Source organism: Salmo salar, chromosome 04 (genome assembly GCF_965601325.2).
Source record: "Salmo salar chromosome 04, fSalSal1, whole genome shotgun sequence".
In the NCBI taxonomy this organism is placed as follows: Eukaryota; Metazoa; Chordata; class Actinopteri; order Salmoniformes; family Salmonidae; genus Salmo; species Salmo salar.
The window spans coordinates 76863341-76935429 of NC_138294.1; the positions used below are offsets into that span (position 1 = coordinate 76863341).

General features: G+C 42.9%; 2 protein-coding genes across 5 annotated transcripts; both read left to right on the forward strand.

The window, feature by feature from the left end:
• The first annotated feature begins 7913 nt into the window (after window positions 1–7913).
• kcnj1b (potassium inwardly rectifying channel subfamily J member 1b) lies at window positions 7914–9057 on the forward strand. Its single transcript, XM_014197880.2, is given in 2 exon segments — window positions 7914–8921; window positions 8923–9057. Coding segments are annotated over 2 exon segments (1143 nt in total).
• A 10106-nt stretch (window positions 9058–19163) lies between these two features.
• LOC106603766 (protein c-ets-1-B) lies at window positions 19164–46375 on the forward strand. 4 transcript variants are annotated; one of them, XM_082974723.1, is made up of 10 exons: window positions 19164–19468; window positions 27762–27869; window positions 27993–28073; window positions 28918–29037; window positions 34131–34331; window positions 42435–42509; window positions 42659–42889; window positions 43834–44094; window positions 44231–44349; window positions 44501–46375. In XM_082974723.1, exons 2-10 carry the CDS (start codon window positions 27863–27865, stop codon window positions 44612–44614), a joined length of 1209 nt encoding a protein of 402 aa, XP_082830849.1. In that variant the 5' UTR covers window positions 19164–19468; window positions 27762–27862; the 3' UTR covers window positions 44615–46375. The 4 variants fall into 4 exon arrangements, with proteins under 4 accessions (XP_082830849.1, XP_045573254.1, XP_014053298.1 ...); XM_045717298.2 differs by having other exon boundaries at window positions 19166–19468; window positions 44572–46375; XM_014197823.3 differs by lacking the exon at window positions 27762–27869 and having other exon boundaries at window positions 19166–19468; window positions 44572–46375.
• Window positions 46376–72089: the final 25714 nt, after the last annotated feature.

The window sequence follows — 72089 nt, forward strand, 5'->3', positions numbered from 1 at the left end:
GCCAACTAGTGTTCCCATCCTGCGTCACAATGGGATTCGATGAGTTCTAGCTTCTGTTGCTAGGGCTGTTGCTAGAACTTGCAAAATTCTGACCGGATTACGTAATGAACCAAAGCATCCGTTGCTATGCTGGTTGCTTGGCTCTATTTGACCTTGTAGCAGTCACAAAGGAAGGAGGACGCGGGCAGTTCTTGTTCTATTTCACCTCAAAACGCTCGCTCAGTCCGTGCAAATTTATTACCTCAGAATTGCTCTCCAAGGATGGTGTTTTTCACAGTGACAACCTGCTGACTACCTGCTGCCTCAAAGGAGCAAAAATACTGGAAAGAGAACACTTTCTTTACCATATCGTTGTTTTTATATAAGAAAATATTTTTAAATAGGAAGAAATAATTTAAGCTGTTTTTAGATTGACTTTGCTAGCTAGTGTACTTATTTACCTCAGCCTGCCTAGTCAGATAGCCAGCTACCGTAGAGACGCAACAACATTCAGAGACATTCAGAGTAACGTTAAGCAATTAACTTCTATTAGATAACTGGACGGATTTAGCCATGTACAACCATTTTTCAACAACCATTTTCCATCGAGCAAGTTGGTCATCTACATGTTGCTAGCTATACATATGTCATATTGAGGTATCTAGCTATAAGTTAAACCTGATAAATCAAATGGATAGGTGTAAGCAATTATGGTCATTTCAAATGCCCTTAACTAGGTGTCTTCGCTAGACAGACACAGAGGAGCGGGAGGAAGTAAGAAAGAAAGGATGAAAGTGAGAGAGGGAGGGAGGTGGGAAGAGAGTGGAAGACAGACAGAAAGAAACCGAGAGAGAAAGACAGCAGTGCAAATGTACTTAGACTTGAGTATTTCAGCAACTCTTCTCTTCCAACTTGTTAGGCAATCATATGTATGGGGAAGGATGGCCAGCCACACAGGAGGGTGATTTTTACTAAGGAGGAGAAGGAGGCCGTGCTGGCCATTTCAGAGTGAAGCGCATGATTGCCTAAATCAACCTACACTTCTTCTGACGGGGAATTGTCAAGGGGTTGGACAGCTGGGGAATTGAAATAACCTTCTGTTTATCAATCACATTCTATTACAGTATATCTGAAATTATTATGATTTCAATGAATGTCATATCAGAGCGCACACAATGTGCACACAAAATAACCTGAAGCTAGTGTTAGTTTCCCTAGCACTGATATTTTTCTATTTGTCTTCCTAGGGTTACCTTGGTGGAAGCCAACAATCTTCTCCAGTTGGAGCAGTTGGACGGTCGACCACTGAACGCACTGACGCCCTACACTGTGGTGAAGCCCAATAGACAAAGTATGTTAAGCTTTGGTTGACATTTGAGAAAGCAAGAAATGGTAGTTATGCTGAGCTTATAAAAATGTACCTCTTCAATTTACCTCTCCAAATGACTTCGACTGGCTCGGACATCGACTGTCCGAGCCCCCCAGGAGGTATCCCATCTACCAGAACCAGTGAGTTCAGATCAGTCTGATTCTCTGTGCTCTGAGTCGGAGGGGGACTAGCTATAGGTAGGCTATACCTTCCAAAAGTGTTGAAAAGTACATATCTCCCATTTATAACACTGCACTAATCCATCAAAATTTCTCACAGTAAAGTGTAACCTGTGCGTTTGCTTGTTTATGTCTCTGTCTCCTACCCTGTTCCCTTTAACTCTGCTCCTGTTCTCAAGGACCTAGGGGTTCTGCCCAACACCCAGACGTGGGTCCACCTGATGTCCTCCATTACCAACCACCTTCCAACTTTTCATTACATCATCTACAGCTACTGTTATTGTCATGTTGTCATTATCTGCTAAGAAACTTTTATTTCTTTATCATACTGGGCACATAATATGTGACATACCCAGATTAACTAAAACACTAGCACTGCAAACACTCAGAACAAAGAGAGCAGTCACCCTCTTCAAGTCCCCCTTCCGAGACTGGCTAGTTGTTGAGAACAAATGACAGGCAGAACCTCCCAACCATACAGCAACCACCTCCGGAATATTCCACATACTAGAATTCAGTATTTTAGTCTATAATTGTCATGTGAGTGTACAAAACATCTGTAAAAATAAATGAATGACACAACTGTACCAAAAAAATATCAAATTTGTATTAAAATCTTAAACCTTGCCAGGTTGATTTTCAAAGCTGTTTTACAAGGTGTTCATTATTGTAAGTTGTAAGGTGTCCTTTGATGGTATTTATTTGTTCCACATTATTCACTGTTGTATCCTAGGAATTACAATAGATACATGTTTGTATTTTTTTATTTCACCTTTATTTAACCTGGTTGGCCAGTTGTGAACAACTTCTCATTTACAACTGCGACCTGGCCAAGATAAAGCAAAGCAGTGCAACAAAACAACAACACAGAGTTACACATGGGATAAACAAACATACAGTCAATAACACAATAGAAAAATCTGTATACAGTGTGTGCAAATGAAGTAAGGAGGAAAGGCAATAAATAGACCATAGTAATTACCGTTTAGCAATTAAATCTGGAGTGAGATGTGCAGATGAGGATGTGCAAGTAGAAATGCTGGTGTGCAAACCACAGAGTAGGTGAACGGATGATCTCTGCATGTGTGGTTCCCACCGTGAAGCATGGAGGAAGAGGTGATGGTGTGGGAGTGCTTTGCTGGTGACACTGTCATTTATTTAGAATTCAAGGCACACTTAACCAGCATGTCTACCACAGCATTCTGCAGCGATATGCCATCCCATCTGGTTTGCGCTTAGTGGGACTATAATTTGTTTTTCAATAGGACAATGACCCAATACACCTACAGGCTGTGTAAGGGCTATTTGACCAAGAAGGAGAGTGGAGAGTGCTGCATCAGATGACCTGACTTCCACAATCATCCAACCTCAACTCAATTGAGATGGTTTGGGATGAGTTGGACCGCAGAGTGACGCCTCACCAGTCTCAACGTCAACAGTGAAGAGGCGACTCCAGGATGCTGGCCATCTAGGCAGAGTTGCAAAGAAAAAGCAATTTCTCAGACTGGCCAATAAATATAAAAGTTTAAGATGGGCAAAAGAACACACCCACTGGACAGAGGAACTCTGCCTAGAAGGCCAGCATCCCGGAGTTGCCTCTTCACTGTTGACGTTGAAACTGGTGTTTTGAAGGTACTATTTAATGATGCTGCCAGTTGAGGACTTGTGAGGCTCCGTTTCTCAAACTAGACACTCTAATGTACTTGTCCTCTTGCTCAGTTGTGCACCGGGACCTCCCACTCTTTCTATTCTGGTTAGAGCCAGTTTGCACTGTTCTGTGAAGGGAGTAGTACACAGCAATTCGACCATGAAGGCCTGATTCCCGCAGTCTTCTCTGAACAGTTGATGTTGTGATGTGTCTGTTACTTGAACTCTGTGAAGCATTTATTTGGGCTGCAATTTCTGAGGCTGGTAACTTGAACTTATCCTCTGCAGCAAAGGTAACTCTGGGTCTTCTTTTCCTGTGGTGGTCCTCATGAGAGACAGTTTCATCATAGCGCTTGATGGGTTTTGCGACTGCACTTGAAGAAACTTTCAAAATTCTTGAAATTTTCCGAATTGACTGACCTTCATTTCTCTTTGGTTATTTGAGCTGTTCTTGCCATAATATGGACTTGGTATTTTACCAAATAGGGCTGTCTTCTGTATACCACCCCTACCTTGTCTGTCACGATTGTCGTAAGGAGTGGACCAAAATGCAGCGGGAAAATGTATACTCATCTTCTTTTTTATTTGAAGAAGGAAAAACAAAATAAACACGTATACAAAAACAAACGACTCCAAACAGTCCCGTCAGGACCTTCAATCAGAGGCAACGAGAAGCAGCTGCCTCCAATTGAAGGTCAACCCAATAAACACCACATAGAAATAAACCAACTAGAAATAACATAGAAATACACTAACATAGAACATAACCCAAACAACCACAAACAACCCCGAAATACCTAAACAACCCCGAAACACCTTAAATAAACACCCCCTGCCACGCCCTGACCAAACTACAATAACAAACAGCCCCTTTACTCGTCAGGACGTGACAGTACCCCCCCCCCAAAGGTGCAGACTTAAACAACAAAAGATGCACCTTAAACAACAAAAAAACAAAACAAAAATAAACCCCAACACAAAAAGAATCCCCTAACTAAAGGGAGGGGAGGGAGGGTGGCCACCGTCACCAACGGTTATTGTGCTACACCTAACCTGTCCACCCCCGCTAACTGCTTATTATTATTTACCCCTCCCAAAGTCTCTGGACTAAGGCGCATCGCTGAAGACCTCGGGCTGAGGCGCGTCGCTGGAGACCTCATGCTGATGCGCAACTCTGGGAGCTCCGGACCGGAGGGCCGACTCTGGGAGCTCCGGACCGGAGGGCCGACTCTGGGAGCTCCGGACCGGAGGGCCGTCTGCTGGCTCCGGACTGTGGGCCGTCTCTGCTGGCTCCGGACTGTGGGCCGTCTCTAGACGGGGCACTGTCGCTGGAAGCTCTGGACGGGGCACTGTCGCCGGAAGCTCTGGATGGGGAACTGTCGCCGGAAGCTCTGGACGGGGACTGCGCACTGAAGGCCTGATGCGTGGGGCTGGCTTTGGAGGCGCCAGACGAGGGACACGCACCACAGGGCTAGTGTGAGGAGCAGGAGCAGGACGAACTGGACTGGGCTGACACACTGGAAGCCTGGTGCGTGGTGCTGGCTTTGGAGGCGCCAGACTGGAAACACGCACCTCAAGGCTAGTGCGAGGAGTGGGAACTGGATACACTGGGTCCTGAGTAGGCACCGGCGCTCTGGAGCGCACCGCCTGCACAACCCGTCCTGGCTGGATGGTAACAGTAGCCCTGCACGAGCGGAGTGCTGGCACAGGGCGAACTGGGCTGTGCAAAGGCCTGATGGCTGCCGTGCTTAGAGCAGGCGTAGGGTAGCCTGGGCCTAGGAGGCGCACTGGTGGTCAGATGTGCTGTGCAGGCATACTCCTACCCGGCTGGATGCCCACTCTAGCACGGCACTTGCGAGGAGCTGGGTAAAAGCAAATAAATAAATAAATAAATTATCTAGGGCATTTCTCAGTAATGCTTCTGTAAACCCCAACAAAAATGTATAAGTGGTCAGGCTAAAGTGTTGAGTAAATCTGCAAATGCGCGAGGTTACATGCCCCAATTTTATGAAAATGAAAGTATTTTGAACACAGATCTAAAAATCTACAGTACCCTGCACTGGATGGTACAGCTACAATCATAGGAAACAAGAGTTGGATTGAATATGGTCACTAAACCCAATGATACTGTACCTTCCTAGAAGTGTCTGCTGTATTTAAAGAACAGAAGAAAAGACATCAATAAGTCATGTTTTTTAATTTTTTTCTCTCTACTCCATTGACTCTAATGGTTTCAGCTTGAGACATCTTGTTTCTGCATTCTCTGCCCCCCCCCAGGTTTTAATAATATAGTGACATTTGTACGTTCATGACATTCAGCAAACATCAAAGTAGCAAGTTTCTAGCGTATGAAGGGATGATAATGACATTTGTTTAAATGAAAATGTTATACAGAAGAAAATGATTCCTGGTGCACTATTTCAATTTGTCATTTTTATTAGGATCCCCATTAGCTAACCCTGTAACGCTAGCTAATCTTCCTGTGGTCCAACACCAATTAACAAGACATTATAAACAACCACAATCAAGGCTTCACAAAAATTCAACAAGTAGACAATACAGATAATTAAAATACCTGACAGGAAACACATTTAACATTCAGTTGATGCTTTCTATTTTCTGTCCAATCATATGGTCTATCACATTAGATGTTCTTTTCTTTTTTTCTTGAAGGTGGAGTTACTTTTTGCCTGAGAAATATGGATTGGTAAAGAGTTCCATTTAGCATTGGCTCTATATAAAACTGTAGATTTAAGGCGTTTTGTCTTAGCTGCACTGAATTTGACTGTCTGGTTTGGTGGTTATGCATGTTGCTAGTACAGTGGCTTGCGAAAGTATTCACCCCCTTGGCATTTTTCCTATTTTGTTGCCTTACAACCTTGATTTAAAATACTTTTTTGGGGTGTTTGTATCATTTCATTTACACAACATGCCTACCTCTCTGATATTGCCAATACAAGCATGGTGTAATTGTAAGACATTATATTTAATGTATACTCAAATCTGTTTGCAAAATACAGACTTTTACAGGGCAGTATCATATTTCTATGTATTTGGTAAAAGCAAAGAAATAAATTATCTAGGGCATTTCTCAGTAATAGTTCTGTAAACCAAAGAAACAGGTGCGTGTGGTCAGACTAAATTGTTGAGTAAATCTGCGAACTGAGGTTACGTGCCCCAATTTTATGAAAATGAAAGTGTTTTGAACATGTATTTAAACACAGATCTAAAAATCGACATCAAAATTATGTAAGACAGTACCATACACTTGATGGTACAGCTGCAATAATAGGAAACAAGCATTGGATTGAATAGGGTCCCTAAAACCAATGATACTGCACCTTCCTAGAAGCGTCTGCTGTATTTAAAGAACAATTGAGAAGAAAAGACATCATTAAGTCATGTCTTTGTAATTTCCTCCCCCCCCCCTATTTCATTGACTAATGGTTTCAGTTGAAAATAAAAACAGCATGGATGCTGCAGTGGTCACGTTGTCCCATCTTCAATAGGTGCACTGTAATAGTTATTGTGTGCTTTCTGGCAAACTGTGTGGCCACTGAATCCAGAATATTCAATTTCTTGAATTGAGGCTCCACATATGGTGGTGGTGGAGACCATGTGCAGTGGGCCACCGTGTCAGGGAGAGCCACAGCCAACCACGACACCCTGGCTGGGGATGGAGTGAGTGGCTGTACGAGGGACTCCGGAGGAGTGTGGTGGGGTGTTGACAGGGGTCTAGTAAGGCTAAAATAGTGATGCACTGTTGGAACATTCCGACCTGCCTCTCTTGCCTGTCTGTTTGAGGGCTGTGTACACCATGGCATGTGGCTGGGATTAGGACATTTCACTGTAGATTAAAACATTTGCAACGCCTTCATGGCAACTTGCTCAGAGAAGGAGTTCCCAAATTGATCCTGTCTCTGCAGTTTGGCCCATGATTTCACTTAGCAGGTACGTGAAGTGTATTTTCCACTGTTTAGATAGACAGACCAACAGTGCGACAGTGATCTATTTCTTAAGTGGTATTGACATTTTTATAAGTGCAAAGTTTTGTGTGTATGTTTGCTGAATAGGAAATTGTGAAAAAGGCTGTTGTCTTTTTAAGGGCAGAAATAGTGTTGCCTCATTGAGTTTTATTAGAGGACGAGTGACTTATGTTAAACGGTTACTTGGGGAGAGGTTGCCATAGTTATTGAAGACAGAGATCGTAAAGTGCATCACTATTGTCTGGTTTCCCTTCAGTGCAACTGCTGCCAGGGATTTGTTTAGTCAATTACATAACAGGGGAAGAATTAGAACCATAAATGTACTCATGCCACTTTGTAGGGTGGGTAACTGAAAAATTTAACTTTTATCAACTATTTCATCTCCTAAGGCACTGAAAACATAATAGAACACAAAATGTTGTGTTTTATCTCCTGTATCTAAGGCAAATAAAATATGTCCTGTTACGGGAAGAAACATTTGTGGAATATCAAAGACACATTTCAAATCTATTGCTGACAAGCTGTTTTATGAACAAGGTTAGTGAACATTATAAATGGGGGATGAGTTCTTTCAAAAGTTTATCTGAGATAAACAATACTTAAGTTCTTATTTTCTATATTAGTTTTATTGATGTTAATTTTCTATAACCAAATAAAATTAGTCTGCCAGCTAATTGACCACTTTGTGGTTCCTCCATTGCGGTTTATCCCGGCCTTACACAATTGTTATTGTTTTTTCCCCAAAGCTCCAGGATGTTTCAGTTCGTCCAGAGGCCCATCCACGACTACCTGACAGAGCGCAGAATCCGCCGGACCCGGCTGGTGATCAAAGATGGCCGCTGCAACATTGAGTTTGGCAACATCAAGTACCACAACCACTTTGCCTTCCTGGTGGACTTCTTTACTACGATTGTGGAGATCCGCTGGCATTTCATCCTCCTCCTCTTCATTGCCTCCTTCACAGGCAGCTGGTTCATCTTCAGCCTTCTATGGCACTGGATCGCCAAGAGCAATGTGGATCTAATTGGACAGAACTTCACAGCCAGCCATGCCCACTGTATAGTTAATGTTAATGATCTCACCACGGCTTTCCTGAACTCCTTGGAGACCCAGACCACCATTGGTTATGGTGGACGGACACTCACTGGGCACTGCCCTGGCACCGTGGCTATCATCGTCGTCCAATCCCTCATCGGGGTCTTTATCAACCGCTTCATATGTGGGGTGATCCTGGCCAAGATCTCCCTTCCCAAGAAGAGGGCAAAGACAGTGACTTTCAGTGATACAGCGGTCATCTGCCTGAACAAGGGCCGCCTGTGCCTGGTGATTCGAGTGGCCAACCTCCGTAAGACCTAACTCATCGGGAGCCAAATCTACGGCAAGCTGCATAGGACAACTGTCACGTCGGACAGCGAAACTATAATTCTGGACCAGGTAGGCATTGACTTTGCAGTGGACGCTGGCAAGGACAACCTGTTTTTTGTCTGCCCGTTGACATTGTACCATGTCATTGACAAGGCCAGTCTGTTCTACGATATGACAGCAGACACCCTCCAGCAGCAGAACTTTGAGCTGGTGGTCTTTCTGGATGGGACGGCCGAGTCCACCAGCTCCGCCTGCCAGGTACGGACCTCCTTCATCCCCCAGGAGGTCCAGTGGGGATACAGCTTCCTGCCCATTATCTCCCGCAACAAGATGGGCAAGTACCGCGTGGACTTTTCCAACTTCTCCAGAACCATGGTGGTGACTACCCCACACTGTCCACTACTTTCAGAGTAATTTAGGCCAATGCAACAGCAACAATAACCAAAACAACCACCACAAGAAGCTGGGTATTGACAACCCCGGATTCAAGGTGATTGACATTCCAGACACAATGGATGTCACAAAAATGTGAGATGGAGGAAATGTTCCAGTGTAAACCACAGACAGACAGCAGCCCCCAGGATGTGGCACATGGGTCAGGGAGAAAAATGTGGGTTAAACTCTTGTTTATGAAAGTAGTCAGGTCCTCTCTATAGATTGTCAGTCCGGAAAGCAAATTTTGTGGTCAGGGGCTCATACTGAGTCATAGACGATGAGCAGGTAGCCACGGTGGGAGCTAAGGTGTTGGTAAAAACAGCTCATTACAATCAATCAAATGTATTTATAAAGCCCTTCTTACATCAGCTGATGTCACAAAGTGCTGTACAGAAACCCAGCCTAAAACCCCACACAGCAAGCAATGCAGGTGTAGAAGCACGGTGGCTAGGAAGAACTCCCTAGAAAGGCCAGAACCTAGGAAAAAACCTAGAGAGGAACCAGGCTATGAGGGGTGGCCAGTCCTCTTCTGGCTGTGCCAGGTGGAGATTATAACAGAACATGGCCAAGATGTTCAAATGTTCATAGATGACCAGCAGGGTCAAATAATAATAATCACAGTGGTTGTAGAGGGTGCAACAGGTCAGCACCTCAAGTTGGCTTTTCATAGCTGATCATTCAGAGTATCTCTACCGCTCCTGCTGTCTCTAGAGAGTTGAAAACAGCAGGTCTGGGACAAGGTAGCATGTCCGGTGAACAGATCAGGGTTCCATAGCCGCAGGCAGAACAGTTGAAACTGGAGCAGCAGCACGACCAGATGGACAGCAAGGAGTCATCAGGCCAGGTAGTCCTGAGGCATGGTCCTAGGGCTTAGGTCCTAGAGAGAGAGAGAGAGAGAGAGAGAGAGAGAGAGAGAGAGAGAGAGAGAGAGAGAGAGAGAGAGGGAGAGAGAGAGAGAGAGAATATTTAAATTCACACTGGACACCGGATAAGACAGGAGAAATAGTCTAGATATAACAGTGACCCTACCCCCCCGACACATAAACTATTGCATTATAAATACTGGAGGCTGAGACAGGAAGGGTCGGGAGACACTGTGGCCCTGTCCGACGATACCCCCAGACAGGGCCAAACAGGCAGGATATAACCCCATCCACTTTGCCAAAGCACAGCCCCCACACCACTAGAGGGATATCTTCAAATACCAACTTACTATCCGGAGATAGTAAGTTGGTGACACATCTTATGTGCCATAACAGATACTTCATGACTTCATTCCTAATACTTTGAATAGTTGCTAATTGCAGTGACTGGAAATATTAATGTGACTAATCTACATCGTGTAGATGTATTATTTTGTTACTTGTTCTCAGGAAAAGCAGCATTCCTGGAAATGTTTTTTTGACAATGCCTTGAGTATTTTCCTTTCTGACACCTGTCCTTGGACTGAATGGTGTTTAATAATGATATTGCCACAAGAGGGCAATGTTGACTAATTCATTTTTATCCTATATTTCTTGACTGTTATCCCAGGTAGTGGGATAGATACAAGTAATATCAAAATAAATATCGATTTAAAGAAAATATACTATTAAATAGATGTACATTTATTTTGGCAGGTTTCTTATGAGACCGGACTTATCAAAGTTAATTCACTGGAGGAGCAACAGTAATATATGATTAATTACAATAATTAATATTTGATATTCAAAGATGGTGATTCAGCCTCCCAGGCTACGTTCAGGTTGGTCCTCTTGAACTCACCATTGGGGATGCAGCCTCCCAGATGATGCAGCTGAAGTTGGAACTGGCTGACATGTAACCTTGCCCCAGATCTTTTTGCGCTATTATGTTCACTCCTTGTCACTCTTTGTCATGCCAAATATGTTTGGCGTGACAATGAATGATAAAGAGTTGGCAAGAGAGAAGAAACAGACTGGCACCCAGGTTGTCTGACAGGAGCTCCAGCAGGATCTGCCCTGAGCCTGCAAACAGAGAGAGACAGGAAGTCAAAACCGTCACAGCTACTGTAATAACACACATGTAAGAGCCTGGAGAGACAGGAAGTAAACTCCTTACTAATACACATGTAACAGTCTGGAGAGGCAGGAAGTCAACTCCGTCATAATTACTAATACACAATCTGGAGAAAGGCAGGTGGTCAAGAAAACTGTTCTAATAATTTTGTAGGACGGAAGCGCCTGGAGATTTGTTAATGTTTAGAAAGAGACACTGTTTCTCAGTGTAACACTGCCCACATATGGTTTAAAAACCATTAGATTGGATACATAACAGCTTGGGCACCATATAATTAACACATCTATTGTTGTTGTTAGTATGCTTAAATGCTAGTTAATGTCTGCTTTAGAGAAGTCATCATGAGCATTGTGTATTCCGGTATTGTGCCATTTACTACATTTTTACCTGTGTAATTAGATTTGTCCCGAGTTTCATTGATGGATTGAATCTGTGTGGTTCTTTTGTATGGCACACTGAGTTGAATGTCCTTAGATTTGGCTCTGTTGGTACTATAAGCTCTTAAAGCTTTAATGTCATTTTCATATGCTTCTGTGCTGAAGACTAAGATCGTCTAAATACCATTACCTTCAAACATATGCTGGATCATATGTTAGGATGGTACAATTAGACGCCCACGCAAATACATCATGGCCGACAGCTTTGACAGTGAGCCAAGACCCCGTCGAGCATGTAATAAGGCAATATGAAGAGTTTATTTCCAAAATGCTATATCCACCCAATTTTTCCCATTTGTGTTTTTTCATTAGAAATAATTGCTTCTGGGTACCTTCATGTGTGTACAATATGACTGTTAATTAATAGATTTTATGAATTTGTTAATGACTATTTAGATTTGTTTAGATTTTATGTGTATGATTTTTTTCATTTTTTATTTGCTTAACACTATATATCCATTGTTTAGCTGAAATGGAATGTTGGTATCCTGTATATTTGACAGTGATGTGTGGTTGTCCCACTTAGCCATCTTAAGATGAATGCGCTTACTGTAAATCGCTCTGGAGAAGATTATCTGCTAAATTACTAAAATATCAAATGTACTGTGCCGTCAGAAGTAACAGTCAGTATCTAGTGTGGCCACATCTCCTCCACATGGACTGCACCAGATTTGCCAGTTCTTGCTGTGAGATGTTACCCCACTCTTCCACCAAGGCACCTGCAAGTTCCTGGACATTACTGGGGGGGAATGGCCCTAGCCCTCACCCTCTAATCCAACAGGTCCCAGAATTGCTCAATGAGATTGAGATCCGGGGTCTTCGCTGGCCATGGCAGAACACTGACAATCACGCCCAGAATGAGCAGTATTGCTGGTGGCATTGTCATGCTGGAGGGTCATGTCAGGATGAGCCTGCAGGAAGGGTACCACATGAGGGAGGAGGATGTCTTCACTGTAACGCACAGCGTTGAGATTGCCTGCAATGACATCAAGCTCAGTCCGATGATGCTGTGACACACCGCCCCAGACCATGACGTACCCTCCACCTCCAAATCGATCCCGCTCCAGAGTACAGGCCTTGGTGTAACGCTCATTCCTTCGACGATAAACATGAATCCGACCATCACCCCTGGTGAGACAAAATTGCGACTCGTCAGTGAAGAGCACTTTTTGCCAGTCCTGTCTGGTCCAGCGACGGTGGGTTTGTGCCCATAGGTGATGTTGTTGCCGGGGATGTCTGGTGAGGACCTGCCTTACAACAGGCCTACAAGCCCTCCGTCCAGCCTCTCTCAGCCTATTGCGGACAGTCTGAGAACCGATGGAGGGATTGTGCATTCCTGGTGTAGCACGGGCAGTTGTTGTTGCCATCCTGTACCTGTCCCGCAGGTGTGATGTTCGGATGTTTCGATCCTGTGCAGGTGTTGTTACACATGGTCTGACACTGCAAGGATGATCAACTTTCCGTCCTGTCTCCCTGTAGAGCTGTCTTAGGCGTCTCACAGTATGGACATTGCAATTTATTGCCCTGGCCACATCTGCAGTCCTCATGCCTCCTTGCAGCATGCTGAAGGCACATTCATGCAGATGAGCAGGGACCCTGGTCATCTTTCTTTTGATGTTTTTCAGAGTCAGTAGAAAGGCCTCTTTAGTGTCCTAAGTTTTAATTGCCTACCGTCTGTAAGCTGTTAGTGTCTTAACGAGCATTGCACAGGTGCATGTTCATTAATTGTTTATGGTACGTTGAACAAGTATGGGAAACAGTGTTTAAACCCTTTACAATGAAGATCTGTGAAGTTATTTAGATTTCTAAGAATTATCTTTGAAAGACAGGGTCCTAAAAAAGGGATGTTTCTTTTTTTGCTGAGTTTATTCAGACCCGATACACAGTACTTTGTTGAAGCACCTTTGGCAGTGATTACAGCATTGAGTCTTCTTGGGTATGACGCTACAAGCTTGGCACACCTGAATTTGGAATGTTTCTCCAATTCTTCTCTGCAGATCCTCTCAAGATCTGTCAGGTTGGACGGGGAGCATCGCTGCACAGCTATTTTCAGGTCTCTCCAGAGATGTTCGATCGGGTTCAAGTCTGGGCTCTGGCTCGGCCACTCAAGGACATTCAGAGACTTGTCCCGAAGCCACTCCTGCGTTGTCTTGGCTGTGTGCTTAGGGTCTTTGTTCTGTTGGAAGTTGAACCTTCGCCCCAGTCTGAGGTCCTGAGCGCTCTGGAGCAAGTTTTCATCAAGGATCTCTCTGTACCCTGCTCCGTTTCTCTTTGTCTCGATCCTGACTAGTCTCCCAGTCCCTGCCACTGAAAAACATCTCCATAGCATAATGTTACCACCACCATGCTTCACCGTATGGATGGTGCCAGGTTTCCTCCAGACGTGACGTTTGGCATTCAGGCCAAAGAGTTCAATTTTGGTTTCATCAGACCAGAGAATCTTGTTTCTCATGGTCTGAGAGTCTGTAGGTGCCTTTTGGCAAGCGGGCTGTCATGTGCCTTTTACTTAGGAGTGGCTTCCGTCTGGCCACTCTACCATAAAGGTCTGATTGTTGGAGTGCTGGACAGATGGTTGTCCTTCAGGAAGGTTCTCCCATCCCCACAGAGGAACTCTAGAGCTCTGTCAGAGTGACCATCGGGTTCTTGGTCACCTCCCTGACCAAGGCCCTTCTCCCCCGATTGCTCAGTTTGGCCAGGCGGCCAGCTCTAGGAAGAGTCTTGGTGGTTCCACACTTCTTCCATTTAAGATTGATGGAGACCACTGTGTTCTTGGGGACCCTCAATGCTGCAGACATTTTTTGGTACCCTTCCCCAGATCTGTGCCTCGACACAATCCTGTGTCGGAGCTCTACGGACAATTCCTTCGACCTCATGGCTTGGTTTTTTCTCTGACATGCACTGTCAACTGTGGGACCTTATACAGACAGGTGTGTGCCTTTCCAAATCATGTCCAACCAATTGAATTTACCACAGGTGGACTCCAATCAAGTTGTAGAAACATTTCAAGGATGATCAATGGAAACAGGATACAGCTGAGCTCAATTTCATAGCAAATGGTTTTTCGCTTTGTCATTATGGGGTACTGTGTGTAGAGTTTTTTTTATTTATTTAATCCATTTTAGAATTAGGCTGTAACGTAACAAAATGTGGAAAAAGTGAAGGGGTCTGAATACTTTCCGAAGGGATTGTAAATATATTACACACAAATTACTGTATTGAATTGTTTTTGAAATTTCTTTACAAAATATTGATGTCACAAATGTATCGTTTGTACATTTCTTTATTAAAAATGTAGTTATTTGTTACATTTGACTTTGTAAAACCTTGCAGTACTACTTACAGTACCAGTCAAAAGTTTGGACACACCTACTCATTCTTTATTTTGACTATTTTCTAGATTGTAGAGTAATAGTGAGTACATCATAACTATGAAATAACACTGGTGTGCCTTGTTAAAAGTACATTTGTGGAATTTCTTTCCTTCTTAATGTGTTTGAGCCAATCAAATCAAATTTTCTTTGTCACATTTCACCTTACAGTGAAATTCTTACTTACAAGCCCTTAACCAACAATGCTTTAAGAAGTTAAGAAAAAATAAAATAATTAAGTGTTTAGTAAAAAATTGAAAATAGAAAATAAAACTAACAAATAATTAAACAGCAGCAATAAAATAACAAGCGAGGCTATATACAGGGGGTACCAGTACAGAGTCAATGTGCGGGGGCACCGGTTAGTTGAGGTAATTGAGGTAATATGTACATGTAGGTTGAGTTAAACTGACTATGCATAGATTATAAACAGAGAGTAGCAGCAGCGTAAAAGAGGGCTGTGGGTAGCCCTTTGATTAGCTGTTCAAGCGTCTTATGGCTTGGAGTAGAAGCTGTTAAGAAGCCTTTTGGACCTCAACTTGGCACTCCGGTACCGCTTGCTGTGCGGTAGCAGAGAGAACAGTCTATGACTAGGGTGGCTGGAGGGTGGCAATCAGTTCTGTTGTGACAAGGTAGGGGTGGTATACAGAAGACAGCCCTATTTGGTAAAAGACCAAGTCCATTTTATGGCAAGAACAGCTCAAATAAGCAAAGTGAAATGACAGTCCATCATGACTTTCAGATACGAAGGTCAGTCAATTCGGAAAATTTCAAGAACTTTGAATGTTTCTTTAAGTACAGTCAGAAAAACCATTTAGCGCTATGATGAAACTGGCTTTCATGAGGACCACCACAGGAAAGGAAGACCCAGAGTTACCTCTGCTGCAGAGTTCAAGTTACCAGCCTCAGAAATTGCAGGACAAATAAATGCTTCACAGAGTTCAAGTAACAGACACATCACAACATCAACTGTTCAGAGAAGACTGCGTGAATCAGGCCTTCATGGTCGAATCGCTGCAAAGAAACCACTACTAAAGGACACCAATAATAAGAAGAGACTTGCTTGGGCCAAGAAACACAAGCAATTGACATTAGACCGGTGGAAATCTGTCCTTTGGTATGATGAGCCCAAATGTGTGTGATCTACAATATGTTTGAATCCTTGTTAATGTAATTTAATGTTTCGAATAATGTCTTAACTGTCTGCCTGTGTGTGTGTGTGTGTGTGGTGTGCAGAATGAACCTCTCTCCAGATGCCTCATCATTTCTGCCAGCTGTGGCTGCATACCCTGCATATTTGGGTTTTTACTCCTTCCTATATTGACTTCCCTTGCCCATGAATCACATTGCCTGCCCCCCCCCCCAAAAAAAACGTACTATTGTACTTGCCTTTTATGCACTAACACCCACACTTGTCTTGTCGCTGATAGCTACTTTATTGAGGAATGGTTTTACTTGCAGCCAATGACTGATAAGTGGTTGTCTTACCTAACTTAGTTGAATCCACTGACCTTGAGTAACTCTGGATAAGAGTGTGTGATGAATGATCAAAATGTAAAATGTTAATGTATCCATTCGAGGGCGACACATACCCTGTGGGCATGATTGTCTCCTCCTCAACACCAAAGATGTGTATGAACAGCTTGAAAAGACTGCTGCCTTCTTCTGTCTATGACGTGTGCCTTTGTTTGTCGCACAACTCCCACTCACATTCATGCTTGCAAACTCATAAAAGCACACAGGAATTAATACATTGAGAGACTCAGTCACACACATGGACTGCATATGTACTTCTATGAACGTAAATTAACTCATAGCTGTACATAAAAGTAGATATGGAGAAATAAAATACATGTTTTGGTTGTGGCCATAGGGTATTGCAGTAGAGGAAACCTAATGCTGTTTTTGTTCATTTTTTATTTAACTAGACAAGTCAGTTAAGAACAAATTCCTATTTATAATGATGGCCTTCTGGGGAACAGTGGGTTAATTGTCTTGTTCAGGGGCAGAATGATGGCTTTTTACCTTGTCAGCTCAGGGATTCGATCCAGCAACCTTTCGGTTACTGGCCCAACGCTATAACCACTAGGCTACCTGCCGCCTACTTAAACAACAGGAAGAAAACAGCAGGGAGAAAACAGTAGTGGAGTGAAACTGGGAGCTACTACTTAAACTTGTCCAATAAGAACACTAATTGTCCCAGGATGTTGCAAAGCGTTTAACTAATATGTGCTCTACGGAACACATCCCAGGCCTAGTGTGAGAGGATGTCAGAAGGACACTTTGTGGATTGGGTGGGGGGGGGTACAGCCATGTTTCCTTTGCTCTTCTATGTAAACAGATGTGAACAAGATGGGGCATTGGGAAAAGAGGAAACTAATCAGCTTCATAACACATTTATTCCTGTCATAAACCACTGAGATAGGAGACCTCACTCTTAGTTAGCCAAGTTAACATTGGCAAAGCACCATCTCTTCCATTTAATCGGAATGCATCATAAACCAGTAGAGGAGAAAACGTGTATGTTGTATTGAGCCCAAAGACTTGCTAACTTAGGGGTGAATCCTAACTTCCACTTAAATAGAATTTTCCCTTAGTATTGCATTGATGTCAATGTAATGCATTGACATCAATTAGTGAACATTTTACTTAAGTGGATGTTAGGATTCACCCCTTAATGGGAAAGGGAAAGGGGGATACCTAGTCAGTTGTACAACTGAACGCATTCAACTGCAATGTGTCTTCCGCTTTTAACCCAACCCCTCTGAATCAGTAAAATACATGTGTTGTTAGCATGATTGATATTGTAATAATATTTGATTGTCTTTGTCTGTGCCACACAATGCTTCATTCACTGTGTGTACTAATTAAGTAATTCCTGAATGAGCATTCCTCCTCAGACTTTTGGCCAGTCAGTAGGCTAGGCAATGGATACGTCCCAAATGGTACCCTTTTCTCTACATAGGGCCCTGGTCAAAAGTAGTGTACTATATAGGGAATAGGGTGCCATTTGGGGTGCAAGCCTATGTGATTGAGTGGGGGAGACAATGTTAAGAGAGGCCCTATGAGCCCTGGTCAAAAGTAGTGCACTATATAGGGAATAGGTTGCCATTTGGTACACACTATACCATATGTGATTGAGTGGGGGAGACAGCGCTAAGAGAGGCGGGGGGGGGGGGGGGGGGGGGGAGATAATGGACTTACGACCACTGTGATTTGATGGAGGGCACATGATGGCAGTAACGGGATGAGCTGACTCTTTGACCGGGCTAATTGGTCAGAATGAGCCAAGGCTTTGTTCACTCTGACCCCCTGTCTGTCCCTCCTTCCCCACAGGGAGACCCTGTGATCTCTGCTGGACCCTTGCCCCACAGACCACACTACACTGTCCCTTCTGCCTCTCCACAGAGTCCCCACAGACCACAAGAAGGGGAAACTGGAATAGGCAAAGCACTGAGAACACAAGATGCATTGTGTGTGACAGGGTGTGTGTCTGTCTGTCTGCGTGCGTGCGCGTGTGTGCGAACGAGTAGGCATGTGTGCGTCCTTGACTGAATGAGTGAGTCAGTGAGCAAGCGAGTAACAAGGTGAATGTGTGTGTTTGTGCATTGTGGTTAGAATCAGTCACCAAAGAAAACATTCCAATCAATGTGACTTGGTGTCTCTCCATTGACTGGAAATGCTAACTGGGTCTCATTAATATGGAACAATCAATCAGGCTTCAGAGTGAAGTTTCCCCTAGGTGCAGATGTAGGACCAGCTTCCTTTCCCCCAATCCTATTACTTAACCATTAGTGGGGAAAATGCAAAACTGACCCAATATCAGCGCTTAGGGGCACATTCAATCTACTCATAGAAGGATGCCATTAACAGCAAAAAACAAACTATAATGACACAGTGCAACATTTTCTACACACGTGCCTCATTCCTTGACCTGATGATGGACAAGTTGAATTTGACTGACTCCCAGAATACATCAATTATTAGATCATCTGTCTGCATTCACTCAGGCTATGGAATCCACATAGAAGTTTTCACCCTGGGATATTCCATCTATTCCATGTTATCAATCAGTCATAAACCAAACCAACTACTATGAAGTTGAACTAATGTATCGTTCTTTTTCAAGCTTGAGAAGGGATTTAATGTAATGTTATTTGTAGAACACGTATAGTTATTGGTGCATGACTCACCTTGGCATGGACTCACACTCGTTGTAAATCATTTAACGGTTTTATTTACCTAAAATTGCTCTGTTTATGATTAGTAATCTGACTGGCATCTGTAGAGTTTGTGGCCTCGCCTCTAATACGCGTCATGTGTCAAACCCTGCCTCTTTCAGCGAAGAGCGTACAACAAAATCATTAGGGGTGTTTGTTGTAGCTTTCAGTGGCGTACACGTCGTTTCAGAGGGACGGACTTATTACACACTTTTATGTCTAGAAAAATTATGGGGAATAATACCATTCGAAGTTGACAATAAAGGGATCGCAATCAAGATTCGCCCAGAGCTCGAATAGCCTACAAATCAATCAATTGAATAACTCATCAATCGGCAGCGGCTGGGACTGATAATTGGATCAACGTTGTGAAGAAGCTGCCGAGATGACGGTCGTTCTTGATATCAAACCAGCGTTAACTTTGATGAAGTCCGAAAAATTCGATTGTAAGTAGCTTTGTCTATTTATTTGTATTACTGATATGACATCTAGGCATACTTTGAGTTTACACAGTCAGACAACCACCAATATTAACCCTATTGCAGACTATTTATGTTGAGTGCCATAAAAATGTGTAGCATCAAAATGCCGTTTCATTTGATAGCTTTTATTCCATTTAGCCTAAGTAAATGGAGAATACGACTTTATCATACATGCATATATATATTTTTTTTATAACGCAACATTTTATTTTAGCTATGCACATAAGTGATGATTTAGGCGCGTATCAGTAATTGTGCACAACATTGTGAGAGAAAGAAAATCCATTAATTACTGGCAGCGTTCGATTAAGATTAATCGGTGCACCGGTCTATCCCTGTGACAGTGACCTCAAATCGAACAGTATAATCTGCGCTGTTCGGTCAGGTTGTCAACAAGGCATCATGGTGCATCGTTCAGAAATCTGTTTTCCATAAAATATATGTTCAAATTAGTTTTCATTGGGAATGCAGATAAAGCGTTTTTATCAAAAGCAATACTTTTTGCATGTGAAAACACAGAATCCTACTCATTACTCCAGGTGCTTAACCTATGTCACTTTTGTTTTGAGCCGACTTTGCCGTCGGCCAGAGCTCACCTTGCTCACGCGCGGGAGGCAGCCCGGTTCCAAAACGAATGCTATCACTTTTCAGACGAAATAAACTCCTTCCACCGGGGCAACCCAGGTCGGATAATCGAATCCCCTCACTAGCTAAAATCGACATGGATTGGCTTGCCTATTTTCTCAGATACCCTTTTTAGCAAAGGTTACTGACTAGTTTACACGTTCTTACCTGTTTTTAGATGTACTTGTTAGTTTTCTCTCATCAGTGTTATGATATCTCTCACATTTCCATAGTTGCCCTATTTGTCACCCATAGACTCAGTTGTCAATAGGTTGCCAACACTTAAATATCAGATTATGTAGTTTGCTCCCTTTCATATTTATTTTTCATATTCTACTTTCATTGATATGATTCAAACTATATGACTTCTCAGATATTTTTGCTCAAGACTGTTGCTCTGTCAATGCAGACGACAGAAAACGTCATGGAAACTAGGCTAGTCAACACCACATTCACACATTCTTCAACCACATTAAAGATTCAAGTGTGAAAACAGAGTACCGCACGCACACACACACACACACACACACACACAATGTTCATGTGATCAGCAGAGTGTGAAAGTGCTGATAGTTGCAGCATTGTCTGCAAAAGCTTGCACCATCCTGCCAACTCTCCCAACAACCAGCCTCTTCACTCAAGGGGGAGAGTTCCCACACTGAGTAACACAACCATGATACTTTGGTCATGTACTTGCTTTATTACACTTGTGCTCAGTGACAATGGTATTGTAAAAAAGCACTATAAAATAAGATGGGAGAAATGAGTTAGAGGTTGAATGTTATGTCTATAAGCCCTAAATGTCTAATGACGTTTGTTGTGATGGGTTTAGTCTGTCACATCTTTCAAAGACGTGTCGGGCTGGTAAGGTTCTGGCAGGTGTTGGACATCTAGAGCCTTTTCCACCACTTGGCATTGAAGTGACACACGTTACCTCTCTGGTCCTGGAGATGTCTCACTTAGGATATGTACACTAGTCACTGATGGGAATCTGTGTCCCCATCTGATCACTGCCTGTGATCACTAGACTTCTGGAGAATGTCTTTGCTTGAAGTAAGCCGATCAGCCAGGTACATGATGACTGAAACATTAGCTATCAAAATAAAGCCAGCTACTGTGGATAGGGGCCACACCTGTGGAGGCCGTGTTTACCTTTTAGATACTTTTTTGGGCAGGATGCCCCTGAATCAAAATGCAAAAATGATTAGAATGTTACATTTGTTTAAATAAGGGGTTCATGCTGAGACCAAAGTCTCTTTCAGATGATCACTGTATACACATCAATATACTCTATACCAGGGGTATAGAGTATATTGTCGCCCGCAGGCCTGGTCTAAAAATAGCACAACTCACTAGTGAGCCGCTCTGAAATGTAATTGTATTCTGTTGCTATTCTTTTTAATCACACTTGCATTTATATATATTTAAAAATGACTATCTTCATTATACATGAGTTTAGGTGAACTCTGACCTACTCTAGTTCAAAGGTCAGTATTGTGCGCTCGAAAAAAACAGTGCTCGTGGAGAGTAAGCTAGCGGGCGCAGCGAAGATGGTAGCTGAATGCAGTTTCTGGCGAAGTGCAGCTGGTTTAGCATCCAGTGCGACGAGTCCGTGGATAGCAGCAGTATAGCGCAGCTGTTAGTTTTTATCCGGATGGTGTTTGAAGATTTCTCCACAAGAGAAGAACTCCTGGCACTACTGCCCTTAAAGACAACTACGAGGGGAGTTGATATTTATAATACGGTGAAGGAGTTTTTCGTGCAGAAAAAGGTACCATTGGAAAAGCTGGTAGCGGTGACTACCAGCTTGATCGGCCGACATTCAGGTTTCATCGCTCACTGTAAAAGTGACCCAGACTTCCCAAAATGTCTGCATTACCACTGCATCATTCACCAGCAGGCGTTATGTGCAAAAGTGATCGGCTTTGAGCACGTGATGACTCCCGTTGAAAAAATCATAAACAACATCCACTCCAAAGCAAAACAGCACAGGATTTTCAAGGTGCTATTGGAGGAGATGTCAGCTGAATATGGTGACCTGCTGCTACACACAGAAATCCGATGGCTCAGCAGAGGACGAGTTTTACTTCGTTTTTTGTCACTTTTGGGTGAAATCAGAGTTCAAGCAGTCCAAAGGCGAAGACGTCTCACTGCTAGAGGACACAGAGTGGACACTTGACCTTTCATTTTTGACGGACGTTACTGGGAAACTAAACGACTTGAACTGCAAGCTGCAAGGCAAAGGTAAGACTGTTGTTGATCTGATAAGTGCTTTAAATGCATTCAAAGCCAAGATGAACATTTTCTCTGAATTTACAGAAAAAAAGGTGCTGCACTTTCCCTCTGTGCAGTCGGTGCTGAAAGACAATGCTTCTACATCTGAGACATTTGACAAAGTTGCAGAAAAGTACTGTGAAGTCATAAACAGACTTGGGCAAGAGTTTGAGAAGAGGTTTTGTGACCTTCATCAGCTTGAGCCATGTGTGTCCTTCATTTCCAATCCTTTCATGAATGTGGACACAACATTCTTTGCTGAGCAACTAAGTGCCACGTTCAACTTGGATGCTGGACAGGTGGAGATTGAAATCGTAACATTGCAAAATGACCTCCACCTCTAAGCCTACCAGGCTGCACCAAACTTTTGGTGCCTTGTTGACACAGAGAAGTACAGTGGAGTATGCACAGCAGCTATGAAGGTTGCTAGCCTGTTTGGTTGAACCAATCTCTGTGAATCAGCGTTTTCTGACATGAACTTCATCAAGAACAAACACAGAACACGCCTCACTGATGCACATCTGAAAGACTCACTCACAATTGCAGTGTCAAGTTACACACCAGATTACAATACACTGGTGAACAGCATGCAATGCCAGTCTTCCCACTAACAGATACCAGATGTTGTCAGTGGCAACATGGCAGTGCCATGGCGAAGTTGAATTAAAATATTGAAGAATTGTGTTCAATTTAAGTGTTAAAAAATGCAGCAGATTTGGTCATTAGTTCAAAATGTGACAAGATTTATTTAAAAATAAGTAGATTTTTCTAACATTACATAATTGATAACTTTTTGAAACAGTGCAACATAGTTCATGATTTGATAAAAGGGTTTGTCAGTGGCTAGTGAAAATGTGAAATTTTTCCTATGAAATGTAGTGATGTAAGTGGTCATCTGAAAATTTAACAATTACTGAGATTAAAGTGCTGAATATTGATATCTGTTTCCCACCTTATTGTCATTGTTGATAATTATTGTGAGAAACTATTATCGTGATCAGTGTCTTCACATAGATGAGTATCATTAATCATTATTAATAACGTATAACTAAAGGCAAACTGAGCAAATTTGTTATTTCAGAAGAGCGTATCAAACTGGTAGCCCTTCGTATGACTCAGTACCCATGAAGTAGCTCTGTTTCAAAAAGGTTGGTGACCCCTGCTCTATACTAATCAACATACACCAATGCATGAAAAGAAAATCACAGAAAAACAAACACATTCTTCACCAAAAGGTTCCTTAATCAGCCTTTTGAATTGCCCTAGAGGCACCAGTTAATTCAACTTTAGAGAGCCTTTATCATTCCACAAGTAAGGTACAGAAAAACTAAAAGCAGATTTACCTAACGCAGTGCAGATCGAAGGGATCTACTAAGTTAGCCATCCCTGAGACTGGGTCTGGAATCTTGTACATCTGTAAGTAAACAATTAAGTTACAGCGGAAGTTTATGCAGGAGGGCTTTATAGACAAAAATAATGCAGTGCATCGATCTACGAGACTTAAGAGAACCAGCCTTCTTTTGAAAACAGTGGCAGCTGCATTCATATAGATAATATTGCCATAGTTTACAGATGTAGGATCTTAATTTGATCACTTTTGTTGCTGAGATTTTGTGCAGGAAATCCAAACTTGTATTTTATTCAAGCTTTAAAAAGGATTCTACATTTTTATTTCCACTTTAAAATGTTAGACTTGATTTGAACTAATGAAAAATGTATCAACCCCTACAAAAAATGTCCATTAATTATAATTCACGTTTCCTATTGCTGCAAGATTATTTTCCTGCTGTAGCAAACTGGCTCAAATTAAGATACTACATCTGTACAACGCTTATGAATGTCGACTGAATATTTTTTTCTTCTGCTATTTAATGAAAGGTATGACTTATTCCTGTAAAATAAGCCCATCTTAATTAGGGCTCGGAGTCACTGCAGGTAGCCTAGTGGTTAGAGCGTTGGGCCAGTAACCGAAAGGTTGCTGGATCGAATCCCCGAGCTGACAAGGTTAAAATGTCGTCCTGCCCCCCCTAACCCACTGTTCCCCGGTAGGCCGTCATTGTAAATAAGAATTTGTTCTTAACTGACTTGCCTAGTTAAGTAAATAAAAATACCAGTATCGCAATATAATTTTTTTCCATGGCAAAAAATTAAAACACCTTTTAAAAACCTGCTGTATGTAAAATATGATTTACTCTATCTTGGAAAATAAATAAATGTGACTTTGGATGACAACATAATGTTTGTTTCCAACATTAGGGCTGTTTTCCTAAGGAAGTTAAATCTGCTTCGTTTCTTTGCCATGATACTGGTATCGGCCCTAATTTTAATTTTCTTAAGTAACTCAACATGCTTTTTGAAAGAGAGCTTTTAGTCAATCCAAATAACCGGATATTTATAAGCGGGGACACGATCAATGAGGGCACCATCCAATGTACATATGGATAAATGATCAGATACATTTTTACATGATTTGGAAACAATGTTTAATTCAAAGTCAAACACAGATCTTGAGTGATATTATTGCAAGATAATTTGAGTTGAAGTGAGCTATTTTAAGTTGTTTTTAGGCTTTCCTACGTGCATTCCATGTATTGTTTACTTCACGGGGCTGTCCGTAGTGCTTGTATAGCAATTCTAGGACAGCCGCGTAACTCCTCTTGTGGTAAGAACACGCAAGTCGTCTGTTATACTGTGAAAGGTGGCAGTTAAATATGAAATGGCCATGCCTCTACAGCTTTGGGTATCGTAATGAATGCCAGAGTCAAAAGGTTCGGGCGGGCCGGCAATGTTTTTTTTTTTTTTTATTATTTTGATATTTTTAGGACTTCGTCATGTGACCTAGTTAATTATACTGATAAAGTGACTTGATTAAATTTTTTTATAGAAAATAAAAAAAACTAGTCACACTTTGATGTGGAGTTCCAGGAGAGGAGGTAGAGGCATTGTCCGGCAAGGGTGGCTAGGTGAGTCATTCACGTGTCATGCGTGGAAGAGGGGGGGCTGCATTCCATTCCCTCTTGCTTGGCCCTCTTACACCCTGGCCTTGGTGTGCTCTATCCAAACAGTTTAGCTCTCTTGGCATGCCAGTGGATTGACTGGACTGCCTCATCCCGCCTTGTAACGCTTAGTCATAAAACACAGGGTGCGTCCCAAATTGGCATCCAAATCTCTATAAAGTGCACTTCTTTTGACTGAAGCCCTATGGGTTCTTTGCAATGTATAGGGTACCATTTGGGATGTAGCCACACTCCTAATCTGAGATATATTATCAGCTCTGAATGACAGCCATGCCAGAGAATGATTAGGGTTTAGAATGATCACAGAAACCCAAGCTGACTGGTAACTGGCATAATGGTTCTGTGTGATATTTTAACCAGACCACTGGGGTAACATGACTGTGTGTGGTTGAGGGTGTCACCTCAAGCAATACTCACAATGGGAGATCATTGCTCAGCCCATATATTGTGTGAGGGTGTGTTCTTGTTTCCCTCTCCCAGCACATGACACACGCGTGAGTCAGGCTTGGTGGTCCAAGAAATCCAGCAATGTCATAGAGGGGGTCAAACTAATTCAGTGTTTTTTTTCATTTTTTTCTCCTCCATCTCCCTAACCACTTATTCATGCTCTTTTGGATCTGTTTCATTTGAGTTTTTTTCCCCCAGAACGTCCTGAGGAAATGGTGGCTATCTTTAGAAACTAGATTTTCACCCCAAGTAATGTTATTATATGAAAGGTTTAATCAAAATGTAATACATTGCCTATATTGATTGATGCCCCTGACTCAAAATCTGTTTGACTCTGTCTTCTTCAGTATCCAAACAGACATCAGTATTTTTAAACAGAATTTATGATGTTTCTCGGCTAAATAATCTAAAACTGGTGATATCGCCCAACTTCGTTGACACATACAAAGAGAACAAAAGTCACAAGCTTTAGGCTAGTTTGCAATTCAAATTAACAGCATGTTTGAATGTGTCAGTAATGAGAAACTTCTTTAAACTAGGGCTGTGACAATGCCAGTATCCCAATTATTTTGTCAATAAAAAAATAAATACAATTTGGGGCAAAAAAGAAAACATGAAGCAGACCTAACTCTTTGGTCCTTTTAATAACCTGTATGTAAAATATTGTGTGCTTGGTAAATATAGCTTGGTAAATAAATGTGACTCTGGATGACAATATGAAGTTTGTTTCCAACATGAAGGCTGTTTTTCTAAAGAAGTTAAATCTGCTTCTTGTTTTGTGTCCTTGCCACGATACTAACTAGTATCTCTATACTGGTATCGTCCCGGCCCCAATATGAACCTACATGTTTTTAGCAGTCACCATCTCTGGTAGCATTCAAAACGAAAAATACACACCAACTAAATGAAGTTAGCAACTTTTTGGCAATTGAAACTATCTGCTTATTAGGTCATTGTTAATGATTTCCGGGCTAGTGCAGGCAGTGGTAATGTCCCAACAACTCTGACCAGGACTGTGTTGTACACCATGACTTGAGATTCCCACTTGGGCCCTTGTGACTTCCTGTGTCGCTGTTGGCAGACGGGCGGCCAGACTATCCCAGAGACATCATAGCAGGATATCCAACATGTGGTTCCCATTCCCTGTCTCTCCTTGCCACAGATTCCAGGAAATTTCCACAACTCTCTGAAAGAATATCGTAGGCTAGACTGGAGTGTTTGCCAGTGACATGTCTGGCTTTGATGGCTGCCCTTTTTACATTTTTTTTTAATCATGTTTTAGAACAGGAAGTTAAGGGAGGGACTGAATTGGATGGTGGGTGTTTTAGCAGTATGTGCGATGATTGGGATTTTCTGTATCAGGCAGGACAATAAAGTGTGCTGAGAGTACGATGAAACAAATCAACCTGCTCACAAACTTGATACTGAGGGGAAAAAACAAGTTCTCAGTGTAATTCTTCTCTCCTCAACCCTAGCCCATCAGGAACCAACCATGTGCTCTTCTGTTGGCAAGCCACAGAATGCAGATTTCACCCCCCCTGACCCCTGGTATGTTCAAAATGGAAACTGTTAATTATGTTCATGTTTTCGCTTGATGACTCTAGATAGACTGGCCATAGCCAGTGAGACTGACACTCATCAGTCTGACTGGTTTTAAGGAGGGTCTCTGGTGCATTTCTATCTACTGACATTAGTTTCAATGTCACCGGAGGGGATGGCTGCCGTTTAACCAGTTGTGCTATTGTGTTTTTCGCATTATTTGTCACTTATTTTGTATGTGGTATTTCTGCCACCGTCTCTTATGACCGAAAATAGCTTCTGGATATCAGGACAGTGATTACTCACCTCGTACTGGATGAAAATCCTTTTTTTTTTTTTTTTTTTCGGACGGAAAGGATTTACTTCAGACACCGGACAAGGTCCAAATCCCCGTCATTTGCATGAAGAAGAGACAGAGATATCGCGGAAGTAGGTCGGGGTGTCTTGTAAGGATCTGATGGCGAGTGAGTAATCCGGCTCTACCATCAGTCCTATTAGCCAACGTGCAATCATTGGATAATAAACTGGATGAGCTCCAATCAAGACTCCCAACGGGACATTAAAAACTGTAATATCTTATATTTCAGAGTCGTGGCTGAACGACGATATGGATAACCTACAGCTGGGTGGGTTTTCCGTGCATCGGCAAGATAGAACAGCTGCCTCTGGTAAGACAAGGAGTGGCGGTCTGTGTCTATTTGACAATAACAGCTGGTGCACTAAATCTAATTAAGGGACTCTAGGTTTTGCTTGCCTGAGGTATATTATCTCGTGATAAGCTGTAGGCCACACTATTTACCAAGAGTTTATCTATATTTTTCGTAGCTGTCTATTTACCAGCACAAACCGATGTTGGCACTAAGACCACACTCAACGAGCTATATAAGGCCATAAGCAAACAAGAAAACGCTCATCCAGAGGCGGCGCTCCTAGTGGCTGGGGACTTGAATGCAGGGCAACTTAAATCAGTTTTACCTCATTTCTACCAGCATGTTACATGTGCAACCAGAGTATAAAAAAACTTTACTTCACACACTGATGCGTACAAAGCTCTCCTCACCCTCCATTTGGCTAATCTGACCATAACGCTATCCTCCTGATTCCTGCTTGCCTCTCTGTTTATTATCTATGCATAGTCACTTTACCTACATGTACATATTACCTCAACATTAAATATATCCAAGATGGTGCTTCTGTCTCTCTGGTTTCGGGGACAGGGACAGGCACAGTGGTGCTCTCAAGCATCAGGGCAAGGCCCCTTTTCACACTGTTTGTGGTATAAACCACTGTGTTTGGGCCACGATGAGTCGCTGGAGAGGACATACTCGGGACGTTGTGACATACTAAACAAGTAGAACCGTCAATGCATTCATTTAACAATGTTTTGTTATTGTCTACTCTACTACTAATGTTGCCTGGAACCCAGTTTACAGTATAGTGTCAGATTGGTGACCAGGGTACTAGCATTGAGGCTGTGTGGGGCTGATTTGTCTTTTTTGTTTGTATTGGCAGATGTGGACTTCAGTGACGTGCCCCTGCTCACCCCGGGGAGCAGGGAGATGATGTCACAGGCCCTGAGGGCCACGTTTAGTGGCTTCACCAAGGAGCAACAGAGATTGGGCATGCCCAGAGGTAAGTCCACCCCCCCTGCACAGCATTCAGAAACACACTGCCTGTGGCACCCAAAAAAACAGGTCCCTGTTTAGGAGAGCACTACAAAGTTAAATGTTCAGGGCCCAAATTCAAAAAGCATCTGAGTTAGTTTGCTGATCTAGGATCAGTTTGCATCTAAAATCACTGCTATTCTGAGACGCTTTATGAATATGGGCCCAGATAGAAATTAATTGTGTAGAACAGATGTCTGTACATGAAGTACAGTGCTTTTGGAAAGTATTCAGACCCCTTAACTTTATCCACATTTTGTTACGTTTCAGCTTTATTCTAAAGTTGATTATATTGTTTTTTTCCTCATCAATCTACACACAATACTCCATAATGCCAAAGTAAGAACAGGTTTATAAATGTTTGCTATTTTATTACAAATAAAAAAACGGAAACATCACATTTACATAAGTATTCAGGCCCTTTACTCAGTACTTTGGCAGCGATTATAGTATCGAGTCTTCTTGGGTATGACACTACAAGCTCGGCACACCTGTATTTGGGGAGTTTCTCCCATTCTTTGCAGATCCTCAAGCTCTGTCAGGTTGGATGGGGAGTGTCGCTGCACAGCTATTTTCAAGTCTCTCCAGAGATGTTTGATCACTCCTGCATTGTCTTGGCTATGTGCTTAGGGTCGTTGTCCTGTTGGATGGTGAAACTTTTCCCTAGTCTGAGGTTCTGGGCGCTTTGGAGCAGGTTTTCATCAAAGATCTCTCCTTGATCCGTTCATCTTTGCCTCGATCCTGACTAGTCTCCCAGTCCCTGCCGCTGATAAACATCCCCAACGCATGACGCTGCCACCATGCTTCACCGTAGGGATGGTATCAGGTTTCCTCCAGACATGACGCTTGGCATTCAGGAGATAGTTCAATCTTGGTTTCATCAGACCAGAGAATCTTGTTTCTCATGGTCTGCGAGTCTTTAGGTGCATTTTGGCAAACTCCAAGTGGGCTGTCGTGCCTTTTACTGAGGAGTGGCTTTCATCTGGCCACTACCATAAAGGCCTGATTTGTGGAGCGCTGCAGAGATGGTTCTCCTTCTGGAAGGTTCTCCCATCCCCACAGAGGAACTCTGAGTGACCATCGGGTTCTTGGTCACCTCCCTGACCAAGGCCCTTCTCCCCCGATTGCTCAGTTTGGCTGGGCGGCCAGCTCTAGGAAGAGTCTTGGTGGTTCCAAACTTCTTCCATTTAAGAATTATGGAGACCCCTGTGTTCTTGGGCACCTTCAATGCTGCAGACATTTTTTGGTACCCTTCCTCAGATCTGTGCCACGACACAATCCTGTTTCGGAGCTCTACAGACAATTCCTCATGGCTTTGTTTTTGCTCTGACATGCACTGTCAACTGTGGGACTTTGTATAGATCGGTGTGTGTGGTTCCAAATCATGTCCAACCAATTTAATTTACCCAAGGTGGACTCCAAGTTGTTGAAACATCTCAAGGATGATCAATGGAAACAGGATGCACTTGTGCTCAATTTGAAATCTCATAGCAAAGGAATACCAATGTAAATAAGGTATTTCTGTTTAATTTTTTTTTTTTTTATCAATTTGCAGACATTTCTAAATGTGTTTTCTTTGTCATTATGGGGTATTCTGTGTAGATTAAGTTTTTGAATAATTAAAAAAACCTTATTCTAAAATTGATTTAACTTATCGAAATGTGGAAAGTTGAGGGGTCTGAATACTTTCTGAAGGGACTGTACAGTGAGGGAAAAAAGTGTTTGATCCCCTGCTGATTTTGTACGTTTGCCCACTGACAAAGAAATGATCAGTCTATAATTTTAATGGTAGGTTTATTTGAACAGTGCGAGATAGAATAACAACAAAAAAGTCAAGAAAAACACGTCAAAAATGTTATAAATTGATTTGCATTTTAATGAGGGAAATAAGTATTTGACCCCCTCTCAATCAGAAAGATTTCTGGCTCCCAGGTGTCTTTTATACAGGTAACGAGCTGAGATTAGGAGCACACTCTTAAAGGGAGTGCTCCTAATCTCAGCTTGTTACCTGTATAAAAGACACCTATCCACAGAAGCAATCAATCAGATTCCAAACTCTCCACCATGACCAAGACCAAAGAGCTCTCCATGGATGTCAGGGACAAGATTGTAGACCTACACAAGGCTGGAATGGCCTACAAGACCATCGCCAAGCAGTTTGGTGAGAAGGTGACAACAGTTGGCGCGATTATTCGCAAATGGAAGAAACGCAAAAGAACTGTCAATCTCCCTCGGCCTGGGGCTCCATGCAAGATCTCACCTCGTGGAGTTGCAATGATCATGAGAATGGTGAGGAATCAGCCCAGAACTACACGGGAGGATCTTGTCAATGATCTCAAGGCAGCTGGGACCCTAGTCATCAAGAAAACAATTGGTAACACACTACGCTGTGAAGGACTGAAATCCTGCAGCGCCCGCAAGGTCCCCCTGCTCAAGAAAGCACATATACATGCCCGTCTGAAGTTTGCCAATGAACATCTGAATGATTCAGAGGACAACTGGGTAAAAGTGTTGTGGTTAGATGAGACCAAAATGGAGCTCTTTGGCCTCAACTCGCCGTGTATGGAGGAGGAAGAATGCTGCCTATGACCCCAAGAACACCATCCCCACCGTCAAACATGGAGTTGGAAACATTATGCTTTGGGGGTGTTTTTCTGCTAAGTGGACAGGACAACTTCACCGCATCAAAGGGATGATGGACGGGGCCATGTACCGTCAAATCTTGGGTGAGAACCTCCTTCCCTCAGCCAGGGCATTGAAAATGGGTCGTGGATGGGTATTCCAGCATGACAATGACCCAAAACACACGGCCAAGGCAACAAAGGAGTAGCTCAAGAAGCACATTAAGGTCCTGGAGTGGCCTAGCCAGTCTCCAGAACTTAATCCCATAGAACATCTGTGGAGGGAGCTGAAGGTTCGAGTTGCCAAACGTCAGCCTCGAAACCTTAATGACTTGGAGAAGATCTGCAAAGAGGACTGGGACAAAATCCCTCCTGAGATGTGTGCAAACCTGGTGGCCAACTACAAGAAACGTCTGACCTCTGATTGCCAACAAGTACTAAGTCATGTTTTGCGGAGGGGTCAAATACTTATTTCCCTCATTAAAATGCAAATCAATTTATAACATTTTTGACATGCGTTTTTCTGGATTTTTTTGTTAATCTGTCTCGCACTGTTCAAATAAACCTACCATTAAAATTATAGACTGATCATTTCTTTGTCAGTGGGCAAACGTACAAAATCAGCAGGGGATCAAATACTTGTTTCCCTCACTGTATATGAATTGTGTCAATTTTATAAATTTCTGAAATGTTTTGCACATTTTACACACACACACACACACACACACACACACACACACACACGGGTCAATCCAAGTTTTTGATGAAACAGAGCAATACCTGCCATATTTCTTTTTCTGAGGCAAATTTTTTGACCCAGCAGGAATGTGCTGCCTCAAGTGTTTACAACATGCCGGTGGCAGCTGTCTGTCAAAGCCAAGTTGGTTGCAGTGGTGTAAAGTACTTAAGTAGTACTTGAAAGTATTTTTACTTAAGTTGTTTTTTTGTGGTCTGTACTTTACTATTTATTTGACTACTTTTACTACACTACATTCCTAAAGAAAAGGATCTACTTTTTATTCCACACATTTTCCCTGACACCCAAAAGTACTCGTTACATTTTGAATGCTTAGCAGGACAGGAACATTGTAATTCACAAACTTATCAAGAGAACATCCATACTGCCTCTGCTCTGGTGGACTCACTAAACGCATGCTTCATTTGTAAAGGATGTCTGCATGTTGGATTGGATTTAAAATGAATTAGAAAATTTGTCTGTATGCTTTGCTTAATGTAAGGAAACATTATTTGTACTTTTACTCTTGATACTTAAGTATATTTTAGCAATTACATTTACTTTTGATACTTCAGTATATTTAAAACCAAGACCTTTACTCAAGTAGTATTTTACTGGGTGACTTTCACGTTTACTTGAGTCATTTTCTATTAAGTTATCTTTACTTTTACTCAAGTAGGACAGTTGGGTACTTTTTCCACCACTGGTTGGTTGTTAAACCAACTTGCAATATACCTCGACATGACAACCCATTCACTCCCTTCAGAGCAGGCATGAGACCATGTGACCTTGTGGGAGAGTTGGAGGAGCAGCCTGTTAAGAGTAAACAAACGTGTGTGGCGTGGATAGACAGTGAGTCACTCCGTCTAGGGGGTGTCTGTTAATAAGCGCCTATGAGTCTCGGCAGTTGCTGAGGAATTTTGGTGCAGGGAGTTAACTTTATCTGCCAAAAACTCTAAGGATTGGGATTCGGTGCGAGAGGGTTATAACATCTGCTAAACACCACACTATACACAAGTGTGTATATAATGCTCCTCAAACAGTTTTGAGAATACATTTTATTTTTGACTTAAAGCCGGAATCCCTATTTGTGAAACGGCTACATGCGTTTTAGGATGTTACAGCAACAAAGTTAGTTCAAACAAAACAGTTTTTTCCCCCTCAGACATCATTGCACGCGCTCTAGAACAGCAGAGTTTTTTTAATTTTTTTTTAATTTCACCTTTATTTAACCAGGTATGTACTGCGAATAGTTTTTTCCACAATGCTGGATGCCTGTTTCTCCAACAAAAACATGTGCTGGCACTGTTTCACTTATGCGGATTTCAGATTATGGTTGACCTGCTCCCAGTGTCAAACCGTTGCTGTCAGTGTTTTGTGGTATTTTGTACAAAAAATGTGTTATTTCAAGTTTAAAGCTGGATGTACACTATTGCTCCACAGATGATGCATTGTCATGAATGATGCACAATTTATCATTAATAATAGCAAAATGCTTTTATTTTATTTTGTCACTGTCCCAGCCTCTTGCTCTGTTTTGGCCCTTGGCAGAAATACTGTATTGATCCAACACTGTAGAGGGTAACTGTTAAGTAATCAACGTATCTGCATACACAGCGACATATGATCCAGATAGTTAGTGAATACACAGGGATCACACTAAGGAAGTTTTTGATGTTACACCCCTTCCTCCTCTGTGTCCAGACCCCAGGCACTGGTCAGAGAGCCAGGTGGGCCAGTGGCTGCTGTGGACAGTGAATGAGTTCAGCCTGAAGAGCGTGGACCTGCACCGCTTCCGTATGGCCGGGGTAAGCCTCTGTGCCCTGGGGAAGGAGTGCTTCTTGGACCTGGCGCCTGACTTTGTGGGGGACATCCTGTGGGAACACCTGGAGATGATGCAGAGAGGTAGGTAGCACCTATGTCATCGCTAGGATAGCAACAGATGGCTTTTTACATTTCTATTAGCATCATTACTAGGCCAGCAACATGCAGTAGCCTATGGCTATTCATAGCATTGCTAGGCCAGCAACATTTAGTTAGGCTATTAGCATCATTGCTAGGCCAGCAGCATACAGTAGTAGCTGTACAGTAGTAGCCTGTGGCTTTTAGTATCAATGTTAGGCCAACAACGTCCATTAAGGCTATTCGCTTCATTGCTAACCCAGCAACTTCTAGTAAGGCTATTAGCATCATTGCTAGAGTTATTAGCATCACTGCTAACCCAGCAACATCCAGTAAGGTTATGGGCACCATTATTATTTATTAAGGGTCAAAAGCTGAATAACATATGCACATCCAGGTACTTTCCGCAGGTGCTGGAGCAAACTCATGGAAAACACCTCACTGCTGCTCCACACCGCACACTGCTGCTCCATGCCTAATGAAGACATAAGGGTTGAAATGTTGTTATAAATAAATATCACATTTACATTTACATTTAAGTCATTTAGCAGACGCTCTTATCCAGAGCGACTTACAAATTGGTGCATTCACCTTATAATATCCAGTGGAACAACCACTTTACAATAGTGCATCTAAATCTTTTAAGGGGGGGGGGGTTAGAAGGATTACTTTATCCTATCCCAGGTATTCCTTGAAGAGGTGGGGTTTCAGGTGTCTCTGGAAGGTGGTGATTGACTCCGCTGTCCTGGCGTCGTGAGGGAGCTTGTTCCACCATTGGGGTGCCAGAGCAGCGAACAGTTTTGACTGGGCTGAGCGGGAACTGTGCTTCCTCAGAGGTAGGGAGGCGAGCAGGCCAGAGGTGGATGAACGGAGTGCCCTTGTTTGGGTGTAGGGCCTGATCAGAGCCTGAAGGTACGGAGGTGCCGTTCCCCTCACAGCTCCGTAGGCAAGCACCATGGTCTTGTAGCGGATGCGAGCTTCGACTGGAAGCCAGTGGAGAGAGCGGAGGAGCGGGGTGACGTGAGAGAACTTGGGAAGGTTGAACACCAGACGGGCTGCGGCGTTCTGGATGAGTTGTAGGGGTTTAATGGCACAGGCAGGGAGCCCAGCCAACAGCGAGTTGCAATAATCCGGACGGGAGATGACAAGTGCCTGGATTAGGACCTGCGCCGCTTCCTGTGTGAGGCAGGGTCGTACTCTGCGAATGTTGTAGAGCATGAACCTACAGGATCGGGTCACCGCCTTGATGTTGGTGGAGAACGACAGGGTGTTGTCCAGGGTCACGCCAAGGCTCTTAGCACTCTGGGAGGAGGACACAAGGGAGTTGTCAACCGTGATGGCGAGATCATGGAACGGGCAGTCCTTCCCCGGGAGGAAGAGCAGCTCCGTCTTGCCGAGGTTCAGCTTGAGGTGGTGATCCGTCATCCACACTGATATGTCTGCCAGACATGCAGAGATGCGATTCGCCACCTGGTTGTCAGAAGGGGGAAAGGAGAAGATTAATTGTGTGTCATCTGCATAGCAATGATATGAGAGACCATGTGAGGATATGACAGAGCCAAGTGACTTGGTGTATAGCGAGAATAGGAGTGGGCCAAGAACAGAGCCCTGGGGGACACCAGTGGTGAGAGCACGTGGTGCGGAGACAGATTCTCGCCACGCCACCTGGTAGGAGCGACCTGTCAGGTAGGACGCAATCCAAGCGTGGGCGGCGCCGGAGATGCCCAGCTCGGAGAGGGTGGAGAGGAGGATCTGATGGTTCACGGTATCAAAGGCAGCAGATAGGTCTAGAAGGATGAGAGCAGAGGAGAGAGAGTTAGCTTTAGCAGTGCGGAGAGCCTCCGTGACACAGAGAAGAGCAGTCTCAGTTGAATGCCCAGTCTTGAAACCTGACTGATTAGGATCAAGAAGGTCATTCTGAGAGAGATAGCAAGAGAGCTGGCCAAGGACGGCGCGTTCAAGAGTTTTGGAGAGAAAGGAAAGAAGGGATACTGGTCTGTAGTTGTTGACATCGGAGGGATCGAGTGTAGGTTTTTTCAGAAGGGGTGCATCTCTCGCTCTCTTGAAGACGGAAGGGACGTAGCCAGCGGTCAAGGATGCGTTGATGAGCGAGGTGAGGTAGGGGAGAAGGTCTCCGGAAATGGTCTGGAGAAGAGAGGAGGGGATAGGGTCAAGTGGGCAGGTTGTTGGGCGGCCGGCCGTCACAAGACGCGAGATTTCATCTGGAGAGAGAGGGGAGAAAGAGGTCAAAGCACAGGGTAGGGCAGTGTGAGCAGGACCAGCGGTGTCGTTTGACTTAGCAAACGAGGATCGGATGTCGTCAACCTTCTTTTCAAAATGGTTGACGAAGTCATCCGCAGAGAGGGAGGAGGGGGGGGGGGGAGGGGGAGGAGGATTCAGGAGGGAGGAGAAGGTAGCAAAGAGCTTCCTAGGGTTAGAGGCAGATGCTTGGAGTTTAGAGTGGTAGAAAGTGGCTTTAGCAGCAGAGACAGAAGAGGAAAATGTAGAGAGGAGGGAGTGAAAGGATGCCAGGTCCGCAGGGAGGCGAGTTTTCCTCCATTTCCGCTCGGCTGCCCGGAGCCCTGTTCTGTGAGCTCGCAGTGAGTCGTCGAGCCACGGAGCAGGAGGGGAGGACCGAGCCGGCCTGGAGGATAGGGGACATCAAAGGATGCAGAGAGGGAGGAGAGGAGGGTTGAGGAGGCAGAATCAGGAGATAGGTTGGAGAAGGTTTGAGCAGAGGGAAGAGATGATAGGATGGAAGAGGAGAGAGTAGCGGGAGAGAGAGAGCGAAGGTTGGGACGGCGCAATACCATCCGAGTAGGGGGAGAGTGAGAAGTGTTGGATGAGAGCGAGAGGGAAAAGGATACAAGGTAGTGGTCGGAGACTTGGAGGGGAGTTGCAATGAGATTAGTGGAAGAACAGCATCTAGTAAAGATGAGGTCAAGCGTATTGCCTGCCTTGTGAGTAGGGGGGGAGGGTGAGAGGGTGAGGTCGAAAGAGGAGAGGAGTGGAAAGAAGGAGGCAGAGAGGAATGAGTCGAAGGTAGACGTGGGGAGGTTAAAGTCACCCAGAACTGTGAGAGGTGAGCCATCCTCAGGAAAGGAACTTATCAAGGCGTCAAGCTCATTGATGAACTCTCCAAGGGAACCTGGAGGGCTATAAATGATAAGGATGTTAAGCTTGAAAGGGCTGGTAACTGTGACAGCATGGAATTCAAATGAGGAGATGGACAGATGGGTCAGGGGAGAAAGAGAGAATGTCCACTTGGGAGAGATGAGGATTCCAGTGCCACCACCCCGCTGGCTCGATGCTCTAGGGGTATGCGAGAACACGTAGTCAGACGAGGAGAGAGCAGTAGGAGTAGCAGTGTTATCTGTGGTGATCCATGTTTCCGTCAGCGCCAGGAAGTCTAGGGACTGGAGGGTAGCATAGGCTGAGATGAACTCAGCCTTGTTGGCCGCAGACCGGCAGTTCCAGAGGCTGCCGGAGACCTGGAACTCCACTTGGGTCGTGCGCGCTGGGACCACCAGGTTAGAGTGGCAGCGGCCTGGGCAGCAGCTACACTTCCTGGGGTCCAGCAACATTAGGGTGGTTAAATACAATTTAAAGATATTAGATGACATTCATCGCCATTTACCCATTGTTGTCTTAGCTCTCCCGATCAACACCTGTGATTGCTTTATGCCTCTCTGTCAATATGCCTTGTCTACTGCTGTCTCGGCTAGTTCTTATTGTTTTATTTCACTGTAGAGCCCTCAGTCCTGCCAACATGCCTTAGATGGCTCTTTTGTCCCACCCCACACACATGCGGAGACCTCACCTGGCTTAACTGGTGCCGCCAGAGATGAAACCTCTCATCGTCACTCAACACCTAGGTTTACCTCCACTGTACTCACATCCTACCATACCATCATGCATGTTAACATCAGAAGCCTCCTCCCTAAGTTTGTTTTAGTCACTGCTTTAGCACACTCCGCCAACCCTGATGTCCTAGCCGTGTCTGAATCCTGGCTTAGGAAGGCCACCAAAAATTCTGAAATTTCCATCCCCAAGTACATTTTCCACCAAGATAGAACTGCCAAAGGGGGTGGAGTTAGTTTGCAGAGTTCTGTCATGCTATCCAGGTCTGTGCCCAAACAATTCGAGCTTCTACTTTTAAAAATCCACCTTTCCAGAAATAAGTCTCTCACTGTTGCCGCTTGTTATAGACCCCCCTCAGCCCCCAGCTGTGAATGAATTGTCCCCCACTTATCTTCAGAGTTTGTACTGTCAGGTGACCTAAACTGGGATATGCTTAACACCCCGGCCTTCCTACAATCTAAGCTAGATGCCCTCAATCTCACACAAATTATCAAGGAACCTACCAGGTACAACTGTAAATACGGGCACCCTCCTAGATATCATCCTGACCAACCTGCCCTCTAAATACACTTCTGCTGTCTTCAACCAAGATCTCAGTCATCACTTCCTCATTGCCTGCGTCCGTGGTCAAACGACCACCTCTCATCACTGTCAAACGCTCCCGAAAAAACTTCAGCGAGCAGGCCTTTCTAATCGACTTGGCCCGGGTATCCTGGAAGGATATTGACCTCATTCCGTCAGTAGAGGATGCCTGGTTATTCTTTAAAAGTGCTATCCTCACCATCTTAAATAAGCATGCCCCATTCAAAAAATGTAGAACTAAGAACAGATATAGCCCTTGGTTCACTCCAGACTTGACTGTCCTTGACCAGCACAAAAACATCCTGTGGCGTACTGCATTAGCATCGAATAGCCCCCGCGATATGCAACTTTTCAGGGAAGTCAGGAACCAATAGATTCAGTTAGGAAAGCTAAGGCTAGCTTTTTCAAACAGAAATTTGCGTCCTGTAGCACTAACTCAAAAAAGTTTTGGGACACTGAAGTCCATGGAGAATAAGAGCACCTCCTCCCAGCTGTCCACTGCACTGAGGCTAGGAAACACTTACCACCGATAAGATAATCGATAATTTCAATAAGCATTTTTCTACGGCTGGCCATGCTTTCCACCTGGCCACCCCTACCCCGGCCAACAGCTCTGCACCCCCCCGCAGGAACTTGCCCAAGCCCCCACCCCACTGCTCCTTCACCTAAATAGCTGATGTTCTGAAAGAGCTGCAAAATCTTGACCCCCTACAAATCAGCTGGGCTAGACAATCTGCACCCTCGTTCTAAAATTATCCGCCGCAATTGTTGCAACCCCTATTACTAGCCTGTTCAACCTCTTTCGTATTGTTGGAGATCCCTACAAATTGGAAAGCTGCCACGGTCATCCACCTCTTCAAAGGGGGAGACACTCTAGATCCAAACTGTTACAGACCTATATCTATCTTGCCCTGCCTTTCTAAAGTCTTCGAAAGCCAAGTTAACAAACAGATCACCAAACATTTCAAATCCCACCGTACCTTCTCCGCTATGCAATCTGGTTTCCGAGCTGGTCATGGGTGCACCTCAGCCACGCTGAAGGTCCTAAACGATATCATAACCGCCATCGATAAAAGACAGTACTGTGCAGCCGTCTTCATCGATCTGGCCAAGGCTTTCGACTCTTGTCAATCACCGCATTCGTATCGGCAGACTCAATAGCCTTGGTTTCTCAAATGACTGCCTCGCCTGGTTCACCAACTACTTCTCTGATAGAGTTCAGTGTGTCAAATCGGAGGGCCTGATGACCAGCACTCTGGCAGTCTCTATGGGTGTGCCACAGGGTTCAACTCTCAGGCCGACTCTTTTCTCTGTATATATCAATGATGTTGCTCTTGCTGCTGGTGATTCTCTGATCCACCTCTATGCAGACGACACAATTCTGTGTACATCTGGCCCTTCTTTGGACACTTATCAAACCTCCAGACAAGCTTCAATGCCATACAACACTCCTTCCGTAGCCTCCAACTGCTCTTAAATGCAAGAAACTAAATGCATGCTCTTCAACCGCTCGCTGCCCGCACGCGCCCGACTAGCATCACTACTCTGGACGGTTCTCACAGAGAATATGTGGACAACTACAAATACCTAGGTGTCTGGTTAGACTGTAAACTCTCCTTCCAGACTCACATTAAGCATCTCCAATCCAAAATTAATTCTAGAATTGGCTTCCTATTTTGCAACAAATCCTCCTTCACTCATGCTGCCAAACATACCCTCGTAAAACTGACTATCCCACCGATCCTCGACTTCGGCGACGTCATTTACAAAATAGCCTCCAACACTCTACTCAACAAATTGGATGCAGTCTATCACAGTGCCATCTGTTTTGTCACCAAAGCCCCATATACTACCCACCACTGCGACCTGTATGCTCTCGTTGGCTGGCCCTCACTACATATTCGTCGCCAAACCCACTGGCTCCAGGTCATCTATGTCTATGCTAGGTAAAGCCCCGCCTTATCTCAGCTCCCTGGTCACCATAGCAACACCCACCCGTAGCATGCGCTATAGCAGGTATATTTCACAGGTCACCCCCAAAGCCGACCCTTCCTTTGGCCGCCTTTGCTTCCAGTTCTCTGCTGCCAATGACTGGAACAATTTGCAAAAATCTCTGAAGCTGGAGATTCATATCTCCCAGTCTAACTTTAAGCATCAGCTGTCAGAGCAGCTTACCGATCACTGTACCCGTTTCCACAGCCAATCTGTAAATAGCCCACCCAACTACCTCATCCCAATGTTATTTGTTTTTGCTATTTTGCACCCCAGTATCTCTACTTGCACATCATCATCTGCACATCTATCACTCCAGTGTTAATGCTTAACTGTAATTATTTCGCCACTATGGCCTATTATTGTCTTACCTCCCTAATCTTACTACATTTGCACACACTGTATATACATTTTTTTTCTATTGTGTTGACTTTGTTTGTTTATCCCATGTGGAGCTCTGCTGTTTTTGTCGCACTGCTTTGGTTTATCTTGGCCAAGTCACAGTTGTAAATGAGAACTTGTTCTCAACTGGCCTACCTGGTGAAATAAAATTGAAAAAACATTACATTTCAGTACACTTTTCACAACACATTGTGTTCCCTCAGGCCACTACTCTATTACTGCATGTCTACAATACAAAATCTGTGTCTTGTCATGTGTATGTGTGTGCCTGTGTCTTCACAGTCCCCGCTGTTCCATAAGGTGTATTTTTATCAGTTTCTTTTATAAATATGATTCTACTGCTTGCATCAGTTACCTGATGTGGTACTCTGCGCCTCTATAGTCTGTTCTGGACTTCGGGATTGTGAAGAGACCTCTGGTGACATGTCTTGTGGGATATACATGGGTTTTAAACGGACAGCTTGGTGCATTCAGCATGTCAATACTTCTTACAAAAACAAGTAGTGATGAAGCCAATCTCTCTACTTTGAGCCATGAGAGATTGACATGCATATTATTCATGATCTCTTTGTGTATATTTAAGGGCCAGCCGTGCTGCCCTGTTCTGAGCCAATTCAAATTTTCCTGGCACCTGACCACACAACTGGACAGTAGCCCAGGTGTGATAAAACTAGGGCCTGTAGGACCTTCCTTGTTGATAGTGTTAAGGTAGAGCAGCGCTTTATTATGGACAGACTCCTAGCTACTGTTGCATCAACATGTTTTGACATGACAGTTTACAATCTAGGGTTACTGCAAGCAGTTTAGTCTCCTCAACTTACTCAATTTCCACATTATTCATTATAATATTTGTCCCAAATACAATTCGTTTAGTTTTATAAATATTTAGGACTAACTTATTTCATGCCACCCATTCTGAAACTGACTGCAGCTCTTAAGTGTTGCAGTGATTTAACTCACTAGTAGCTGACGTTTAGCTACCACGGCAGCAGCAACATTTATTGCCTACTTTGTCTATATTAACAATTGCCAGCTATATTAGCATAATTGCTAGGCTATCGAGAGACTACGGCTATCATCAGCGCAAAATAGTTTAACGGACATCAACCTATTGTATAAAACGTGTTAGCATTCGATCCCACAAACATTGATATTTTACTGTGGCATTGTTTAGTTGGTGTGTATATATATATATATTTTTTTTGTGTTAAAGCAGAGATGGGGGGGGGAAAGGGTACCATCATAACTAACATGTCTTTCTTGGTAAAGATGTGAGGAATTTCCCCGTCAATGGCTTGATGTCCACATTCCAGGAGTCTCGGTTCACTTATGACTACTTTGCCAGTGAGTATAGCTTCTCTGCCTCTGCCCAAAACACAAGAGACACAACTATTGTCCAAATCATACTGTCCATTTTATAATGGCGAGAAATATCATTACTCCCTTTTTTGGGAGAGAGAGATGATGTTTCTCCCCCCAATTCTTCTCCATAGACTATGGTACTGAACGTGCCCAGTGCATCCTTCCATCGGACACCTCAGAGCCAGGCTTCATCACAGAGTCCTATCAGACACTTCTACCAACCACCTGTGAGGACCTGCTGTCAATCAAGATTGAGAACGGAGATTCTATTGGCCCATTGGGTCCTAAGCAGGGGGACTACCTCACAATCAAACAGGAAGTGGTCTCCCATGACAACATGTGCATGGGGCATGTCATTCGAGGTAAGACCACAGTCAAGTAATATATTAACATATGCCATTTGGCAGATGCTTTTGTCCAAAGATATTTACGTGCGTACATACATTTTTATTTTTATTTAACCAGGTAGGCTAGTTGAAAACAAGTTCTCATTTGCAACTGCGACCTGACCAAGATAAAGCAAAGCAGTTCGACACATACAACAGAGTTACACATGGAATAAACAAATATATATATATATATATAACAGGCCATGGTGGTGAATTACAATATAGCAATTAAACACTGGAATGGTAGAATGTGCAGAAGATGAATGTGCAAGTAGAGATACTGGGGTGCAAAGGAGTAAGATAAATAAATAAATACAGTATGGAGATGAGGTAGATTGGATGGGCTATTTACAGATGAGCGATGTACAGGTGCAGTGATCTGTGAGCTGCTCTGACAGCTGGTGCTTAAAGCTAGTGAGGGAGGTAAGAGTCGAGGATCGGTAGGATGGTCAGTTTTACGAAAGTTATACATGCATGCATACATTTTATTTTATTGACCTCAGTGGAAATCAACCCACGACCCTGATGTTGCAAACACCATTTTCTACCAATTCAACCACATTCTCCTCCAACTTAAATGCTATAGAAGACATCATGGGAGAATGTTTGTGTGCTATATGTAATATTCTCTCGGACATTGAATGTATGACATTTTAGCCTGGTAGATTCAGATTTAGCAAGGAGATCATTAAGGACATTGTGTGAATGGATATTCTTCACTGTGATGCAAATGAACATATTCAGTTTTATGATCCTCATTATAAATACCTGGTGGTTCAGTATTGCACACGGTAGCAAATATTTTGCAGCAGAATATTTAAAAAAAATAATTGGTTCAGGTAGTGCCTCCATGCTTCACTTTCAAAATGTTTTCCACCAACTGAACATGGCCGTGGTGTTCCACTCTTTCATCCCAGGTAAAATTGGGGGCCAAGAATCCTTTGAGAGTGTGGAGAGCCTAGAGGCTTGTGAGAGTCTCACCCAGTCCTGGGGCAGCCACTCCCACTTCTGCAGCCTGCAGCGCGTGCCCTCCTACAACAGCTTTGACTCTGACGACTATCCGGCCACGCTGCGTGGCCACCCGGCCAAAGGCACCTTCAAAGACTATGTGAAGGCACGAATGGGCCCGACCAAAGACAAGTCTGTCATACTGGCGGCGGCTCTTGCGGGATACACAGGTGTGTGTTTATGTAACCCAAGAATGCATAACAATTGCTGACTACCTGGTAGAAAAAGGTGACCATGGTATTTAATTGAATCTCAAAGAAACAAACAAGTAATAAACTGTAAGGTTCCTTGGTTGTGCTTCCACAGGAAGTGGTCCGATCCAGCTGTGGCAATTTCTGTTGGAGCTTCTGACCGACACTTCCTGTCAGTCGGTCATCAGCTGGACGGGAGATGGCTGGGAATTCAAATTGACCAATCCCGATGAGGTGAGAACATCCCTTCTGCTTAGGCAACCAGGGAAGTGTCAAGCAACACTTGATTTGATCATCACTTTATTCTATATCCAGCTACTAATTCACATTGACAACACCTAATGGAATAGACAAAGTTAAAAGTGTTTGCTTGATCTTGCCATAGGAGATTGGGGATGAGGTGGATCAAGATAATTTGACCGTCTCCCACCTTCCGTCCTCACTCCTCCCCTCCAGGTGGCTAGGCGCTGGGGCCAGAGGAAGAACAAGCCCAAGATGAACTATGAGAAGCTGAGCCGCGGCCTGCGCTACTACTACGACAAGAACATAATCCACAAGACGTCTGGCAAGCGATATGTCTACCGCTTTGTCTGCGACCTGAACGGCCTTCTGGGATACAGCGCAGAGGAGATTCACGCCATGCTTGACATTAAGCCGGACACAGGAGAGTGATGTGTGTGTGTGTGTGTGTGTGGTCTGGCACCACCAGGTAACATACATGCTTGTGTAGGACAGGGGTTGCCAACAGGTGGCCTGTGGGCCCAAAACCGGCCCTCAAGTGATTTTATTTTTCTCCCCAAAGTTGAGTTTTTAGAGGGATTTTAGTTTTTGGTCAAAAAAGCCAAATCACCAGGAATTCAGCAAAAAAAGTTAAATTTAGGAAATCTGTTCCCAAGAATTCCATTTAAAAAAATGTGATTGTGTCTCAATGTAATCAAAGTAGGAAAGGATTATTTTCAAATACTCTTTTTATTAGAATTATGTTCTGGCAAAAATCATCCCAAGGTTGAATCTAGTTGCCTACCGCTATTGTTGGAGATCATGATGAAAGCAATTACAATCTGAAAAAAAACATAATGCAAATACAATCAGACTCCTGTCAAGTTGCTGAAGACAATGGAAGCGAGTTACTTGGACATGGCCATCACCCAAGGAGGTTAGAACATTTTATTCAAATGGAGCACATGGTTAAAAAATGTACCCTTTGGGACCAAAGACTGGTGTTATTCCTGTGTTCAGTATTGTTCTTTGGAAACCACATTGACACAAAAGGCCAATGCTTGGCTGCTAAAATGGCTGTCAGTCTCAAAGCAATGACTCTACTCTTACACAAGGGGCTACTGAAGTCCTTTTGAATGAATGATTTGTTTGAGGACTGCTACAGACATCCAGGGTATGGAGGGCAACACTAGTGCTCTATATATCTATCAAAGCCACCACTGTCATGTTTCCACCTGCCAAAAATGTCCAATTTGTCATATTTCCCTGACCAAAGACATGCCTTTTTTTTATACTGCACAAGCCATAATTCACTGTCTCGACATGCTTTGTCGTGAGTTCCCCTAAATGTAGCAAGAGCTTTCACATTTCTACTGTTACCCTGGGTTGTATTCACTAGAAAATAAATGGAAGAAAACAGACCGAAATGGGAGGGACTACCTGAACCTGTCCCATAAAGTCATTTGTGTTGCAAATTCTTTTGCTACAGGTTGTTGTGGTGTGCCCTATTGAATACGAATATGGTTAGAAAGGTGTGAATTGCTCTCATATTTGAGGGAACCAAACCCTACAACCAAATGCTATCGCAAGGTCTAGAAACAGAAGTTCAGAATTATTTTACAGCATTTGTGTATCATTTTATAATGTAACGGAAAGTTTTATTTAAAAAACAGTATCAAATATATCTTATGACTTTTAAAATGACAGACAGCTGGTCCTATGTGTGGGTCTGGATTCATAAAGCATCCCTGAGTAGGAGTGCTGATCTAGGATCAGCTTTTCCCTTTTTTTAAGTTATTATGAAGATTACATTGAAAGAGGGGCTGGCTGGCTGATCCTATATCAACTCTTAGTCTGAGACACTTTGTGAATACGGGCCCAGGATTAAAAAAAAGGCGGCAGTATCCTCTTTCTTGCTTTATACAAACACAAGATTTCTTGGGCTGAGCCTGGCCCATCGCTGAACATTAAGAGCAGAGCTTTTATTATGATTGTACATGAGAATGTTGTATACCAAACAGTATAAACAAAACTAACTTGTGTGGGTCTCCTATTTTTACTCCTTGCATACACATAAATGCCCACGCGACACACACACAGAGCTATACATAGCAACAGTTGAGTAGCGGCTAGACAGACATCACTGCCAAACGTGGGGCTGCTGGACTGGAAATTCCACCTGATCATGTGTTTAACTTAGTTGTGAATAAAGAAGTGATGTATTGTCCATTGTTTTGCCCCTTGCCCTCTGGATTACATGCTTAGGCCTAGTATGTCACATGGGCTAAAACTAAGGTGTAAAATTCTCCCAGGGTCAGCTTGATGAGTTGAAACAGGAGAAAGGCAAGATGACAGCAATCTAAGTCATTGAGAGAGGATATCAGTTCTGTGTGTGAATCCATGATAACAATAACAGATAAATTGAGGGACAATCAAGGCGGAACATGGTTGTGGACGGAATTGCGGAATCTTTACATGAGACCTGGACGGTATCTGAAGACAAAGTGAGGGAAATGGTCTCTGAGCTGGACCATAGGAAGATCGAGGTGGAGCACGCCCACAGGACTGGAAAACCCACCCCTGGCCCAGGTGATAGGCCGATAGTGGTCAAGTTCCTGAGGTTCAAGGACAAGGTAGCTGTTCTGGAAAGAGCCAAGAACTTGAGAGGAATGTATATCTTCCTCAACGAGGACTATCCTGAAGCTGTGCGCCAGAAGAGGAAAGAACTCATTCCAGCAAATTGAGAAATTATGTGACTAAACTCAACAAAAAGAAACTGTTTTATGAAGCCTTAAATGAAACTTTAAATGAAATTATGGGGAGAAAGACAAATACTCCATCTTTCATTGAATCAGATGACTTATCACAAAACCATTTGATGTTGCCAATTATTTTAATGATTATTTCATTGGCAAAGTGGGCAAACATAGGCAGCAAATGCCAACAACGAACAGTGAGCAATTGTATTCATGCATTAAAAAAAACAAATAATGAAAGAAAAGCATTGCAGGTTTGAATTTTGTAAAGTGTATGTGGGGAGAGGTAGAAAAATTATCAATCAATAATGACAAACCTCCTGGCGTTGACAACTTCGATGGAACGCTACTGAGGATGGTAACTGACTATAGCCACTCCTATCTGTCTTATTTTTAATCTGAGCCTAGAGGAAAGTCTTTGTCCTCAGGCCTGGAGGGAAGCCAAAGTCTTTCCGCTACCCAAGAGTGGTAAAGCGGCCTTTACTGGTTCTAACAGCATACCTATAAGCTTGCTGCCAGCTCCTAGCAAACTGTTGGAAAAAATTATGTTTGACCAAATACAATGCTAGTTCTCTATAAACAACAGACTTTCAGCATGCTTATAGAGAAGGGCAGTCAACATGTACTGCACCAGAAATGCCACCAGGGGTCCTTTCAGTCCCCAGGTCCAGAACAAATTCCATTAAACTTAGTATTATACAGAGCCATGAGTGCATGGAATTCCCTTCCATCTTACATAGCGCAAAGTGAACAGCAAACCTGGTTTCAAAAACAAAATCAAAACCTGAAACGAGGCCAAATCTAAACCGGAGTTGCTTACCAAGATCGTTTTTTTTTATTCACGAGTACAATGGCAATGAGTATTCATCATTGTTGGCATTTCCTGCCTAAGTTTGCCCACTTTGCCAAAAAAGTCATCATAATTGGCAACATCAAATGGTTTTGTGATGAATACGTCATCTGATTCGATGAAAGAAGGAGTTGAATTTATCTTGTTGTCCATAATTTCATTTACTCATTCTTTATATCATTGATCTTGGCAGTTTCTTCTTTTTGTTGAGGTTAGTCACATCATTTCTCAATTTGCAGATGTGCAGCCAGACTTACTGCCATTCCTTTTGCCCCTTCTCTTTCAACCATACAGGTTTTCAATTCCTCATCAATCCATGGAGCCTCAACAGTTCAAACAGCCAGTATCTTAACAGGTGCATGTTTATCAATAATTTGAAGAAGCAATTTCATAGATTCATCAAGTGCAGCATTTGGATGCTCCTTATTAATCACATCAGACCAACAAATATTTAACATCCTCCACATAAGAGTCATAGCAAAATCTTTAGATGATCTCTAATACACTATATTAGGTCTAGCTTTTGGGAACTGTCTTTTCTGGATATAAACACTATATTGTGATCACTGCATCCAATGGGTAAGGATACAGCTTTAGAACAAAGCTCTACAGTATTAGTAAAAATGTGATCAATACATGTGGATGATCTTGTTCCTGTAGTGGTTGTAAACACCCTGGTAGGTTGATTAATAACCTGAACCAGATTACAGGCACTGGTTACAGTGAGATGCTTCCTCTTGAGTGAACAACTTCATGAAAACCAGTCAATATTCAGGTCCCCAAGAAAGTAGACCTATGTTTATATCACATACACTATCAAGCATTTCACACATATTATTTAGATACTCACTGATAGCACTTGGTGTTCAATAACAACCAACCAAAAAAAGGCTTTAGCTGTGCCAGGTGAACCTGCAACCACAACACTTCAATAACACTTGACATAAGATATTCTCTAAGCATTACAGGGATATGGCTCTGAATATATACAGCAACACCTCCCTCATAACCATTCCTGTCTCTTCTATAGATGTTATATCCCTGTATTGCTACTGCTGTATCATCAAATGAATTATCTAAGTGAGTCAACAAAACATTGCTAATATATGAATGTTATCTGATGTTAGCAAGTTGTTGATTTCATGAACCTTTTTACTAAGGCTACATATATTAATATGGGCTATTGTAAGCCCAGGTTGTTGTCTTGCTAAAAGATTAATTAATCTCCCAGTGTCCACTGGAAAGCAGACTGAACCATGTTTTCCTCTAGGATTTTGCCTGTGCTTAGCGCCATACCGTTTATTTTTTATCCTGAAAAACTCCCCATTCCAAGCAACTTATGTGACTTGTTAATCAAGGGGGGGGGGAGTCAAGGGGTGTGAATAGTTTCTGTAGACACTCTATACAAGGACCTTGAGCATTCCCTCCAGTAGCAAACTTATCGGGCAAGGGCTCTATATTAAATCAAATTATTAGCTAATCACACCCTTTTAGTACATCATAAATTTGAAGATTCTGTTGATCATTTGGTGTGTCTAAATAAAGTGTCATTGATGTTACTCAATTTAATAAAAGGGAAATTACATTGTGTGCTAAATTATTAATCATATCGCTTTAGTAAATATTTTTTAAAGGGTTAATGACATTATATTTGAGCATCTGTGGCCTCCATTTAATAAAATCTTTAATAACCTAAAGCCATTGGTGTTACTAGTCCTACCTGTGGCACAATGTTATAATAATGGTACAAATGATTTAAAGTCACTGAGCTGCCATATTAGTTGATTTAGAATGGAAAGATGTACCCAAATACATTTAGATAAAAGCATATAGAAAAATGTACTTCATTTTTTCCAAAAGGCCTGCCCAAATGCCACCGCAATTCAAGAATGACCCAATAATTGAAAGTACAATGAATAAAGGCAGACAATTGACTATACAGTGCCTTGCAAAAGTATTCATCCCCCTTGGCGTTTTCCTATTTTGTTGCATTACAACCTGTAATTTAAATGGATTTTTATTTGGAATTCATGTAGTGGACATACACAAAATAGTAAAAATTGGTGAAGTGAAAAAAAAAATTGTTTCAAAAAATTCTCAAAAATAAAAAACGGAAAAGTGGTGTGTGCATATGTAGTCACCCCCTTTGCTATGAAGCCCCTAAATAAGATCTGGTGCAACCAATTACCTTCAGAAGGCACATAATTAGTTAAATAAAGTCCACCTGTGTGCAATCTAAGTGTCACATGATCTTAATATATATACACAACTGTTTTGAAAGGCCCCAGAGTCTGCAACACCACTAAGCAAGGGGCACCATGAAGACCAAGGAGCTCTCCAAACAGGTCAGGGGCAAAGTTGTGGAGAAGTACAGATCAGGGTTGGGTTATACAAAAATATCAGAAACGTTGAACATCCCATGGAGCACAATTAAATCCATTGTTAAAAAATGGCAAGAAAATGGCACCACAACAAACCTGCCAAGAGAGGGCCACACACCAAAACTCACGGACCAGGCAAGGAGGGCATTAACCAGAGAAGCAACAAAGAGGCCAAAGATAACCCTGAAGGAGCTGCAAAGCGAAGCGGAGATTGGAGTATCTGTTCATAGGACTGCTTTAAGCCGTACACTCCACAGAGCTGGGCTTTACGGAAGAGTGACCAGAAAAAAAGCCATTGCTTAAAGAAAAGAAATAAGCAAACACGTTTGGTGTTGCCCAAAAGGCATGTGGGAGACTCCCCACACATATGGAAGAAGGTACTCTGGTCAGATGAGACAAAAATTGTGCTTTTTGGCCATAAAGGAAAATGCTATATCTAGCGCAAACTCAACACCTCTCATCACCCCGAGAACACCATCCCCATAGTGAAGCATTGTGGTGGCAGCATCATGCTGTGGGGATGTTTTTCATCAGCAGGGACTGGGAAACTGGTCAGAATTGAAGGAATGATGAATGGCGCTATATACAGGGAAATTCTTGAGGGAAACCTGTTTCAGTCTTCCAGAGATTTGAGACTGGGACGGAGGTTCACCTTCCAGCAGGACAATGACCCTAAGCATACTGCTAAAGCAATACTCGAGTGGTTTAAGGGGAAACATTTACATGTCTTGGAATGGCCTAGTCAAATCCCAGACCTCAATCCATTTGAGAATCTGTGGTATGACTTAGATTGCTGTACACCAATGGAACCCCTCCAACTTGAAGGAGCTGGAGCAGTTTTGCCTTGAAGAATGTGCAAAAATTCCAGGGGCTAGATGTGCCAAGCTTATAGAGACATACCCCAAGACCCTTGCAGCTGTAATTCCTGCAAAAGGTGGCTCTACAAAGTATAGACTTGGGGGGTGAATAGTTATGCACTCTCAAGTTTTCAGTTTTTTGTCTTATTTCTTGTTTGTTTCACAATATAAAAATATTTCGCATTTTCAAAGTGGTAGGCATGTTGTGTAATCAAATGATACAACCCCCCCCCCCCAAAATCTATTTTAATTCCAGGTTGTAAGGCAACAAAATAGGAAAAATGCCAAGGGGGTGATTACTTTCGCAAGCCACGGTATGTCTGCATCATGAGAAATGCCAACATGAGGGCTACTTAATGACAGTAGAACTTGTGTGCTCATACTGTGAAATGCTAACTAGGATGTTATACTGTAGTTCAGTGTGTGCCACTGTGTGAGTTGTGGTAGGCTATACTGTAGGTATACTGATCTACAAAAGAACCACAATCCACCTCTGCAAGTAAACTAAACATGATGCATTTATTTGCATCTCTCTTGCGGTAACCTGAATTGAGAATGTTCAAGTGGATGTCACACATTGCCTGCTCACACTTGTCTTAATGGTGTTCTGTGATAACTGCAACTATACTGAACAAAAATATAAATGTAACATGCAAAAATGTCAAAGATTTTACTGAGTTACAGTTCAATAACGGAATCAGTCCATTTAAATAAATAAATCAGGCCCTAATCAATTGATTTCACATGACTGGGCAGGGGTGCAGCCATAGGTGGGCCTTGGAAGGCATAGGCCCACCCACATGAGAACCAGACCCAGCCAATCAGAATGAATTGTTCTTCACAAAAAAGGGCTTTATTACAGACAGAAATACTCCTCAGCACCACCCCCACCTGTGGTCTCAGACGATCCCACAGGTGAAGAAGCTGGATGTGGAGGTCCTGGGCTGGCATGGTTACATGTTTTCTGCGGTTGTGAGACAGGTTGGAAGTACTGCCAAATTCTCTAAAACGACGTTGGAGGCAGCTGATGGTAGAGAAATTAACTTTCAATTATCTGGCAACAGCTCTGGTGGACATTCCTGCAGTCAGCATGCAAATTGCACACTCCCTCAAAACTAGAGACATCTGTGGCATTGTGTTGTGTGACAAAACTGCACATTTTAAAGTGGCCTTTTATTGTCCCAGGCACAAGGTGCACCTGTGTAATGATCATGCTGTTTAATCAGCTTCTTGATATGCCACACTTTTTAGGTGGATAGATTATCTTGGCTAAGGAGAAATGCTCACTAACAGGAATTGAAACACATTTCTGCACACAATTTGAGAGAAATAAATATTTTTTTGTGCATATGGAAAATTGAGAGATGTTTTATTTCAGCTCATGAAACATAGGACCAACACTTTACATGTTGCGTTTATATTTTTGTGTACAAAAGACAAAAGAGCCAATTTGAAATCAATTGATTTCTTCCACATGGATACTAACACAGAAAGCCCTTATGCTGTGATAACTTCTTCTCAGCTCTGCACTTACTCATCAAACTAAAATTATGATAATTGCTTCCACTTTGCCTACTCCCTTTCCAGTAACCTTCGCATTGTTTGGGCTTGTTGCTAGGCAAGCGAAGGGTATGTGGTAAAATGCTATCAGTATTACACCTTACTCTGAGGTAGTAGGTATGTGGATGTTCTGCAGTCACATGGCTTTTGATAAGTAAAACATATACTATACTTTGAACCTCTCCTTTGTTTATACATAACAATGTCAATTAGATAATGGTAGGAGTTACAGCAGAATGTCACAGTGGTGTCATAGGGTCATTGAGTTAATTAATTTGATATAACCTGATAAAGGCACTTTTCTTTTAAAATAATCCCCAATGCTTCTGATGCACAGCCCCCCTGACATCTGGGGAGAAATCTGAGAGGCTGTTAAAACAAGATGTTTGAGTCTGATAAATATACATGGAGATTAGCGTCAGTTTTAGTTTCAATACTCCGCTTTAATGGATACAGATGAGTCAGTTACTTGGCTCTCTGTTACTGGGTCTTTCCTAATATGGACTATAACAGTGACACACCTCCACATGGTGTGTTTCCTCCATACTCATTGTTTGGCTTGACAAGGACAGCAATGGAGTTAGCAAGAGCACAACAAGATCTGGGACCAGGCAAGGTCAGACCAGTAACACACTGAATAAGATGTACCAATGCACTGAAGTCAGAGTATCATGTTCTGAATAACACATATAAACACAATGAGGGTGAAAGGTCCCAGTTAGGCCACAAACCGCAAACTGCCCAGGCCATGACCTCAACTCCATTTAACTACAAACATCCCAGGGGGTTTCTAACAGGGACCGTATGATCTGTGCATATAAATGGTAACCTCGGATGCATTGGCCAGTAAGGATAAACTAAATTAATTGGTTGCATCAGATCATTATGACACCAAAAAACTATTTTCTTTTTCTGTTCCACACCACAGTAAACAGCAATAAAAAACGTATTCTAAAAACTGAGGTTGTCCTAATATGGACACCATGCAGATGTCTGTTTTCCAAATGTGTGTGCGACACCACTATGTTAAATTATATACGATTGGCCAGTATTGTAGTACTCGAGACTGGTCTCGGTCTCGAGTCTGGTCTCAAGACCACATATTGAGTTTCTTGGTCTTCTCTCAGTTCTCAACTGGTTTTGGCATGGAACAGCTCACAGAAGAATGACATTGGTAGCCGATAAGGTATGATATCTACCAGTAAATGCTAACTAAGGCAACAATAGGTATGCAAACCAGCTATTGAAAGAGTTTGGTCTGAAGTGTTGGTTAGTAAGCTATTTGTGAAGGGCAATTGTCGTCACACGCTGTTTGCATCGGGGGGAATACATGGATGGGCCTGAGTGGATAGAGGCCCACCCAATGGGGAGCAAGGCCCTGATAGGCCCACCCAATCATATCGATAGGGTTTAAGCATTGTTGTGGACATAGACCATCACACAGGGTGCCTTTCCTTCGCTGGGCAGGCCGTTTGGGAACTTTTTGGCAAAATTATGACTTCCCATTCCAAAAAACATTTAATGATTATTAGCACACAAAGTAACTGGTGACCTAAAGTTTAAAGTGGAACTGACAGCATTTTAACTACTTTACAGATATGAAACAAACAGATAATCATAATATCAGTCCAAAATATCAAATTCCCAGTTTATGCTACAAAACCAACTTTACAAGAGGTTTTAAAAATAGGTTCTATTTGACTCAACATTCCATGACATACACTAAATCATTGTTGGCAGAATAGATGGATTCAGTTCAATGCATGATTAATATAATTCATCAATACATTTCTTGGTAGTCCAAAAAATATTGCTATCACGTTATAAATCACAGCTGCCCTGGAACATTGTTTGCTGCCTCCATTCGATATGCACTGTTTCAGTTATAATGACTCTGGACAAAAACGGACGAATGTAACTAAGGTTGGAAATGTCAATACAATCAAAATGGCAAGGGCAATGATCACAAGTCAGTCATAACCTGGCTAATTGGCTGGCGTATCTATACTGCTCAAAAAAATAAAGGGAACACTTAAACAACACAATGTAACTCTAAGTCAATCACACTTCTGTGAAATCAAACCGTCCACTTAGGAAGCAACACTGATTGACAATACATTTCACATGCTGTTGTGCAAATGGAATAGACAACAGGTGGAAATTATAGGCAATAAGCAACACACCCCCAATAAAGGAGTGGTTCAGCAGGTGGAGACCACAGACCACTTCTCAGTTCCTATGCTTCCTGGCTGATGTTTTGGTCACTTTTGAATGCTGGCGGTGCTTTCACTCTACTGGTAGCATGAGACGGAGTCTACAACCCACACAAGTGGCTCAGGTAGTGCAGCTCATCCAGGATGGCACATCAATGCGAGCTGTGGCAAGAAGGTTTGCTGTGTCTGTCAGCGTAGTGTCCAGAGCATGGAGGCGCTACCAGGAGACAGGCCAGTACATCAGGAGAAGTGGAGGAGGCCGTAGGAGGGCAACAACCCAGCAGCAGGACCGCTACCGCCGCCTTTGTGCAAGGAGGAGCAGGAGGAGCACTGCCAGAGCCCTGCAAAATGACCTCCAGCAGGCCACAAATGTGCATGTGTCTGCTCAAACGGTCAGAAACAGACTCCATGAGGGTGGTATGAGGGCCCGACGTCCACAGGTGGGGGTTGTGCTTACAGCCCAACACCGTGCAGGTCGTTTGGCATTTGCCAGAGAACACCAAGATTGGCAAATTCGCCACTGGCGCCCTGTGCTCTTCACAGATGAAAGCAGGTTCACACTGAGCACGTGACAGACGTGACAGAGTCTGGAGATGCCGTGGAGAACGTTCTGCTGCCTGCAACATCCTCCAGCATGACCGGTTTGGCGGTGGGTCAGTCATGGTGTGGGGTGGCATTTCTTTGGGGGGCCGCACAGCCCTCCATGTGCTCGCCAGAGGTAGCCTGACTGCCATTAGGTACCGAGATGAGATCCTCAGACCCCTTGTGAGACCATATGCTGGTGCGGTTGGCCCTGGGTTCCTCCTAATGCAAAACAATGCTAGACCTCATGTGGCTGGAGTGTGTCAGCAGTTCCTGCAAGAGGAAGGCATTGATGCTATGGACTGGCCCGCCCGTTCCCCAAACCTGAATCCAATTGAGCACATCTGGGACATCATGTCTCGCTTCATCCACCAACGCCACGTTGCACCACAGACTGTCCAGGAGTTGGCGGATGCTTTAGTCCAGGTCTGGGAGGAGATCCCTCAGGAGACCATCCGCCACCTCATCAGGAGCATGCCCAGGCGTTGTAGGGAGTTCATACAGGCACGTGGAGGCCACACACACTACTGAGCCTCATTTTGACTTGTTTTAAGGACATTACATCAAAGTTGGATCAGCATGTAGTGTGGTTTTCCACTTTAATTTTGAGTGTGACTCCAAATCCAGACCTCCATGGGTTGATAAATTGGATTTCCATTGATTATTTTTGTGTGATTTTGTTGTCAGCACATTCAACTATGTAAAGAAAAAAGTATTTAATAAGATTATTTCTTTCATTCAGATCTAGGTTGTGTTGTTTAAGTGTTCCCTTTATTTTTTTGAGCAGTGTATTTATGTAGCAAGCTAAAAACACGGATTGGGTGAGTGATCTTTTCCCCTCATATCGTTTTTGCTTTGATTATACACAGCTAAAGATGCAAGTGTCATTCGGTTAGTTAGAAAGAACTAGAACGACTGTTATACAGTTAGCATATCTCTTGGATTCACCTGATTAATTTACGAATGCGCAACACCTGCTGAATAAGACCGATGTCATTAAACGTATGGAAAAAAGTAATAGTTAGTCAAGAACGCTCTAGATAATATGTAAACAGCCTAACCAGCTCTGCTACGGCGAGTAAAATGGTCAGAGTGAGGTGTTCTCTCATTTGTGTAGCTAAACTCAGCAAAAAAGAAACGTGCTCTCACTGTCAACTGCGTTTATTTTCAGCAAACTTAACATGTGTAAATATTTGTATGAGCATAACAAGATTCAACAACTGAGACATAAACTGAACAAGTTCCACAGACATGTGACTAACAGAAAATTAATAATGTGTCCCTGAAAAAAGTGGGGCGGGGGGGTATCAAAATCAAAAGTAACAGTCAGTATCTGGTGTGGCCACCAGCTACATTAAGCACTGCAGTGCATCTCCTCCTTGTGGACTGTACCAGATTTGCCAGTTGTTGCTGTGAGATGTTACCGCACTCTTCCACCAAGGCACCTGCATGTTCCTGGACATTTCTGGGAGGAATAGCCCTAGCCCTCACCCTCCTATCCAACAGGTCCCAGACATGCTCAATGGGATTGAGATCCAGGCTCTTCGCTGGCCATGGCAGAACACTGACATTCCTGTCTTGCAGGAAATCACGCACAGAACGAGCAGTATGGCTGGTGGCATTGTCATGCTGGAGGGTCAGGATGAGCCTGCAGGAAGGGTACCACATGAGGGAGGAGGATGTCTTCCCTGTAACGCACAGCGTTGAGATTGCTTGCAATGACAACAAGCTCAGTCCGATGATGCTGTGACACACCGCCCCAGACCATGACGGACCCTCCACCTCCAAATCGATCCCGCTCCAGAGTACAGGCCTCGGTGTTTATCAGTGCAAATTTTATTTAAAAAAAAATTCTCCCCAATTTCATGGTATCCAATTAGTAGTAGTTACAGTCTTGTCTCATCGCTGCAACTCCCGTATGGACTCAGGAGAGGCGAAGGTCGAGAGCCATGCGTCCTCCGAAACACAACCCAACCAAGCCGCACTGCTTCTTGACACAATGCCCATCCAACCCGGAAGCCAGCCGCACCAATGTGTCGGAGGAAACACTGTACACCGGGCGACCGTGTCAGCGTGCACTGCGCCCGGCCCGCCACAGGAGTCGCTAGTGCGCGATGAGACAAGGATATCCCTGCCGGCCAAACCCTCCCTAACCCGGACGACGCTGGGCCAATTGTGCGCCGCCCCATGGGCCTCCCAGTCGCGGCTGGCTGCAACAGAGCCTGGACTCGAACCCAGAATCTCTAGTGGCACAGCTAGCAGTGCAATTTTTACGGCCAACTAGCTGAAATGTTCCTTCTTTAGATTTTAGCTCATCTAGCTCTAGCTACCATTAGTTGTTGATATTGTTGTTGTGGGCTGGCAGGTAGCCTAGCAGTTGGAGCATTGGCCTAGTAACCAAAAGGTTGCTGGATTGAATCCCCGAGCTGACAAGGTAAAAAATCTGTCATTCTACCCCTGAACAAAGCAGTTAACCCACTGTTCCCCGGTAGGCTGTCGTTGTAAATAAGAATTTGTTCTCTAACTGACTTGCCTAGTTAAATAAAGGTTACATTTTTTTTGTTGCATAACTGAGGTATAGAGAGCCTGGTTTTCCATGGTTGTTTGATCAATAGGACTGTAAAGTTCCCAAATGTAAGAGGACTCCCGTGGTGTTTACATATTTGCAGAAATTCACTCAGGTGTCTTTTGGCGAATGCGTTCTAATGATCTAAAGTCATGCTTTTGCAACTGCCTGTAAACACACAGTCCAGTTCAAAGTCAATGATGGCAGGCCCGTGTGCCAAATGGCTTGTTTGTATAAAGGTCTACTGTAGCTCTGATTTGGCTATAGCATTCCAGTCTTTGTAGACTCCGGTCCTGGACAAGACAAATGTCTTTATTTGGTTTTATTTACTGCAGTGTCTATTAATTGTCCAAACGCACGGCCAACTTCCCACTCTATATTGCTATAGAGTTTTCACAAATGCCTTAGTATACATAATTCCCAAACATTCTAAGAATTTCTGAAAAAGTGAAAATGACCAAGGGGTAGCATGTCAGATTTTATAAAAATATTTTAAAGGGTCATTCTTCCTGGGGTTGTATAGATACAGATTTTAATAAGATTTAATGTTGCTAAAATGCTGTCAATTCCATTGTAAATACAACAATGTTTCCCAACATAAGTTATTTTGAAAGAGATGGCTAAAGAAGACAATTGTATTTTATCGACGGCAATTTCAATGCACAGGGATACCGTCATGAGATCCTGAGGCCCATTGTCGTGCCATTTATCCGCCGCTATCACCTCATGTTTCATTATGATGATGCATGGCCCCATTTCGCAAGGATCTGTACATAATTCCTGGAAGCTGAAAATGTCCCAGTTCTTCCATGGCCTGCATACTCACCAGACATGCCACCCATTGAGCATGTTTGGGATGCTCTGGATCTACAGCGTGTTCCAGTTCTTGCCAATATCCAGAAACTTTGCAAAGCAATTTAAGAGGAGTGGGACAACATTCCACAGGCCTCAATCAACAGCCTGATCAACGCTATGCGAAGGAGATGTGTTGCTCTGCATGAGACAAATGGTGGTCACTTCAGATACTGACTGGTTTTCTGATCCACGCCCCTATCTCCTATCTTTTTTGTTAAGGTGACCGATGCATATCTATATTTCCAGTCATATGAAATTAGGGCCTAATTTATTTATTTTGAGAGGCTGACATCCTTATATGAACTGTAATTCAGTAAAATTGTTGAAATTGTTGCATGTTGTGTTTGAATTCTTGTTCAGTGTATAAACAAGCGTACATTCCTAACTGCATTGTGGTAGACCTACGCTTACGTGTGGTAATGACATGGTTTTAGAATTGGATTGGAACTGGGAGTTCCCAGATTGTGACAGCAATGAGTTATAATCTCATTAACCAAGTCCAGTCTGAGGACTCCTTAGGGAGATCAGATGTACGCACAACCACAGACCACACAGTGAGACATGGCTGTGTGTGTGTGTGTGCGTGTGTACGTGTCTGCACTCTGTCATCTGCTCATTCCCACCATGCAACAGCAGTTTATCATTAGGACCATAATCACTGTTCTCCATCATTTATTAGCAGGAGTCTAACTGCAGGGCGAGATCAGAGATTTAGTGAGGAAGGAAGGGGCATAAATTGGCAGGAGACTGTGGTGCAACGTGCAAAACAAATATAGCATATGCAGGTGTAATACTGATCTCACATGCTTCTTTTATTATTCTAGACCTTTTACAAATTTGCCAAACTTTTGAAAGTAAAATTTTAAATGGTACTGGTAAAATGCCCTCCCTTTGCAACACTACACATGCTATAATGAGATTCTTCTTCTTTTGATTAATCTGGATTGGGGTACCATGCGAAAGCAAACATCTAGATGTGGTGACGTATAGATAGAGTTCTTGGTGTGGTTGATGTCTGCTTTTTTGAGGAAGGTTTTACTTTCAATTACTGTGATATGTGGTTGTCTTACCTTGATTGAATGCACCAACTATAAGTCACTCTGGTTAAGAACATCTGCCAATTTACCAAGTGTGGGTATGTTTTCTACCAGAGGGCACAGTTTTGTTCAATCTGTTCAGTTGTAGATCAGGGTTCAGACTTCATACTTTAATGAGGCTATACTGCCACCTTGTGACAAAGTCAGCATTCCACACACGCATACATTTCAAATCAAAATGTATTTGTCATATGCTGTGTAAACAGGTGTAGACTAACAGTGAAATGCTTACTTACGGGCCGGGCCCTTTTCCAACAAAGCAGAGAGAGGAAAAAAAATAAAAAGAATACTATGATGAATAAATACACAATGAGTGTATAACTTGGCCACAATTTATGCCATTAGCTAATGCAATGGCATAAATCAATTGACAACTTGATTAGATAGCTAGCTATGTAGCTGGTAGGAGGATGTCATGCCATTGGAGGTGTGGGGGAGTGACTGGGGGAGTGACTGACTTTTCCCCCTCATATTGTTTTTCATTGGCTATACACAGATAGAGATGCAGGTGTAATTTGGTTAGCTAGCAAGAACTTGAACGACTGTTATACAGTTAGCGTACAGTGCATTTGGAAAGTATTCAGACCCCTTGACATTTTCCATATTTTCTTACATTTCAGCCTTACTCTAAAATGGATTTGAAAAAATGTTGCTCATCAATCTACACACAATACCCCATAATGATAAAGCAAAAGCAGATTTAAGAAATGTCTGCAAAAAAAAAGCATTCAGACCCTTTACTCAGTACTTTGTTGAAGCGCATGTGGCAGCGATTACAGCCTCAAGTCTTCTTGGGTATGACCCTACGAGCTTGTCACACCTGTATTTGGGGAGTTTCTGCCATTCTTCTCTGCAGATCCTCTCAAGCTCTGTCAGGTTGGATTGGGAGCGTCGCTGCACAACTATTTTCAGGTCTCTCCAGAGATGTTCAATCGGTTTGAAGTCATGGCTCTGGCTGGGCCATTCAAGGACATTGAATGGCCCAGCCAGAGGAGGAGTGGCTTCCGTCTGGCCACTCTACCATAAAGGCCTGATTGATGGAGTGCTGCAGAGATGGTTGTCCTTCTGGAAGGTTCTCCCATCTCCACAGAGGAACTCTGGAGCTCTGTCAGAGTGACCATCGGGTTCTTGGTCACCTCCCTGACCAAGGCCCTTCTCCCCAGATTGCTCAGTTTGGCCAGACAGCCAGCTCTAGGAAGAGTCTTGGTGGTTCTAAACACCTTCCATGTTCTTGGGGACCTTCAATGCTGCAGAAATCTCCAGATCTGTGCCTCGACACAATCCTGTCTCGGAGCTCTACGGACAATTCCTTCGACCCCATGGCTTGGTTTTTGCTCTGACATGCACAGTCAACTGTGGGACCTTATATAGACAGGTGTGTGCCTTTCCAAATCATATCCAATCAATTGCATTTACCACAGGTGGATTCCAATTAAATTGTAGAAACATCTCAAGGATGATCAATGGAAATACGATGCGCCTGAGCTCAATTTTGAGTCTCATAGCAAAGGGTCTGAATAAATATGCAAATAAGGTGTTTCTGTTTTTTTTTATATACATTTGCAAACCTGTTTTCACTTTGTCATTATGGGGTATTGTGAGTAGATTGATGAGGAACATTTTTTATTGAATCCATTTTAAAATAATGCTGTTTTGTAGAAAATGTGGTTAAAAGTCAAGGGGTCTGAATACTTCCCGGATGCACGGTAACTCTTGCCTTCGCAAATTCACTCTGGCCATCTACTCCGATTTCAGAGCATTCTCATCTGAATGTGCCAGAGTGCAGAACAACTAATGATTTTACGAATGCACAACGCCTGCTGAATATGACTAGTGTCAGTAAACGTAGGCAAAAAAAGTAATAGTTAGTCAAGGACGCTCTAGTTAACATGTAAACAGCCTAACCAGCTCTGCTACGGCAAGTAAAATGGTCAGAGTGATGTGTTCTCTCATTTGTGTCTAGAAGTATCTAGCTAGCAAGCTAGCCAACTTTAGCCAGTTTGCTTGTCCCAACCAAGCACCCAAGCTTTCATTGATAGGCAAGCTTTAGAAGGACGAGGAGGCTCCAATTCCCCATCGTTTATCAGTGCAATTTTGATGGCCAACTAGCTGAACAAGTTTGAGGGTTTATCTAATGTTCCTTCGTTAGATTTTAGCTCATCTTGCCCTTGCTAGCATTCGTTGTTAATCTTGTTGTTGTTGATGTGCATAACTCAGGGAGAGAGAGAGACTACCTTTTCATGGTTGTTTGATCAATAGGATTGTACATTTCCTAAATGTAAGAGGACTCCTGTGGTGTTTACATATTTTCTTAAAATCCTTTCAGGTGTATTTTGTGGCTTTTGGCAAATGCGTTCTAATGACTTAAATTCACGCTGTTGCTACTGCCTGTAAACACACACAGTCCAGTTCAAAGTGAATGATGGCAGGCCCGTGTGGCAAATGGCTTGTTTGTATAAAGGCCTACTGTAGCTCTGACTGGCTATAGCGCACTGGTCTGTGTAGACTCCAGTCCTGAACAAGACATATGTTTTTATTCAGTTTTATTTACTGCAGTGTCTATTAATTGTCCAAACACACGGCCGCTTTCCCACTCTATATTGCTATACAATTTTCACAAATGCCTTAGTATACATAATTCCCAATCATTCTAAGAATGAATGAAAACATGCTGTCAGTTCCATTTTAAATGCAATAATGCTTCACACAAATAAGTTATTTTCAAAAGAGATGGCTAACAACAGCAAGCACACTGCAATAAAAAAACACAGTCCCACTCACCAGATGATGATCATTTGAAACTTAGCTTATTGTTGAAAGTTATTATTGAAAAGGGAGAAGCTCACAGATTAGCAACAACATATTCTTTGATAAGACCTCCTGCAGCTGCTGCAAACTAGCCGACAACAAAAGCTAGCTAGCAAGACTGTGGGAAAACTACTGCTCACTATTGCACAGTGACCTGTTGGCCTTCAAGAAGGCAGAAGTTCCCATTCGGTTTTGTAAAAACGGTCCCACTCATTAAGTCAAAATGCGATTCGTTGATTCCGCGTGCACTCAAAAATGTTGCCTTAATACAGTTGAATGGCTGATACCTTTATCTAGCTTTTTATGGTCTAGCTAGCCAATGGCTGACTTAGCTAGCTAGATTGATTTCCCTAGAGAAACCAAAGAAAAATCCTGATTGGATATTTTTTTCTCTTTAGTGTTAACCCGTTCCTTTCCAACCAAAACTGAAGAGATTGAATCAGAACATCATTGAAAATAATATAATTGTCATTATTATAATATTATAATAATCATTATTTAATAAATCCATAGCCCTTCTCTGAAGGTGTAGAAGGCCCATTGTTTGGGTCACTAATAATTCATAGAGTAGCTCTATTTTCCCTCAGAATGCATTTTTTCACTATTCTGAATGTCAAAAAAATCCATATGTTGTCCTGAAATATGAACACAGAACTACTGGACATTTTGAACCCTTATTATGGTGGTGATTTGACAAAATTACAATCATGGTCTTAAATTGGACTCACATTCTTCTGGTCTCGGTCTTAACTCGGTCTCGGACCCGTTGTCCCCCTCCAAGTCTTGGTCTTGAATTGGTCTCGCCCCCCCTCCAGTCTTTGTCTTGACTCGGGCTCGATTTGCTCTAGTCTTGGTGTTGAATCAGTCTCACTTTAGGTGGTCTGGAACAAATCACAGTGTAACTGACATGTAACTTTAGCTAATGTTTCATCCCCTCTCGACTAAAGTTCTGTCTGAAGAGAATGAACTAGCTAGCTAGTAGCTACTACAGCTAGTTCGGCTCTAGCCTTTAGCTATCTATCAGTCAGCAGTATCTAACAGCTGTTGTGTGTATGGAAATGTTTTGTAGCCTTTTTGTCCCATTTCAACAGAAGTAAATTCACTTGGATGTTCCATGCAATTAGGGCTCTATTAAATACTGTACGCTTTCTTTAATTTGTTCTGGATTTGGGGACTGTGAAAAGACCCCTGGTGGCATGTCTGGTGGGATAAGTGTGTGTGTCAGAGCTGTGTGTATGTTGACTATGAAAACAATTTGGGATTTAATCAAGACAATAATCAAGATTAGACTAAACTAGAGCCTGCAGAACTTTCTTTTTGGAGTGTGGTGTCAAAAAAGCAGAGCATCTCTTTATTACGGGCCAGACCTCTCCCCATCTTTACAACCATTGAATCTATATGTTTTCACCATGACAGTTTACAATCTAAAGTAACGCCAAGTAATTTAGTCTCCTCAACTTGTTCAACAGCCACACCATTCATTACCAGATTCGGCTGAGGTCTAGAACTTAAGGAATGATTTGTACCAAATACAATGCTCTTAGTTTTAAAGATGTTCAGGACAAGTTTATTACTGGCCACCCATTCCAAAACAGACTGCAACTCTTTCTTAAGGGTTTTAGTGACTTCATTAGCTGTGTTTGCTGGTGCGTACATGGTTGAATCATCAGCATGCATGGACACACATGCTTTGTTTAATGCCAGTGGCAGGTCATTGGTAAAAATACAAAAAGAGTGGAGGGCCTAGAGAACTGCCCTGCGGTGCACCACATTTTACACGTTTGACATTAGAGAAGCTTCCATTAAAGAAAACCCTTTGAGTTCTATTAGATAGATAGCTCTGAATCCACGATATGGCAGAGGTTGAAAAGCCATAACACATCCGTTTTTTCAACAACAGGTTATGGTCAATAATATCAAAGGCTGCACTGAAATCTAACAGTGCAGCTCCCACAATCTTCTTGTTATCAATTTATTTCAACAAATCATCAGTCCTTTGTGTCAGTGCAGTACACGTTGAGTGCCCTTCTCTATAAGCATGCTGAAAGTCTGTTGTTAATTTGTTTACAGAGAAATAGCATTGTATTTTGTCAAACACAATTATTTCCAACAGTTTGCTAAGAGCTGGCAGCAAGCTTATAGGTATGCTGTTAGAACCAGTAAAGGCCACTTGGGTAGCGGAATTACTTTGGCTTCCCTCCAGGCCTGAGGACAAAAACTTTCCTCTAGGCTCAGATTACAAATAAAACAGATAGGAGGGGCTTTAGTCAGCTACCATCCGCAGTAGCTTTCCATCTTTTTTTAACATTTATTTAACTAGGCAAGTCAGTTAAGAACAAATTCTTATTTACAATGACAGCCTACCAGGGAACAGTGGGTTAACTGCCTTGTTCAGGGGCAGAACAACATATTTTTACCTTGTCAACTCAGGGAATCAATCTAGCAACCTTTCAGTTACTGTCCCAACGCTCTAACCACTAGGCTACCTGCCGCCCCAAATCTAAGTTGTCAATGCCAGGAGGTTTGTCATTATTGATCGATAACAATAATTTTTACACTTCTCCCACACTAACTTTACAAAATTCAAACTTGCAATGCTTTTCTTTCATTATTAGTTTTTTTATGCATGAATACAATTGCACACTGTTCGTTGTTGACATTTGCTGCCTAAGTTTGCCCACTTTGCCAATGAAATAATCATTAAAATATTTGGCAACATCAAATGGTTTCGTGATGAATAAGCCATCTGATTTGCTGAAAAATGTTGTTGTATTCATCTTTCTGCCCATCATTTCATTTAAATTACTCCAAAGTTTTTTTCCATCATTCTTTATATCATTGATATTGGCTTCATAATACAGTGTCTTCTTCTTTTTGTTGAGTTTAGTCACATAATTTCTCAATTTACAGTAAGTAAGCCAGTCAGATGTGCAGCCAGACTTATTAGCCACTCCTTTTGCCCCATCTCTTTCAACTTTACAGTTTTTCAATTACTCATCAATCCATGGAGCATTAACAGTTCTAACAGTCAGTTTCACAGGTGCATGTTTATCAATAATTGGAAGAAGCAATTTCATAAATTCAACAAGTGCAGCATCTGGATTCTCCTCATTAATCACATCAGAACAACAAATATTTTTAGCATCATCCACAATAGAGTCACAGCAAAATATTTTGTATGATCTCTTATTCACTATTTTAGGCCCAGCTTTTGGAATATTTGGCTTTCTGTAACGTCTGCTTCCAAATCACACTCTCAAACACGTAGATCCCCTGAATGCAGCTCACTTTCCAGCCCACTTTCCAGCTCACACTCTCAAACACATAGTTCCCTGAACACAGCTCACTCTCCAGATCCCAATCACCTGAATTCTGATCACCTGTTCACACACCTGTATTTCATTATCACACACTACTTAGTTCCATTCTTTCCAATACCCCATCATTGTGAGGTATTGTGTCTTTTGTGACCCACTTCTATTCGGGGCGCTGGGATTCCAGTGATTTAATCCTCCCGTGTATGATAGTTTTGGCCTGCCTCACTAACGACGCCTATTACCTGCCTGTACTTTAGCCTATCGGATTTCCTGTTATCAACCTATTGCCTGATCTCTCGGATGACGTTACTAGCCTTTTCCCTGCCTGTACTGTTGCCTTTTTAGACCCCCTGTGTATGACCTGCTGCCTGCCCCTGGACCCAGCTACCTGCCTCCTCCTGTGGTCCTGTACAAATAAACACCTGCTGCGCCCTGCGCTTGAAACCAGCTCTCTGTCTCTCCCATCGTGTTCAATACACTTTCCTGGCTATAGCCACTATATTGTGATCACTGCATCCAATGGGTACGGATATAGATTTAGAACAAAGTTCTACAGTATTAGTAAAAATGTGATCAATACATGTGGATGATCTTGTTCCTGTAATGTTTGTTAACACCCTGGTAGGTTGATTAATAACCTGAACCAGATTACAGGCACTGGTTATAGTGAGAAGCTTCCTCTTGAGTGGACAGCTTGATGAAAACCAGTCAATATTCAGGTCCCCAAGAAAGTAGACCTCTCCGTTTACATCACATACACGATCAAGCATTTTACACATATTATTTAGATACTGACTGTTAGCACTTGGTGGCCTATAGCATCAGAAAAGGCTTTAGATGTGCAAAGTGAACCTGCAACCACAACACTTCAATAACACTTGACATAAGATCTTCTCTAAGCATTACAGGGATATGGCTCTGAATATATACAGCAACACCTCCCCCATAAGCATTTCTGTCTCTTCCATAGATGTTATATCCGTGTATTGCTACTGCTGTATCATCAAATGAATTATCTAAGTGAGTCTCAGAAATGGCTAATATATGAATGTTATCTGATGTTAGCAAGTTATTGATTTCATGAACCTTATTTCTAAGGTTACATATATTTAATATGGGCTATTTTCAGCCCTTTCCTGGGTAGCTTATCAAAGATAGACATAATACTAGAAATAGCAAACAAAGCAAGAGAAAAAAATATACTTTCAGCAGTCCATTAATCAATTGGTGTGTGTGTGTGTGTGTGTGTGTGTGTGTGTGTGTGTGTGTGTGTGTGTGTGCGTGCGTGCGTGCGCGCCCGCCCGCCCGCTGCGGGGTTGAAGCTACGAACCCATAGGCTTGACTCTCTCATCCCTTCCAGGCTTCTGGGAGGGAGGGTGTACAGTGAGTAGGGAATTAGCTAGTTTTTATTTGAGTCTGTATAGGCTGGCTGACATTAGCTAACTTTCTCACTAACTTTAGATATTATTATGGCCTCAATCACACTAGACCTGAATTAAATGATTATCAAACGATTGAAGACTGATATTGTCAAATTTTTTGACAGAGCAATGTGAGTTTTTATTAGAGTCAGTTTAGCAATGTCATGTTATTGATCTGTCAGTTTGCCTAGCTAATTCCCTACTTTTCACACTGACATGGTTTAAACAGCTCTACAGGCTACAATTTCATGGTGCACCATCAGTACACAACACTACGCTCATTATGTTTTAGCAGGATCAGATGGTGACAGGTGTCCTATCAGTGTCGGAAAGCCAGGGAAGACCAGTCTACGGAGCTCAGGTGAATTTTGCGGTATATTATAACAATCAGTGAATGGATACAAAGTTCCATCTTGAGTTGATGGGTAGGCTACAGTCTGGGATATGGGAATAATGGTAATTTCAATTATTGAACCATTGATTCTGTTATTGGATAATATAATGTACACCAAGGTAATTATTTGTCATGCCTCATCTGAGCAGGATCACATGGTGACAGGGGTCTCGGCAGGATCAGGCATCCAATGAAGACCAGTCTGTGACGGTGCCGTGGTGAACTTTTGCAGATACAACAGCAGTTATTCTCTCTGTGCAGCAAAAACTGGACAAGCCAGAAGCTTCAAAGATTGAAACTATTTGAAGGCAGTCTGACAAACCTTTAAAGTTGATTTCCAAACTGAATCAAGGGTTGATATAGGCTTTTCCCGATGATATAAAACATGTCAAACAAAAAGACGTGGGACACTATATTGATGATGATGATGAATGGATACAGATATGTTTGAATGCCCAGTCATGTTCATATAATCTCAGATATAAAATACTGCAGTTTAAGATCATCTGTAGAACATACTATATGTCAGTGAAACTGAATGTCATGCACTCAGAAATGTCGTTCCTCTGCTGGAAGTGTAAAACACAAAACGGGACATATTTGCATATGTTATGATCTTGTGAAGGCTAGCTGAATTCTGGCAGAGTATGTTCTTTTATCTCTGCATGTATACAGATTCTCCCTTCTCCCTGTTTTTGTTTCCTTGAAAATGTTGATGTTGGAGCCTGTTATCAGAAGAAAATGTGTAACCTAGCATTTATATCGGCTAAGAAATGCATAGCGATTCATTGGAAGGTTGGTTATAATCCCATAATGTTACAATGGTGGCATAAATGTAAAGTTATGTATCACTATATTTGATTTATTACAAGATGAAGGTATACTGTGCAACTTTCATAAGGTCAGGGTGCCTTACATGGAACACTGTATGACAAAAGGGGTCTGTATTGAAAACATGAGATATTTTTAGTCGAGCAGTTGCAAATAGATACAACATATTCATGGCACACTAGACACCATAAGCCCATAAGCAAACAAGAAAATGCTCATCCAGAAGCAGTGCTCCTAGTGGCCAGGGACATGAATGCAGGCAAACTAATCCATTTTACCTAATTTCTACCAGCATGTCACATGTGCAACCAGAGGGAAAAAAAACTTGACCACCTTTACTCCACACACAAAGACGCATACAAAGCTCTCCCTCACCCTCTATTTGACAAATCTGACCATAATTATGTCCTGATTCCTGCTTACAAGCAAAAACTAGAGCAGGAAGTACCAGTGACTCGCTCAATACGGACGTGGGCAGATGAGTCGGATGCTACGCTAGAGGAATGTTTTGCTAGCACAGACAGGAATATGTTCCGGGATTCATCCAATGGCATTGAGGAGTATACCACCTCAGTCACCAGCATCATCAATAAGTACATCGACGACGTCTTCCCCACAGTGACCGTACGTACATATCCCAACCAGAAGCCATGTATTACAGGCAACAACCGCAGCAAGCTAAAGGCTAGAGCTGGCGCTTTCAAGGAGGGGGGGGGGGGGGGGGGCACTAATCCGGTCGCTTATAAGACATCCCGCTATACCCTTAGACCAGGCCTGGGCAACTCCAGTCCTTGGGGGCCTGATTGATGTCACACTTTTGCCCCAGTCCCAGCTAACACACCCGACTCCAATAATCAACTAATCATTATCTTCAGTTTAGAATGGAATTAGTTTAAATCAGCTGTGTTTGCTGAGAATGGCTTGACACCAATCAGGCCCCCGAGGACTGGAATTGCCCAGGCCTGCCTTAGACGAACCAACAAACAGGAAAAGCATCAATATAAGACTAAGAAGACTAAGAATCCTAATACACCGGCTCTGACGCTTGTCGGATGTGGCAGGGCTTGCAAACTATTATGGACTACAAAGGGAAAGCTACCCGAGAGCTGCCCAGTGACACGAGCCTACCAGACAAGCTAAATAACTGCTATGCTCGCTTCGAGGCAAGTAACACTGAAACATGCATGAGAGCATCAGCTGTTCCGGACGACTGTGTGATCACGCTCTCGGCAACCGATGTAAGACCTTTAAACAGGTCAACATTCACAAGGCCGCAGGGCCAGACGGATAACCAGGTCGTGTACTCCGAGCATGCACTGACCAACTGGCAAGTGTCTTCACTGACATTTTCAACCTCTCCCTGTCTGAGTCTGTAATACCAACATGTTTCAAGCAGACCCCCATAATCCCTGTGCCCAAGAACACTAAGGTAACCTGCCTAAATGAATACCGACCCATAGCACTCATGTCTGTAGCCATGTAATGCTTTAAAAGGCTGGTCATGGCTCACATCAACACCATTATCCCAGAAACTCTAGACCCACTCCAATTTGCATACCGCACCACCAGATCCACAGATGATGCAATCTCTATTGCACTCCACACTGCCCTTTCACACCTGGACAAAAGGAACACCTATGTAAGAATGCTATTCATTGACTACAGCTCAGCGTTCAACACCATAGTGCCCTCAAAGCTCATCACTAAGCTAAGAACCCTGGGACTAAACATCTCCCTCTGCAACTAGATCCTGGACTTCCTGATGGGCCAGGCACGACTCCAACCATCATTACGTTTGCTGATGACACAACAGTGGTAGGCCTGATCACCAACAATGTTGAGACAGCCTATAGGGAGGAGGTCAGAGACCTGACCGTGTGGTTCAATGACAAATATTTGACATGGGTCCCTAGATGCTCAAAAGGTTCTACAGCTGCACCATTGAGAGCATCCTGACCGGCTGCATCACTGCCAGGTATGGCAAATACTCGGCCTCCGACCGTAAGGCATTACAGAGGGTAGTGCGTTCGGCCCATTACATTACCGGGGCCAAGCTTCCTGCCATCCAGGACCTCTATACCAGACGGTGTCAGAGGAAGGCCCTAAAAATTGTCAAAGACTCCAGCCACCCTAGTCATAGACTGTTCTCTCTGCTACCGCATGGCAAGCGGTACCAGAGCGCCAAGTCTAGGTCCAAGAGGCTTCTAAACAGCTTCTACCCCCAAGCCATAAGACTCCTGAACAGCTAATCAAATGGCTACCCAGACTATTTACATTGACAGCCACCCCCCACCACTTTGTTCTTACTTTTTTTGTTGGTATTTTCTTAAAACTGCATTGTTGGTTAAGGGCTTGTAAGTAAGCATTTCACTGTAAGGTCTACACCAGTTGTATTCGGCGCATGTGACAAATCAAATTTGATTTGATTTGAGGCGCTACAGAGGGTAGTGCATACGGCACAGTACATCACAGGGGCCAAGTTTCCTGCCATCCAGGACCTATAGGCGGTGTCAGAGGAAGGCCCAAAAAATTGTCAAAGACTCCAGTCACCCATCATTGACTGTTCTCTCTGCTACCGCATGACAAGCGGTACCGTAGCCCCAAGTCTAGGTCCAAAAGGCTCCTTAACAGCTTCTACCCCCAATCCATAAGGCTGCTGAACAATTAATCAAATGGCCACCCAGACTATTTACATTGACAGCCACCCCCCACCACTTTGTTTTTACACTTTCATGTGCCTTAATAACAAACTTGTATGCCATCTGTAAATACAATAAAATTGTTAAATTATGAGCCTAGTTGGTTTAGCCACGGAAGAAGTCAGCAACCTCCCCACTAGCCATGATTGGCTGAGATAATGAGTGGGCTGGACATGCAGAGAGATGAGTTCGGATTGGTCTGCCATGTAGCAAGGTTCTGTCTATAACATGAGCTGGTTGGCTCGCTAGCTAATGTTACATGTATGATCTGTGTAGTAATATTATTTGTAGCTCAGAGCCATTTCCATTGCTAGCTACAGCCTAATGTTAGGTAGCTAACAATGATCTGGTTGGTTAGCTACCTGCAGATTCATGCAGGGTAGTAACATTATGAGTTGGGATTATGGTTCATTGTTTAGCTATCTAGATAGACTCCAGTATGCAAGTAACCATTTCAATAGAATGTTCATGATGTCACTGCGACAACTGTCAATAAACTTAGCTGGTTAATTCACTCTGGCTATCTACTCCGATTTAAGAGTGCAGAATAACTTACAAATTTACGAAC

Excerpts from the sequence above, each read along its gene's own strand:
- LOC106603766 (XM_045717298.2), top strand. Across the intron at positions 42,510-42,658 it reads CACTTATGACTACTTTGCCA|ACTATGGTACTGAACGTGCC; the intron begins GTGAGTATAGCT and ends TCTTCTCCATAG. Across the intron at positions 42,890-43,833 it reads CATGGGGCATGTCATTCGAG|GTAAAATTGGGGGCCAAGAA; the intron begins GTAAGACCACAG and ends CTTTCATCCCAG.